The sequence below is a fragment of the Serinus canaria genome, chromosome 9 (genome assembly GCF_022539315.1).
Source record: "Serinus canaria isolate serCan28SL12 chromosome 9, serCan2020, whole genome shotgun sequence".
Taxonomy (NCBI): domain Eukaryota; kingdom Metazoa; phylum Chordata; class Aves; order Passeriformes; family Fringillidae; genus Serinus; species Serinus canaria.
The window spans coordinates 10,732,796-10,803,657 of NC_066323.1; the positions used below are offsets into that span (position 1 = coordinate 10,732,796).

Below are 70,862 nucleotides of genomic sequence, written 5' to 3' on the forward strand. Positions count from 1 at the left end.
AAATATCCTTATGACAACACTGAGCCCAAGTGAGAAATATTACCCATATTTTACAGTAGGAAATTTTTGACTCTTTTAATCCATAAAAAATAGGGTTTGAAACCTTTCCCATGAAAACATAATAGGAAGGTGTGGTTTGGTGCTTTGCTATCAGCTGTAGCTTTTAACCAGTCTCTGGAAATTTGGTCTTGAATCTTTTTTATGAGCCTTTCAATGAAGACTAAAGTTGAATTCTGGCTTTTCATCAAGATCAGAGAAAATTAATGACCCTGGCCTAAAGACCCTAATTTGCTCTGGCAGGCTTGGAGCTCGGAAAAGTTGAATTTCCCAGGGTGTGTTTGTTGGTGACTGTTAACCTGCATTACCAGTATTGCAACAGTGCCTGGATCCTCCCAAACAAGAATCAAGACATGTCCTATCCCAGATCTGTATCTATGGATGGCAGGTAGAACAAGGAACCATTATTATTATTATTATTATTATTATTATTATTATTATTATTATTATTATTATTATTATTATTACTACTACTATTATTACTACTACTACTATTATTACTACTATTATTATTATTAAATTCTTGTAACAATCACCAGGCAGCTGAGCTATTCCCACAGCTGCATTAGCTATCATGACTAAAATATGCAACCCTTTTGTTATTTCATCTTCTATGAGAAAAGTGGACTGTCATATTTCAACAAATGATTTTAAGCACATATTTCTCAGTAAGTATGTTGGAAAATACAGCTCATAAAATGTGCCTTGCAATTCCAGTTTTGTCTCTATTCAGTACTGCAGCCAAGTTATTCAGACACCTAAAGTAGATCCAGACAAGATTGGGTCCTGGAGCTGTGCTGGTCGCATGGAGCAAAATAAGCACCAATCTGCCCTCAGAGTGGGGTAAATTAGTCTCCACAGAGCTCTGCCTTAACAAGTTGCTTCAATATTTGGATGGAATTGGGTTAGAGATGGCTTGAGTAGAGCTGATTCTAAGCACAAGCCAAGTAGGCAGATTTTCAAGGGCATTCACCACCAGGACACAGAAGCTGCTGAGATAAGAAACTTTCTGCCTAATTTTGCTGTGCCAGAACCCTGGGAAGGGAAGGAGAGAGAGGTACAGGAGGAAGAGATTTCCTGCTGGAGCTGCAGGAACAGCACTGGCTTCCCATCACAGCTCCTTCCCAGCCAGGCTGCAGCTCCTGTTCCTCAGGGTGGGGGGAGCTTTAGGTGTGCCCACCTTGGAGAGGTGGTGGGGCTGCTGAGGGCAGGGACCCCCTCTCACAGCAGCCACGTGTGCAGCAGTGCCTTGTGCAGCCTTGCAGAGGGATGGGGAGATGGGGGCTATCAATGGCTCTGGTGCCTTGGCCAGACCCGGCACCTCAGGACAGGTTTGTTGCAGAGGAGCTCCAGGGGATGGGGTGAAATTTGGTCTCCTAGATATCCTGGAATCACCTTCTGAGGATAACAACTGAGGTGTTGAACTCAGTCCAGGTGTTGTAGCCAACAGTGCTAAGAAGCACTGCAGCACTTTGAGCAGACAGGAGTTTCCTTAGCACTACAGGCTTTGTGTCCAGCCATTTCTCTCTGCTGTCAGCCTGCCAAGATGTGATAAAAGTACCAATAAGGGCAGGTTACTCACTGCCAGGATGGAAGAGACTCCAGGCCAACCTGAGAGGACAATGAGCTTTCCTGGGCAAGGGCACTCCTACACTAGGGGCTGCACTTAAAATCTCTGGCCACCTTCTCCAGGAGCAGGTGCTGGTCCAAATCTCTGCAGAATTTTATTCCACTCCTCAGACTCCCTGACACTGCCCTTGCTATCTGTTTCAGGTGCCCACTCCTCATCCACCAACAATTTCAGCCTCATCAAGGCAGTATCTGTGGCAGCGATAGAGCAAAAACGGTGCCACTTCTCTAGGTCGAGGTGGCATCAGAATGTCCAGGGAGGCCTGAGAGGAGCTTACTAGGAAGGAATCTCAGCACACCAGAGAGGAGAATGGGTAACTTTACTTTCCCAGGGGGCAGGTGGCCCGCAGAACGCTCAGGGGCTGCAGCAGCGGCAGGGCCGTGTCCGCCAGCCCGCTCCGTCCACAAAGTGTGCAGAACGTGTCCAAGGGCTCCGGACCGGCTCCAAGGGCTCCGGGAGCCTCCCGCCCCCGGCAGCTGCCGCCGGCAGGACGGCTCCGGCCAGGAGAGGGAGCCGTGGCCCCGCGCACCCCGCCTCGCACCCCGCCTCCCCCGGCCCGAGCCGAGCCGGCAGCTGCGGAGGGACGGAGCTGTGCCCGTGCCTGCCCCTGCCCCGGCCCGCCGGCCCCGGCCCCGCAGTGACCGCGGCGGGACCGCCCCGAGCGCCGGCGGAGCGCGGCCGCGGGGAGAGGGGCGGGCGGGGCGGAGCGGAGCCCGGGGGCGCGGATCGGGCACGACGGCGAGGAGGCAGAAGAAGAGGAGGAAGAGGAGAAAGAAGAGGAAGAAGAGGAGAGAGCGGCGCGCCGGGCACAGCTGCGCGTTCCCCGCGTCCTCAGGTGAGCCGCGCTGGCTGGGGGGGTGCGGGGGACGCCCGTGTTCCTGTAGGCGTGGGCGGGAGCAGGGAAAAGGGACAGCGGAGCCTGTCCCGCCCCGGCCCGGCCGTGAACTTCCCCGCACGCGAAGGGAAAGTTTGTGTCGGAGGAAGCGGATTCCAGCCCCGGCGCGGGGGGAGCCGGGCGGCGGTGGCGCGCAGCCGGCAGCGGCCCCCGTTCCTCGGCTGGCACTGGGGGGATAGGAAGGAAAGAAGAGGAACCGCTCGGGAGAGCCCGAGGAGCAGCGCCCGGCGGCCACGAGCGAGGGAGGACAGGTGGGCACGGTGGGAGCGAGCGTGCGGGGCCGGGGATGGGGGAGCGGAGCGGGATGGGCGCGATGGTGCCGGAGCCGCCGCGGGGCCGGGGACCCCCGAGGACCTCGGGGGACCCTGGGCGATCCCGCGGTGTGCGGGGACCGAGCCCAGCCGCGGGAATGCGGGTTTGCTTCCGCCGCTCCTGCAGGCGGGCTGGCGATGCCCCCGGTCCCCGACATGCGGAGGGATTGGCTTTAATTCGCTCCCGGGGGCCGTGGAGATCTGGGTATTCCTGGCTGGAGCGCTGCACGCTGAGAAATATAACTTTAATTTCCATCCGGATTGCAAATTCTTGAGCCTCTGATAGCTGCTCTCTTCTGTAAAACGGGTCTCAGATGGAATTGGAAGAGGAAGGGGTCAGGCTTAAGCCGTAGCCGGGAAATAAAGTGAAAGAGACATGTCCAAGAAAACAGACTGGAAGCGATTAGATGCTGGCAGCAAGATGGCCTTTGCTGTGTTTGTTGGGGGCAGCTGCCCCCTTATGTGAAGCAGGATTTTTTTTTTTTTTTTTTTTTTGGGGGGGGTAGGGGGTGAGGGTGTGTATCTGGTGAGAAACTGGATGGTTTCCTGAAAAAGAAGGGGGAAAAGGAAACCATCAGTGCTTCGCTATTTCAGGTGTCCCTTTTCTGTGCCAATGTTGCTTTTCCCTGTTACAGTGGCAGCGCTTGTTCTTCACTCTGGGCTGGTTTCTTGCCGTGTGCCTGTACAGTGCTTGGCACAACAGAATCCTGATCTTGGGGCCTTAGGATGTCACAGTAAACTGGATTATAAATGCCCTCTCACATGCACAATCTCTCTTTTTATCCTGACCTCTGCTTTGTGAATATCTGGTTATAATGCTTGGATAAAATTCTGGTTGGCTTTACAGATCTTTATTTTCTTATAAAATGATGGATTTTGTTCCATGCATTCAGTTTTTTGTCCTAGGAAAGGCTTTTCATTTCTGGATTTGTGAGATTGCAGCAAGCTCCTTGTATTACAAAAACACTTATCTCCTTCGTAATTAAAAAGTATTATTTTCCTGACACTCCATTTTTAACTGTGCCCCTCCTGGGCAAGCAGAAGTGTCACCCAACATACGCTTCCATACCTAGAAGGATTGTGAGGTGTTATTTATTAACTGTACTGTGGAGAGTCCATATCTCATAACTTAGAGGGTCATTTATAATAGGTTGCCTTTGGCAGCTCTGGAAGATTTACTTGCTGTCTTGTATTCCTTGCAGGAAAGGCATCCCTTGTTTTCATGGAGAGCATCACTCCAGCCCACTGGCTCTCAGGTGGGCAGGCTTGGTGCTGGAAAGGCTCCTGCTTTCTGTCTCCACTGCCTGCCTGTGGTGAGCAGGAGAGGGCAAGCAGAGAGGATTGAACTCTAAAACCCAGATATTCTTCCCTGGAAGTAGGCACAGTGCTGTTGCTGGGATCACCTTTTCTGGAGGAGCAGCTAAGGATGTAGGATAATGAGGGACATGGAGAGTAAGCCTGAGAGGACTTGGGGTGGTGGAAGCCTGCAGGACACTGCAATGACTGGAAATGTTGAGCTGGGAAGGTGGGAGCTGCTGCATGGAGCTGGAGGAGGGGGCTGTGGGGTGAGAGGTTGTGTTTCTAACTCCGTGCCTCTGTGCAAGGCAGAGCTGCATCCACACAGCCCTGGGATTGCTTTCCATGTCTCTGATTCTAGCTTGAGTTCAAAGTGTCTGCATTTGATATGATGCTTGCTGATGTCTGTCCATGCCTCCCCAGAGTCCTGAAGGTCCTCTGATCCCTCCAGGGAGTGGAAGGAAAGCTTGTATATGAACACTTCTGGGCTCTCCCTTTCCAGACTCCATTGGTCTGTGCAGGTATTCTGCATTTGAGCATGAGCACATGCAGTGGGGATGAGTACTGCCCTGCTCTGGGCTCCAGCAGCCTCATCCCCGGGGTCAGGTAGCACTACCCAAAACCACATGGCACCACAAAGCACACACAGGTAAGAGAGACCTAGGAGGGTAGCAGGAGCGGTGTAGCAGCCTGGATACTTGGAGGTGTGGGAAATGCCTCCCTGCTGGCCTCAGAGCTGTAATTTTAAGCTCTAAAATAAGCACTCAGGAAGAACGAGGCAGAAAGATTTTGTCCTAGCCTTATTCCTTCAAGACCTGCATGAGCCAGATGCCAGCTCTAGGGAGGAAGAATTATATTCTTTCAGAATAAGAGTCCAAAATTTGAGTCTTTATTCCTTCTTCTCACTTCTGTTTGGATTTCTCTGTTGGTTATTTTGGCAGGCACATGATTCATATTTCTTTTCCTGTGTGTCCTGGATCCCTTTTCTTGTCAAGTGTCCTTCCATTTCAGCAAGACTCTGACTTGCAAAACCTTGCCATAAAACCCGTGTGACTGGTGGTGTGGGAGAGGAGGTGCCCCAGCCTGGCTCTCAGAGTGCAGGTTGCATTAGCCAGGTGGACACTTAGGAAGATTATAGCAGCATGTGAATGCATTCAGGTCTTTTTTTTTCCTTATCATACAGTAATGGGGAGTGCTTTGGGAATAAAAATAGAAATAGGGAAAAGCCTATATAAGCTGAAATCTGCGAACAGCGCCACGTTATCTGGGAACTAAAACACGTTCTACAGTGCAGCTCTGCTCTCCTCCTTCCTCCCCTCTCTTTCTCTTGACACAGCTCGTGGATTTCAGTGGCCCCATGAGCAGAGCCTGTGTCCTCTGTGCTGCCAGGCTGCTGCAGCCTGGCTGGTGGCAGCTCTCTGCCTGGGGGTGAGCTGGAGCATCTCTGGCTGGGCAAAGTGGGACAGACGCAAAGGCAGAAGGAGGCAGAGCTGGCTCAGGTGTGCCATGCTCTTCTCCACACCCTGCAGGAGGCTGGGGAGCTGTGTGCAGGTGGGGCTCTGCCATCCACACTTTGTGGCTGCTTTGTTCTGCTCCACCATCAGCAAAAGGGGCGGCTGAGATTCCCTGCTAAACTGGAACAAAGCAGCTTCTTCTTTTGGGAGGTATTTTAGGATTTCTCCCCACCCCCCCCCAGCAGTGCTTTTGCCAGGCAGAGGGCTAATCTGACGTTTCTCAGCCACAGTGCTGGTCTGCGTGGGGCTCTTGGGCGCGACTGAGCCAGATGAGCTCAGAGCACCTTCCCTTCCGAGGACAGGAAGGGAACTGATTTGGGGAAGTTCTTCAGTGGTGCCTGCCCTTTGGGGAATTTCAGTCTTGGCCACTGTGTTTACTGTGTTCAGCCCCAGAGGTTCCAATAAGACACATGCACAGAACATGATATTCTTAATTTTGGAGTCTGATTTTACAGAAAATAAAATACAGGAAAATGAGTGTACAGGTGTGTGTATTTTGTTACAGGGTTCTCTAAAAATAGTTGCTTGTAAAACAGTATTTTCACTGCAAGTGAAGAATCATGTCTTTAGTCAGTCCTTTGTTAACCTAACGACTCTCAGTTTCATCAGATGGGAATATATCCCCAGGAATTCCTCTGACAAAGGTTTCCCCTGAGTCTGGATGATTATCCAATTACAATTTAAAGAAAATTACAGCAAGGATAATTGGCTAAAGATAGACGTATCTGAGAGCGTTAGGGAAAGAGAAGGAGAGAGTGAGAAAGTGAGAGCTTCACTTTCTCATATGAGTAAATGAGAATTATTTCAGTCCTTAACTTTTGCAGTGAGTGGATTCAAGGTCCCTGGTGTTTGGATCTCCCTCCCTCTTCCTCCCTCTTCCTCTCTCCCTCCCTCTACTCTGTCTTCTTACATGTTGACTTGATATTTAGATGAGAAAGTTACTTTGATTCTTAGGGAGTCTTTTTACATTTACATGTGTTAACAAAATGAAACTGTTAACTTAAATGCTCTATTTGCAGCAGAGAATAAGACATTTCCATGAATCCTGGGCTCCGTCAGGGAAGTGGTAGGTGGCTCCTTCTCCTGGGAACACTGGAAAGGTGCCAGAGAGCCATTAGCTTGGAAATCCCACTCAGAGCAGGGCCATCAGGAGTTACCAGCCCTCCCCAGCTCTCCCAGGTGCCCGCAGAAGGAGCCCCACTGCCCTGCCTGGCAGGAGCCCTCCGTGCCCCAGCACTCCCGTCCCGTGTCCATCGCGGGCACTGAGAGCCCTGAGCTGCCATGGCACGGCTTCCACTTGGTTCTGAAGCATCTGAGGCTGCCTTCAAGCCCACTCACTCTTTTTCATTGCTAACAGCTTGTTTGGGCCAGGCTGGGCAGGCTGTGCTGTTTAACCCTTGCAGCGCTGGCTGCGGCCGTGGCTCAGGGGCTCTCTGGGTGCAGGTGGGAGCTCCGTGGTGCAGCCTGGCAGTGCCAGGTCAGAGCACGGAGCTGGGCTCCCCATGCAGCTCCCTGGACAGCTTTGCTGTGCTGCAGCTGAGACACAAAGATACAACGAGAATCATTCACTTACACAAATACTTAAGGAGGCTCTTCAGCTTTACTAAGCCAAAGTGTTATCAGAATTGGAAGAGGGCTTTAAAAAAAAGTAAAGAAAAAAGAGTAGGTTTTAATACCTCTCTCTTTATCTGGGAAAGCTGCTGGGTTTGCTTTTTTGTTTGTTTGTTTTCCTCACAGTTTTCTTTAATCCTTTGCATTACTGAAATAAAAGTGCAGTGGAGTATCTTGCCTCTCTTAGGCCTGATGCTGTTTATTTAGAGGGATGCGAGATTTTTCCAGTGTTCTGAGGAAGATTCTTAGGTATTTCTTAGGTATTTGATCAATTTGTGTGACTTAAATGTTTATCCTTAGTGCTGACAGGATGTTGTGGAGTTGTTTCACTGTATATTTGTAACAATTATGCTGCTTGGCAAGAAAGACATGTTTTCTTCTCAGAGGGAATTTTTGTTGGTTTTCTTTTTTTGGCCTTTTTCTGCCTGTGAGTTGTGGTTATAGCTGCCTTTCTTTATCATTTTACGTTTTGTTTTAGATGTAAATAAAGAGCTAATTACAGTTAATCTCAGTGCAAAGGAATGAAATTTTAAAGCGTGAAAAATAACACCCATCTGTTGGATTTGCAGTAACATTTTGGGGTTTGCCTTCTACTTGGAAGGATGCCAAAACTTATCTTGCTCAATTTAAAGTTTTCTTTGCAATATTTAAACTGGATTTTTAATAATTTATAAAAACAAACAGAAAGGGAAATAGCTTTTCAAATTATGTTTGGTCATGTTCTATATGTGGTGGTTGCTAAAATGTGAACAGCTCTAACTGAAATGAGCTCAAATCCCACCGCCAAATTCTGTAGGAACAGGTTGAAAACCTTCTGGAAAAGCATCCATTTTTCATAGTAGTGCATTGCATTTCTCTGCTTCCTGCTTGCTGGGGCTCCATGTGCCCAACTAGCCAGCCCCAAAATTACTTGTTCCAAGGGACCTGTTCCTTAAGTAGTTACTATTTAAGATAGGCTCAGAACCCCAGTTTTTTGTGGTGGGTATGTGTTACTTTTAGCTCCATCAGCTCCACTGACTGTTGAGCTCAGGGAATTAATCTATACTTTGCACTCATATGTTATCTTTCATCTCAGCATCTCTAAGCACTTTAGAGATATTAAGTTGCACTGCTGTGGTGTGAGATGGGGAGAGGCTGTTCTAAATGTGGCTGGGGAAACAGAGGCACAGATTTCAGAAGCCTCTACTAATGCACTCAGTTCAGGGGCCAGCCATTTATAAGTTCTCTAACTCCTGATTATGAGGGAGGCACTACAATTTTTCATGTACTGCTTTTGGTGATTGATGCCTACATACAGATTTCATGTTTATTAGCCAGAAACTCATATTTCTACCCTAAACTAGAGACTGTTTTAAAATCTTCAGCCTTAGAGACTTACAGGAGCCTAGTAAATGGCAGCGTAAGGAGTCTAAATTTCTAGTTATTTTTTCTCAGGTTAGTCCTGTTGCAAAAAGTAAAACCTCACCTCCCTCCCACCATAGTAACATCCAGAGCCCCACCTACATGAATTTATTAGCAATCTGTTGAGTCAAAGCTCTGAGATGTGTAAAAAAATACTTAATTTGTCAGCAAGAGGCATGCAAATTCACTCTAGTACAAATAATTGGATTTGTTCTGTTGAGAAATAACCCCTCTTCCTTCAAGCACAGATACCTCCCAGCCCTTGCTTTTAAGATGGGGTCTGGCTAGTGGGAGGAGGATGTTGCTGCTCAGCTGGCAAGCTATGGAGGTCTTGAGGGTACCCAGCCTCTCTGAATGAACACAGATGTGCTTCTGGATCCCAAAATGTGTTGCTCTAGCAAATTGTGCTGGTTGCATTTGAGCTGATGTGTTGGGGTGACTGAAGGACAGAACTCAGACTCCACTGGAATAACATCCCTATGGACTGGGATGGGATTTCCCCTGTATTCATTCTCTTGAAAAAATAACCCCAGTGCATTTACCTTTCTCCTCCTTCCTTGTCCTCTCGTTGCTGTGTGGGATTTTGGGAGCCTGGTTAACTCTGTCCCTTTGGGAGGTTTCACACACACAGACTCCTGACCCCCCAGAGATACAGAAATGCTTTTCTCCAGGCTGGCTGTGTCTTCCTTTTCTCCCATTGCACAGGGGAGCTGTACCTTGCATTTCAGTCCTGTTGAATAATCCAGGAGGGTTGTGTTTCCCCCTTAGAATTTCTTTTTGCTCCCTTATCTGTCAGGTGCAATGACTCTGTAGTTGCTGACATGAAGTGTCAAAGAGCAGGAGGGAAACTCAACCCAACTATGTTGGTTTTTGGTGGTGATGGGGGGGCTACAGAGGTGACTTCTGTGGGAAGCTTCTGGAGGCTTCCACCATGCCTGGCAGAGCTGGTCCCTGGTGGCTTTGAAGACGGGCATGCTGCTGGCCGAGGCTGGTGGCACCTCTGTGGTAACATATTTGGGAGGAGGGTCAAGACAAAGTGGGGCAGGTACAGTTTTTCTTCCAGTTAGAGATGAAGAGGAGGTGAGGATGTGTGAGGAAACAATGTGGGGACCCCAAGGCCAGTGCAGAAGGAGGGAGGAGATGCTCCAGGTGCTGGAGCCAAGAATCCTCTGCAGGCTGTGGTGAGCCCAGGGTGAAGCAGCTGTGCCCCTGCAGCCCATGGGGATCCACAAGGGGTGCAGAGATCCACCCCCAGCCCAGGGGGATCCACAGGGTTGCAGAGATCCACCCACAGCCTGTGGGGATCCATGGGGGATGCAGAGATCCACCCACAGCCCGTGGGGATCCATGGGGGATGCAGAGATCCACCCACAGCCCGTGGGGAAGGTGCCCATGCCAGAGCAGGTGGATGCCTGGAGGGGGCTGTGATCCAGTGGCAGACCCAGTGGAGAGAGGGCCCTGCTTCCAGGCTGGAGCAGCCTGTCCTTGGAGGACTGCACCCCATGGAAGACTGACCCATGGCACAGCAGTTTTGGGATAGCTGTCTGCTGTGGGAGTGACCCCATGGGCTCTCAGGGAAGGACTCCCCTCCCAGAGCAGCAGAAGAGAATCTCAGTGACAAACAGACCCAAAACCTCCCATGCCCTGTCTCACTGTGCTGTTGGTGGGAAACAAGAAGGGCTTTGGGGAAAAAATGTGGTTTAAGGGCTTTATTTTACTTCTTATTGTTCTCTTCTGGCTCTGCTAGTAATAAATTCACTTTTTACCTCTAAGCTGAGCCTCTTTTGCCCTTGGAGTGTTTTTTCCTGGTCCTTATCTAAACTCATGAACCCTTCATTAATTTCTTCTCTCCTCTGCCCAGCTGTGGCACAGGAGGGGAGGGTGAGTGAGCAGCTTTTGTGGGTGCCTGGCATTGGGCCAGAGTCAAACCATGACACCAACTTCCCAAAGATACTCAGAGATTACTTCCTCTCAATGCAAAGATGGGAGCCAGCCCAGGGCTGGGGTCAGCACACATTTGAGAATGTGAAGGCATCTACTTCCTGGCATTGAAGGTGCTCAGAAATGAAAATTTCAGAGGCTTTTTAGATTTGTGGCCCTTTGCAGCAGGGCTTTAGTGCAGAGCAGCATTTCCTTGTGTCTCTGCACCTCGTAGCCTTTGGAAATGTCAGCAGCACGTGTATTGCCTTTTGTTTGTCATTCAGCTGGAGAAATGAATTCATTGCCCTTGTGAGATCAATCATATTCTCCCCAAATAATTAATATTGATGACAGTCACAGCATACTGCTGCCTGCAGCTCCATCTCAGCTTTCCCACTGTGTAGGTGCTGTGGGTCACAGAGCAGAATTTCGGGACTTCAAGTTTCAGGGTGCTGTTCTTTGAAGGTTGAATTTCAAGATGCACTGATGGGGCCAGTGCAGGCAGAGCCTGAGCAAGTTCCCTGTGATGGTTCAACCAAATATTTGCAGAGGGAAGTGTTAGAGACATGGGGAGCAAAAGGAATACACATCATGGCGGGCGGGGGGGGAGGAAGGATTGTCTCACTCTTGTTTCTCTTCTCCTCCTTTTTTTTGTGTGTACACAGCTTTTTCCAGTCCCCTTTGCAGAATGCAACTATACTATGCTGGCCTGAAGGGGACAGGTATGCAAAAGAAAGCTGCTCTGATAGTCACCAGGAGGACCAGGTGGGTGGGTTGGGAATGTGGAGGGCTGGAAGGACCTCCAGAGAACTGCTTTTAAGTGAGGTGCTGTCTTGGGGGAGGCTGGTAGCTCCTGGGCTTTCTATTTTTATATTGCTTGAAACTGATTGATGTGTAAAGCACACTTGGAGCAGCCTATCTGAGCTTCAGGACAGGGATTGAAGCATCTTGATGTCTTATTCTTGTTTGCTTTTACTTGTAAGGTTAAATGGGATTAAATTAACATGATTAATATAAGTACCAGGTGTGGAAATGCTGTGTGGCCCAAACTTGAAAAGTAAAAGCAAGTCAGATGAGTTTTTCTCCTTGAATATGTTGCTCATCCCAGGATACCCAGAGTCACTTGAGGAAATCATTCTCCTGTGCCTCAGGAAGAGCTGGGCTTCCCCACTGGCAGCAGCACAGGCAAACCTGGCAGTAGTGCTGGAGACATGGCAGCTGCCTGAGGAATTTGTGGCACCACAGAAAAGCAGATTCCTGGGAAGGGAAGTGATGTCCTGGGAAAGACAGTGATGTGCTCAGGAGTGTGGTGGTGATTGGAGGATTTTTGCCTGTTGTGTCCCTCTCTGGAGGAACTAGTAGGGAAGGATGTTGTCTGAATATGGAGCAGGGAATTTGGTGCTCAAGCACTTAGTGCTGTGAGGGGAGGAGGTGAAGGAGCAGGTACATACCTGCCAGCAAGGCTTGAACTTAAGAAAAGAAACTCTGGGAGTGATTTTGACACTGAGAGCCTGTTGCAGGTGGTGGTGAGCAGGGCTGGGTGCAGCCCCTGGTGTCACAGGGGAGATGGGGAGTGGGACTGCAGGGCACTGGCTGGACCAGGCTGGGCTTGCAAGGAGACACCTCCTGGGAAAGCTGCTCTGGGGTTTGAGAGTCCTGGGCCTGTCCTGAAAAAGGCATCAAACCCATCTGAAAGCCTGCTCAAATCTGCATTGTATTCTCTGGATTTAGAGACTTGTGCTGAGCTAGCTTGGGGCTGCTGCTGTGCAATCTGATGCACAATGTGGATGTGCTGCTGTGTCCACTGGGGCAGTGGAACAAGCTCCCAGGGAGGGGAGTGGAGCTGCTTACATTGTAGAACCATTACCAAGGTCAGGAGGCAGAATGTATCAATTAAATGCTGGTTGTCAGATGTCTCCAAGTGTTCCCTGACAGTTAATTGGAACTTTTCCAATGAGGGGGGATCTCACTTTGGATTCCTTAGGTCTTCTCAGGTCTTTGGGCCACACTGATTGCAGATTTCCTTTTTCCTGTGCAAAGATTGGTTTCTCAGTTTATTTTGTGTGTGTGTTTCTTAGAACTCTCCCTTCACTATAACATAGCTGTCCAAAATAGAAGCATTGTGTCTGGCTTCATGGAAGATCTCAGCTCTCTTTGAAGCACTGTTGGGAACTTTTCATTCCCTGGCTATTCACACATAAAAAATAGACTATCTTAGCTGGATAGCTTTTGCTTGAGCACAGAAGTGCTCTTGTAGCTTAGTGTTTGAACTGCTCAGTGGCCAGCGTGGACCATTTGTAATCCATGCTGTTTGATTTTATAGCTGTGGCTCTGCTTGCCCCTCTCCAACCCGCTCCACAGATCTCTAGGCAATAGTCCCAGCTGCTTATTTGACTTGTCCAGGTGTGAATATTTTGTTGAGGTGACAGGGAGCTCGTTTATTTTGGATGTATGAAATGTAGTGTGCTCTGCCTGCTAAATTGGTGGCAGAGTATAATCAGTGGCACCCTGGACTCCAGCAGAGCAGTGTGCAAAATCTGTAGCATTTCTGCTTTTCCAAGTCCTGAGAGGACCCCAGGAAAACTGCAAAGGGAAGCAGAGGATTACAAATTTCTTCAGGTACATTTTCAAGCCCCCCCTCCATTTCTCTCCACATGCCTAGATTGCACTTCTTTCTTTTGTGAGGGTGAAAAAAACCTCTGAATTCTCATTGTTAGCGTTAAATCTGCTGAGCCAAAAGGATGCCAGGAGATGATATGTAAGTGCCAATAGCAAATCACAAATTCCCTGCCTGGAAATCTCACCTCCATGTCCCAAACATTGGCACTGGCACTGGCAAATCTTGCACTACCAAGGAAGTTCCCAGGAATGACTCACTGTGAATGAAAGTCTCCACACTTTTTCCCAAGCCTCTGAGCTTGAGGGGAGGCTGCTGCCAGCTCTGCCCTGGGGAGCTCTTGGTGCTCCTGGAAGGGCAGCCTTGCTTCTGCAATTTGTGCTGCTCTGTTGAAGGAGAAATAGCTTGGGATCACCTCCCGTGGTGACTGGAGCATCACACTGCTGAGCTTGTTCATTCCCATCTTGGGGATTTTGTGAAATGTCTTTATTAACAAGCCATCAGGCTGCAGCCCTTGGCCTGGATGTGGAGGCAGGAAGCCAGGGAGGGGCCATGGTGGGTGACAGGCAAGTGGAGCCACCTTGAATGCCTGGTGTCATGTCCTTGGCTGGCAGTGAGCTGGCTGAGCCACTGGTTAAGAAGACTATTTCCAGATTTTCTTGTTGTGTGTTTGGTTTGCAGTAGCTGTGGCTGTAAAGCTGTGTGCCAATGGCCAGGTCTGACCAAGCAAGGCAGAAAATCCTTTGTGCTGGTAACAGGAGACACCTCTCACCAGGGCTACTTTCCATCTGACTCCCACTAGTTTAATTCTTGTTCCCCTCTGCAAAAGCAGGTGTATAATATCTGCTGTGATTCTAGCTGGTGAAAAGCTTTCAGGCTGCTCAAATTTCAGCATTTCCTGTGGTTCTGATGACATAAATTACTTTTGTTATAGAAATATTTCAGAACAAATTCCTTTCAGCCTGCTCTGATGTCAGGCAGGCAATGGCCTGGTGAGTGGAGCTGCCCTGGCACAGGTGGGACTCCAGCACTGATTTTGCAGGTCCCTGCCTTAGATGTGTCACAAGTAGATGCAGTGGCTGGGTCACACCTATGACTCCTGCGATATCCCTGATTGCAGGGCAGGCTTCAGCTCTGCTAGATCCCTGCTGAAATGTGCCTGGCTGTTTGGGGGCTGCTGCTGCTGAGACAAATTGGGCTCCCTGCCCTCAGGAGAGATGTGTTTTCTCCAAGGACAGTGCTGGGGCCCTCTGGTCACTGTGCTGTGTTTGAAGTGATGAGTGTGGCATAGCATGCACGAGAGCAGGGAGAGTGCTGCGAGCTGCTTTGGGTGCTCATCATCAAACTGCTGCTGGCTCCCTCCCTGCTCTGCTCCTGGGAGCTGTCTGGGGATGAAAATTGTCATGAATGTGGTCATTCCTCCTGGGCAGTAAAGGCTGGACTTCCAAAAGCCATGGCCTGTCTTTCTGCCTAGGTGTCACATTCTGTTCCTCTGGAGGGCTGTCCCTGGCACTGAGCAGTTCTGTGCAGGAGGGGCTCCCCTTTGGGCAGGACAGAGTGGGACCATGGACACCACAGCAAAGGGCAGTGCCAGGCAGTGCCCACGTGGCCTCTGGAGGAGATGCAGGGTCAGAGAGACACTGTGCAGGCCCTGGCTAAGTGGCATCAAGATGGTTTATGCTACAGTAATTCCTCCTTTTGTCTGACTTACTCCTGCACATACTGAAAAGCAAAAGTGTTTCCTGGGGGGGTGAAGGGCCTTTTCCCATTTTCCATTAGTGTTTTTGCTGTTACTTTTCTGCAGCTGCTTTTTTCAGGCTGCCCTTTGTCTGCTTTTTGGATTCTTTGAATTTACTTGAACTGTGCATCTATTTTTCTCCATAAGAAAACCCAGCAAACTCATCGAGCAGCCTTCTCCGATGCTGCTGTGGGATGATGCAGGGACCCAGGGCTTGTGGGCACGCTGTGACTGGGAGCAGAGAGCTGAGCACCAGCTCTGCTCTGAGCCCATCAATCAACCTCCATCTCCAAGTCCCTGTGGCATAGAAATAAAGCATTTCCTAAGCTAGCCCACTCTGGATTTTGCCTACCTTCCTATGTCTGTATCCCATTTTTTTGGGGCTCTCAAATGCTTTTGATTTGGGACAGAATTACAGAAAGAAAATACGATGCAAAACGTGCTTTGGCTGAAATTATTTATTTCCTCTTTCAGAAACTGCTTTATTTTACACTCCCTTTCAGTCAGAGCACTTAGTGGCAAGGTTCTGAAGGGCGCTTTTGTTCTGCAGGCTGTAGTGTGACTTCTCCACGAAAAGCAAAAAACCTATCAGCTCTCCCTAGAGGCTTCTGGTTAGGAGGGACAAAGGCATTTTTCCTGGAAAATGCAGCATTGTTCTGTAGATATGGTACAGTGTCTGTGAGAATAGGTGTGCAGTAGTTACTCTGAGTTCTCTTTGTTAATTACTTGACATCTGTCTTTGGTTTTATAATTGCTGGTAGAGTGCGTGGGCTTTGCAGAGTCCGTGCTGCTAAAGGCAGGAGGGAATGATGCCTTGCTGAGGTCTCTTTGGCAAGGGTGTTTCATTAAAAGGCGTTTTATATAAAAATATTCATGGGTTTTTTCTGACAGAAAAGCTACTTGTGACCAGTATAAAATGAAAAAAAGTTAGACTTTCCACCCGCTTTGATGTTAAGAGCATGAGACACTTCCATGACTGGGCTTCCCCCCACCCCACTTTTCTTTGCTCCTCAACAGACAGAAGGCGAAAGTTTGAAGAAAAAAGTGCTCGAGAGGGAAAAGGGAACAATTTATGATTTGAAACAAAGTGAACATTTCAAGTTGAGTTCCTTTAAAAAAATTCTAGCAAGGGCTGTGATAGATCATTTTCCCTAACCGCTCTATGAATTATTATTAAAATGTTAATTTATGGAGACATTAAGAGCACCTCAGAGTATATTGGTCTCGTGAGAAGTTCCTGGAGTGCTGAGGATGTATCAGAGCTCTCCAGCTGCCTCCTGGCTGCTCTGCTTTCTAGCTGCAGTGTGATTTCTGAGCTGGTAAGCTCTCCTGCTCACTGATTTTATTCTCCTTTTACTTTTATTTGCACTGGGTGGATGCAGTTGGAAGAAGCCTTCTGCTGCAGCCTGCACTCCTTGGCCTCTGGCTCCTTCAGTTGCAGCCACAGAAGCTGGTGTTTGGTGCAGTTCTACAGAATTGCACAAGAAGTTCATCAGACACCTCTGGAATTGCATCACAGGCAGGAAAAATGGCAACATCCTCTGTCCTGTCACGAAACACAGAAGCAGGTTACTGGGAAAGGTTGAGAAAACTCTTCTGTTCCTGGCAAGACCAGGGTGGGTTGTAGTTCTGTGGTGTCAGGTTCTTAAGGGCATTGCAATACCCACCCCCCTCTGCAGCAGGATGCAATGCTCTTCTCCTGTGTCACCACAGGACTGCTGTGGGAAGGCTTTTTTGTTTGGGGGGATATCACAGGTTTGGGGCTATTTGGGTTTTGGAGTATTTTTGAGTAATCACGTGCCACAGGAATGGAGCTGTTCTGGCAAATTCTGGCATGGTCAGGGCATCTAGGAGGGTGTGATGCCTCTCCTTGACCAGCCCTTGACTCTGTGCCTGCCCCTTCCATGGTCCTTTGCATTTTGTGTAGAGTGGGAGCACCAGGGCTGTGGTTAGCTGTATCCCTCCTCTGTAATGGAGAAATTGCTGTAATCTGACAGGCTCTGTGTCTGTCTGTCTCCACTGATAAGATCTCTAGAAAGCCTGGAATGAACCAGAAGTAAATCACTCTGTGTGTAAGGCTCCTGATTTTATAGCTGAGTAGAGCAAGAAAAAAAGGATTTTCCTACTAGTAGGCAGAGCATGGAAATCTTGGATACCTTGCTCATGGGAACAGAGACCTGGTGGCTCTGTGAGACAGTTGAAAGGAGCATGTTCCTGTGAGCACAACTAATGGATGTAAATATTAGCTCACTGCAAAGTTCATGTATCACCCAGTGAAATGTAGTAGTTTATTTTGGCCTCAGGCCACGCAAATGGCCTTGCTCAACACAAGGGAAACTCATCCAAAGTCCGAAGTGGTTCCTGCTTGCTTCAGGGCTGAATTCAGTCCTGAATTCAGTTTGTGCAAAATGCAGGAGAGAGTCGCTGGAAAATAAGGGTGAGTTAGGACACGCTGTGCATTTAGCTAATGACAAATGGAGAGGGAACCATGAGGAATCTTGATTATGGGAATGATTCCCTGCCACTCTTTACACCCCCTCTCTTCAAGCATCTCAATTACCAAAAGTTCCTTAATTCCTACCAGAAGTGCAGCATGTAGGATCTCGCTGTCCAATCTGATGGCATAAAAATGTTTTATCTTTCTTCAGCATTTCCAAGGGGTGGGAGTACTTAATATTGTTTCTTCCCTATGGAGTCTTAAGTAACATTGGGAGCTGGTTGTAGGTGGCAATAGAGAGAGGTTTGATAAGCAGCTGGCATTTCAATTTGGAGGAAGGTGGTAGGGGATGATCAGCCCTCTCAGCTGGACCCCAGGGAAAAAAAAACCTCACTTCCTTCCTTGCTTCTTGACCATTTTTGAAAGCCTGATGGCTTCAGAGGCAGTGTGCAGCCCTTTCTATGGACTGTGCAGGGAAGAACAGGCATGCTTCAGATTTCCTTTGTCTCTTTGAGATGAGCCCAGCAGAGGGAAGGCATCACACAAAGGCTTTTCAGATGTGAGCACTGAAAAGGAAGGATTCAATATCCGCTGCTGGGTTTTGAGTAGTGCAGTTCACGTGTCGCATTCTTGTTAATCTCTGCAATCTTAGGTGTTCTCTGCCTATGCTCAAAGCCCTTCTGTGTACTGTATATATTCTGGACAGGTTTTTGAGGGAGATGTTTAAGGGAGCTCTGTGGCTTCTCCCCCCACACTTTTAACACACCCTGATGGAGCAGGTTTCTCTGTCATCTCATGAGCACATTCCTGACAGTATCACCATGCTCATTACTGCATCTGCCTGGCAGAGCTGAGATGCTTTGATGAAGTTCAGCCTTTTAACCATCTCTTCTCCCTTTGTGATCTGACAGCACACAGGAATATCAAATGTGACCTTAACCCCTTTAATAAGAGCATCTAGTAGATGTCAGTTTTCATGACTACCAGCTTATAAATTGCATCCTGAAAAACTTAGAAACAGAGGGATATTTAATTCCAGTGAGTGAACAGCTCTGAGAGCCGAATGCCAGATACTGGAGTGGGCAGCCAGTGAAACTCTGGCAGTGTACATTTATCTCAAATTACAGGAAATTGTGTTCTGTAGTGGGAATGCAAAAGTTTGGGATTGTTTTTTGCTTATCACTGCTGCCTAGAAATTGTTTAGATCCTTTCTGAAAAGTGTACAAACCTGGTGTTTGTTTACTCCTGCGAGTTCCAAGGAGGATTTGACTGGGAAGAGCTGGTGGGGCTCTGTCTTGCCTCCACTGCCTGCAGGAGCAGGTTGAAGCAGGCTCTGGAGCTGGCCCCTTTGCAGGTCACTGGCTGCACACCTTGCCAGTCGGGACTGCTCTGGTGTGGCTGTCCTGTCAGTGTCACACACATTCAGTGCAGATGTGCCACAGCCACTGCGAGCGCTCTCTACACTTGTTCTTAGAGATGACCAGAAGGAGGTCTTGGCAAAGGACCTTCTTTTGGGAGTCAAAGCTTGGGATTTGTAGCTTGCAAACATCCATTTGACTCCTTGTGCTCCCTGATATAGACCATTCTGATGGCTTAAGTCAATGAGCTGGGCTGTCCTCTTCAGAACCATCACCTCCCAGGCTTGGCAAGCTGCCCACAGGCAGAGCGATGCTGCCGTGCCAGTGCTGTTCTTAAGGAATCTTAATGAAATAAAACAGGGATGTGCCAGAATTAAAGGATCCCTGGGTGAATGGAGGAATAAACAAACAGAGTTTAAAAATGGCCTGCAGTGGTAAAACAGTGTCAAGTAACCAGGTCTGTGTGCTTTGTCTCCCAGGATGAAGATGGTCAGTGTCCTGCTGGTTTCACTCTGGCTGTCCATGGTCACCCTCGGCAGAGGCTCAGGTAAGGACGTGGCATGTGATGGACCTGCCCACTTCCTGTGCAGAGAAGAAAACTGTCAGCAGTGAGTTTTGAGCATTTGCAGTGTTTCTGTACTAAATGGTTGTGTATAAAACACTTTAGTAAAATAGATGGACACAGTGTTGGTTCTGGGGGGCTGTTGTACAATGCTCTGCGTAGAGACGACCAGTGTGGTGTGAAGAGGTGCATGAGCAAATAGCAACAGCACCTCCACCTTAAAGTGCTTTCAAACTCCAGCTGTCCCCTTTGTCAGTATCATTATTGCCCTTGTGTGAGGGGTGAATCCAGGGCTTGGCCCATAGAGCTGCCTTGTCACTGAGCTGCAGGAAGGACCCAGGCTTGAGCCTGAACTCTGCTATCCCTGGTTGGATCCAGAGGGGACTGAGATTCAGCTCTCCAATTCTGACTCATGCCTTAGCAATGCAAGGGGAGAGGGGAACTTCTAGAGTAAGAGGAGCTCTGATACCAGTCTCACTGAGTCACTTTCCTGACAGGAAATATGTTGTCATGCTCGCAGCTCCTCTGGCACTCGTTCAGCCCAGCTCTTGTGAAGAGGCAGATTGTGCATGTCTCGGCTCCGGACTTCCTATTTGGGGGTGGAAGGAGACAGCATGATTTGCAGGAGGCAAGTGGAAAGGGGGAGGGAGGAAAGAACAGGAGCTGGTTTTATGGGGGGAAATGTTCAGAAATAAGGGCTGTACAGGGGTTTTACAGTTCGTGAGTCCCCCCATGAACTCTTGTCCCTCTGCAACGCAGGCAAACAAGCAGTTACAATATACCCCGAGCAGATGAACAGCTCTTCTGTCATTCTCTCTTGGACTACACTGAATTATTGTGGGCCAGATTCACAACGTGCACTTCAGCAAGGTTCATCTCAGTGCAGTGTTCATTGCAGAGCCAAAGCCTGGGAGGTTTTTCTCCTTGGGCTGCCCAAGGACTGCAGGCACTCACAGCAGGCTGTGGTCTTTAGTGGGGGATGTCCCATCCTGGCTAACAGTGGCTGGGTGGAAGTGGTGAGCAAAGGGGAAACAGCAAAGGAGAAAATACATGGCCTAGGTCTCCTTCACTGAGCCCTAGGCAGTCGGAGTGTGTGGGGAAGGAGGGGCCCAGCAACATGGATCTCAGCTGCTCACTGGGAAAATCCCTGCTTTGCTTGTGCTTCTGGACGAGCTGTTCTGCTCTCCACCAACGCAACATCCTCCTCCTGCTGAGGCAGCATTACAACACCCCACGTGCACTCATCTTGGGATTTTGCAGAAATGAGAGGTAGGTGCAATTGAATCAGGATTGCCCAGGAAATGTTAGAGCAGCTCTAGAAGCTAACACAGTTGGCTGGGAAGAAGCTGATTTCAGAAATGAGCACCCTGGCATTTGGGTCACACAGGCTCGTTCCAATTGATCTGACAGAACCAGAACCCTCCATGCATTTCTGCAGGGCATTTAGTACTTTTTAAACATATCTCCTTTAGCAGAGATTTGCTGCACAGGATGGCCAGAACCCTTGTAGAGTGCTGCAAGAATGTAAGTCAAGTCTCAATACATGAGACACATGGTCAGGTAAAACACACTTCTCCTGCAAATCCTCTGCATTGTATGCATTTAATTTCCTGCAGGTCTGTGGGTGTCAGATGCACTCTTCAGTTCAAAGCTTCCTTTTTTGTGCCATGGACTTCATAAAATGGTTTGGGCTGTCAGAATGTCCTTTGTTATTCATGATGGGTTTGGATGGCTGTTTGTACTTGGATGGAGGGGCAGCCGTCTGTGCAGCCCTCTGTTTCACTGCAGGGTTTCCTGGGACTGGCACCAAAAGGAGACTGGAGCTTGTTTCACCCTTGCAAAGTCATAAATACATAGCAGTATGGTAGAGTGGCCTTGTTTTGGAAATGTTACAGCATTTGGGCTTGTTTTTCCTTCTTGGAGCAGGGTATGTAGGTGGGGGGAGCAGAGCTGAGCTTATCTGGAGTGAATGCAAAAGGGCTGTGCGCAGTCTACAGCTGCCCTGGTGGTCACTTAACATCAAGCAGGGCCATGGAGATGGGTAGCTCTCACTGGGAAACCTGGTTCCTGGGATATTTAACATGTGTGGCTTGGTAGGGATTTGTCATTTCAGCTGAGTCCTTTTCTGTGCTTTGAACATTAAGTCATGTAATGCTGTATTGTTGGGACCAGTTCTCTCTCTAGCCCAGTCTGGACTGAGGAAGGCTGGAGGCAGGGACAGGAGTTGTCTTGTGGTTTGCTGCCATTTTTCCTGCCTCTGCCATCCTCCCAGTGGAGCAGTCTGGTCAGCAATAATGATCTGGGACTGCCCAAGCCAGGGGTACCTGCTCTGCTGAGTCCCAGGTTCTGTGAGCTTACAGAGGAGGTGAGGAACCAACACTTGCTAAATTTCAGCTCTAAAATACCAGCATTGCTCTGGCTGCAAGTGGCCTTTCCATCCAGTTAAGCCACTATGGCTGTCAGTCTCTCTGGCAGTGTGTCAGAAAGTTTTAGCATTACATTTCACCCTGCTTCCTACTGGAGAGACAAACCCACAAACTTTATTTGCCCTGCAGATTTTGCCTACAGCACTGTGGCTCTAAACATCTGCTCTCTGGGCTCTGCTGTTTCTGCTGCGTATGGAGGCTGGTGCTGAAACAAAATCAGTTGCTGTAAGGGGGATGCAAGCTGTTTGAGGGAAGAAATGTGATTTGAGTAGTGTAGAGTAAGAGATGCAGAGCCTGAGACTGAACTGGTGCCTGAATCTTCTGTTCGCTCATGCTGAACACGTGGGTAAATCTTCTCCTGGCCTTGACAATATCCATGACCTGCAGTGCATGGACTGCAGGAGTGCATCACTCATCACCTTTGGGTCAGTGTTTACAGTGGCAGTCAAGGTCTTCTGCTTTCCCTGCCTAGCTAAGCCATCCTCAAGATGGAACTCGTGTTGTAGGATGCTTAGTGAACCCAGGCATTCTGATACCCAGGGAAGGATAACAAAAACCAATGGACCTGGGTCTGGCTGCACAATAGTTTCTTTGGCACTACTGAAGTCATATAAATGTACACTGGCTCACAAGAGATGAAAAACCAGTCAGACGAAGAATATAACAGCCACTCTGAATACAGAATAAAGTTATCTTCTTGTTTCTGAATGAAGCTGGCCAGTGTTAGATACCAACTTATAAATAAGATGTGGCTGTAATTGTGCTTCTTGTTCCATTTTTTCCTCTCTGCTAACCAGGCTGCTCTCTCACCCTCCAAGAGCTTTTGTAGTGTGAGGGCTGGGGAGATGACCATGGTTGGGAGTACTGTCTAAGGGAAGTGCAAAAGCAGAATATTGCTGCCAGGAGAGGAGGAGCAGCCTCATGCTGATTATTGAATGGACCCGTGTAGTGTGAGCAGGTACCTACTGTGCATAAATAGCCCTTTGGTGGGGGGAATCATCATGTGTGCACAGGAAATGCCTCTGTAGCTCCCTTGGGGGCTATCAGACAGGCTGTGTGGTAGGATGAGCCCAGGACTGGACACAATGATACCCCAGCATGGCAGGGAGTAGCTGGAATGCAGCCAGGAGTTTCTCTTCTGGGAGCTTTATTTCAGGCTTTGCTGTTATTTGCTGGATTGTGAACATGTCTGTTTACACTCTCTCATATCAGAGGCTTTCAGCTACTTTGGTTTTTGATGGTTATTGATATCATCAATGCTTTTGGGTTCAAGTGGTGGTTGGAGCAGTAGAGTTCTGGCTGCAGCGAGAAAGAAAGAGAGGTCTAGCTTCAGAGGTCAGGGCCACTGCCTGTACTGTCTCTCCTGAGTGCTGAACTGCACTGTGGATCTCATGCTTAGCAGAGAGGCAGAACAGTTGCTTTTGGCCAGGGGAAATTTGCAGATTAATAAATTACTGTCTGTAAAGCACTTTGAAGATGGAAAGCCCTGTGCAGCTCCTCAGGATTATTACTATATGGCTCTTACTCCACTGATGGGGTTCCAGTCGCCTTATTTTCCTTCTGATTTGTGACAGCCCCAGAAGCTGAGAAGCTTATTTTAGTGTGTAAAGTCAAAAGAAAAACAGATTAAACTGCATTATTGTTTTCTAAAGAAAACTAAATAACTAAATCCCTCCCCCACCACCATCTCCTGGGATTTCCTGACTTCCTCCTACTCTTCCAATCTCAGCTTCTTGCTGTCCTAATTTAGGATGTGATTTTATAACCATCCATACCCATCTGTGAGCTACTGTGGTTGTAGAAGTTTATGGCACTTGGGGGCATGAAGTCATTGACACTGAGGGTGTTGAAAGCTGCACAGCCCTGGAGTGGATGGAGATAAAAGCCGTGGAGCAGAGCTGACCTGGGTGCAGACATGTCCCCACAGCCGCCAGCCTCTCTCCACACCCACCAGAGCTGTGCCCACTAAGGAGATAAAACCTCATGTCTGCTTCTTGTCAGCTGAGGAAATGGGTTGTGAGGGGTGAGCTCTGTGCAGGCATCATGGTGTGACCTATCTGCATTGAAGTGCAGGAGCGTGTGGAGGAAAGCAGCCCTTTCTGGGTGTGTTGCTGATACAGCATTGAACAGTCACCTTTGCTCCTGTGTGTGTATCAAAGAGGGCATCAGGGAGCTGTCATGTCCCCCTTTCACAGACACAGGGCTGAGCTCTCATTGTCAGAGGTTTTGTGGCACCCAGGTGACTCTGCTGGACTCTTGGACCTTTGTAGTGCATTTTACTGCCTGCTGTGTTTGCTTGGTTCCCATCCTTGTCCGAGGACAACTGCTGCAGCATCTTTGTAATGCAGACATCCCTGTGGGATGGACAGGGAAGAATTGCTGACTGTATTTTAAAGCAGGCAACAGAGCACCTGGCTAAGTGCAGTGACTGGGGTGCATGGGTTTAGCTAAGCAAGCCTGCTGGCAGGGCCAGGAGTTTAGCCCGGACCTTGTCAAGTCCCAGTGTGGTGTCCCAGGCACACAAGAGCCTCTGCCAGCAAGCTCAGCTTAAGCACAGCTCAGCAGTGATGCTGATCAGATAAACCCCCTTTTTCATGCTGCCTCTCCTACAGATGACTTTGCAATGGGGTGTTCCATTTCCTGTACCTCTTCCTATGCTGCTCTGCTTTGCTTCACGCATAAATTTTCTCAATGAAGTGGGATGGAAAGTAGCTGTTTGCTCTTCTTATCCTTCAGGGAAGCAGTTCATGCCCCTACTTTTATCATTTTGATCTCAAATTTAAAGAAAGCCTCCAGAAAAATATGTCAAGCTTGCTAGAAAAATCTGAATATAATTTTTTTTTTTTTTTTTTTTTTTTTTGGCCCAGTTGCTGGGGGTAACCAAAATACTCTGCCACATGCAGTAAACAGCTTTATGCACAGATAGAAAGTGAAGTCACAGAGCTCACTGTGGAGGAGTTCTAAGAGACACAAATAAGGACTACCCAGTGTTACAGGCTGTGCTTGATGAGATAAGGCGATTCAGAGTCAGAAGCTCTGGGCTCCATTACAGAATCATAGTTTTTTGGATGTCTTGCTTTGGCTGCTTCCCCTGAAGTCAACAGAAGTTTATGCAGTCAGCTTGTTTTCCATGACTTTGGCAGAGGCAGATTTTCACACCTGTTTAAATTAGGCATTCAGGGTCTCAAGTTAATCAACTGCCATGTACAGGTGCTTTGCAAAACTGAACCATTCTGCAATAGAAAGTCCTTTTCCTTCTTCTTTTCTGAGCTGTCCTACCTATTCAAATGATAAAAGCACTTGGGGGGAGAGAGAGACTCTATCCCAGTGTGCAGCATCCAGGTGAGAGGCTTCTGTGGGGGCCTCACAGCTCAGTGGCAATGCAGGATGAATATGATGAAACTTGGGAGAAATGTAAAACCATGTCACCAATGCCATCACAGCAGAACTCCATGGATGGGGTTGGGCTGTGTAGGAGCTTTGTGCCAGGACCACTTCCACATCCTTGCTCTTACTGGAGAGGCTGTGGGAGGAAGGCAGTGGGGTTATGAGAGGTCTCTTTGGATGTGTTTCCACTGGAAGTGAGATTATAAATTTCTGCAGAGTTGGCACAGCCTCTAGGCTGAGCCTCCAAGGCAGCATTCAGCTACAACCAGATTTTAGGTGTTCTGTGGCCACCGTCACTGCTGCAGAAGTAGTGAGAGCAAACGGTGAGAGCCAGCTGATCTTGGCTGGGCCTAACCCAACTTCTGTGTCATTCCCACCCATCTCAGCGTGTTTTGGTTTGTGCCTCTTCTCCTAGTTAAGGGCAGAGCTTCTCATTTGTTTTGTTCCATGCTTCTCTTCTTCTGCCCGGTTGTATGGTCAGATGGGATACTACTGAGCAGGGAACACAGCCAGGGAACAGGGGGTGGTCTCGTGCAGGGTAGAAAAGGAGGAATGCAGACAGAGTGGGGAGAGTGGGTGCTCCTGGCACTGGCATAAATGGGAGATGCTTCCATGTGTGGTGCTGGCCACAGCTGGTGCCTCCTGTGCTCACAGCACGGCTTCTCCATTCAGCCTGGCTTCTTCTCCTTCCTTTTCACCGACTGAGCTTGAAAGATGGTGGTGAGGAAAATTTTTTTTAAGGTAGTACTGATCAATTCTTGCTTAACTGCTTTGTGTCATCAGCTTTTTCTGCCTTATTGATGCTGATTTGTGCATCATGATAACAGACTGGTCTTGCTGTGCCCCCCGGGTAGTGGCTGACTCATACTGGCTTTGCTTTAAGGTAATGCAGCAGGGACAGATGAAGAAAGTAGGAAGCTGTTGAGATATGACTTGGCAGCCCCAAAAAGCCAGCTGTGTCATGGGTCATAACAAAAGAAGTGTGGCCAGGAGGGTCAAGGGAGGTGATTCTGCCCCTCTACTCTGTTCTGGTGAGACCCCACCTGCAGTGCTGTGTTCAGCTCTGGGGTCCCCAGCGTACAAAGGACATCAATCAGTTGGAGTGAGTCCAGAGGAGGGCATGAAGTTGATCTGAGGGCTGGAGCACCTCTCCTGTGAAGTCCTCACACATTATATCAGGCAGAGCCTGGCTATCTTGGGAGAAAAAAACACCCCAAAATGTAGAACTAGCAGTGTAACTGTCAGCATGGCACAGGGAGGAGGGAAGCTGTGCAAAGCACCTCAATTTTTGTCTGCAGTGTTTTATGTAAGGACATTTTGCTGCAGCCTGTGGTGTTCCTGCCATCTCTGCTCCGAGTGATGGGTCATGGCACTATTCCTGAGCCCTCGGGGTCGTGCTGGGTGGCTTTGCCCTGGCAGCAAGGAGGAGCCCTTGCCTTGGGAGGGAGGCACAGCCTAGGATCTGCCCCTGCACAGTTGCTCCTGTGCTCTGGGTGTAGCTGTTCATTACCAGCAGTAATGTGCTGTGTCTGGGGTTCAGCTGAGAGCTTGCAGCACCGCAGGGCACGTGGGGAGCCTTAGCACTACCAGTTTGCTGTGACAGTGTCCCTGAAGCCAGGCCAGCTCTGAGACAAAACCTCCAGCTACAGCTCTTAGAGTAAAACAGTAACAGTCCCCTCTTCCCAAGCCAAGAAGGCAAGGCCTGGGCATTGTTTTAGAGAAATGTAGGAAGGAAAAAAAAAAGAAAATAGTTGTATTTATTTTCAATAACTCATTCAGGTTGAACGGGTAAGTAGTTTTACAGTGCTGATTTATGGGCTGTTGCAAAATGCAAGAGCTGCTCATGATTGCAAATTTCATTGATCTTGACTCCAAGAATTTCGGTACAGTAATGTTTTATATAGTTTCTTCTCTCCCCAGTCCTGCCATTTGAAGTAATAAGGATGATTTGCCTTTATGCAGCCCAAGAGGAGATGCAAGTCAGATGCTGGGAAGAGAACCTGGGCATCCTGATTTACAGAGCCAGGTCTGCTCCTTTCAGAGGGGAAGCCTTTCTTTACACAAAAAAATGCCCTGTCTCCATGAGTAGCAGTCCATGCTTTATCATGCAGTTAGCAGGCAGTCTCTGCAGGCTCATTTGTCTCATTGCCACTCTAAGGACACTTGACCATGCCCCAATGCTGGTTCATGGCCCCAGCAGCATAAAGCAGTCTGCTGGTTCCGGTTTGCCCTGATCAGGGTCTGATGGGTCATTATGCTCCTTTCCAAGGTGTGAGGCTTCCAGCAGTGGTTTGGTCTTTGAAAAGGAGCCTCAGCACTGTCTGTGGTAGCAGCCATAGTGTGTGACGCTGTGCACTTTTGAAAGATCTGTTTGTTTTTAGATGATGAGCACTCTCCAGATATTTGGGTTTGGGCTTCCTCTGAACAAATGCTTGTGTTCTGGGTAGCTTCACCGCCTTTTCCTAGCCCAATTCATTCTCTTCCTCCAGAAGTAGCACTCTGTCATATGGGAGTTTGGCATACTGCAGTAGGAGCAGTGAAGCTTGCATTTACATTTATGTGTAAACCCGCCAGAAAACATTTCTATTCTTACTGGCCCAGATTCCTCCTGCCCATGACTAACCATTGCTGAGCCACAGGAGTTAGCATCACTGCCTTTAAGTGCTGCAGGCCTGTCCTCTCAAAGGTTTATCTCATCTTTTTTTAATTAAGTATGAATTTGGGGGCAAGCTACTTCCCATTGTCTATTTAAGGAAGAATAAATGCCAGAAATCCTGCTTTGGGCCTGTGAAGTCAGTTCAGAAGAATTCAGAAGAATTGGGCTCAAAGAGCATATTGTATTCTGTTTCTCCTCTCAGTCTGAGTTCTAATATCTACAAATGGGAGAGGCTTTGCAGTGTTGTCTCTGGTGAGCCTGTGTGTGATGTGCTGAGACACTGCTCCCAAGGACTGCTGCAGGCAGCACACCCCTCTCCCGTTTGACTCATTTTGGGTTCTCAGACGTCAGGCTGCCCTAGCAATGCCTCCCAGCAGCTCCAAGACAGGCACTGTGGGAAGTGTGCCATGCTGTGCTCTGCCTTGTCAGCGTGGGGAGGCAGGAGGTGCAGTGACAGCAGCCTCCCTGTGTGTCTCAGTTGGCTCTGACAGTGCAGGTTGCTCCCAGGTTTGCTGGCACCCTGGGACTGTGCTTTGCTTGCACCAAGTCCCTGCCTGCCTGGGCATCCTGATGGGTAGGAGGAGTGGAGTGGAGAGGAGTCCTTGGAAGAGAAATAGGTTTGGACTGTGCTTTTTGTGGTGAAACTGTTTGCGAATGACAAGAATATTTTTTAAAAGAAAGTAATTAAAGAAAAGAAGCTCTATACAGCTTTCTCTCATGCTGGCTGTTTTCTGTGTCAGTCCAAGTCTACTGTGAGCCACACTGAGCCACTGCCTGTTGTTGAACTGTGCTTGGGGTTTGCACCTGGCACTGCCTGGGTATACAAGAGAACCTCCTGCTACCTGCTCTGTACTTGTTCCTTCTGCCCCTTAGGCTCCAGTTCTAAATTTCATTCTCAACAGTCTTTCTGTGTCACTTATTACGGCTTGTTCTCATTGTGTTGTCCTGGTGTGCACAGGTGTCACATGAATCCATCACAGGAAAGACAGTCCTCACTTTTGGAACCCACAGTCCAGCTTCTTCTGGCAGGGAAAGTTACCCACAGTGTTAAGGGAGTGTTGATGTTTGATTTCTTTTTTTTTTTTTTTTTTTGCCCCCTCCTATTTTAGCATGTCTGTTTCCATCTTCCCTATCATTGTGTATGGATGCACACACTACTCTGGCATTGTTGTCATCCAAATTTTATCTTCCCACATAAGACTTTTGTGGTAAATTTTCTTGGAGCTCTGTAGGAAGCGTAGTTTTATGCAGGAATATCCTATTCTATTGTCCTGATGAGAGATAAATAGCTTGGCATAAACGTAGGAGGTGTACTAATGAAAACAGAAGTTTCCAGGTTCTCTAGAAATGAACACAGTGTTCTTGTTCTGTTTTATAAAAGCTCAGTTTGCTTTCATTGAGAACACTACAGTTTTGTCTCTGATTTTAATGGGGACAGAACCAAGGGCTGTGGGGAGCACGGGCAGAACTGTTTTCCTCCTGCAGACTTGCAAGCCTAAGGCACCTTGTTCTTCCTGGCTGCAGAGCGCTGCGATGACTGGGGTGTGGACACCATGAAGCAGATCCAGATTTATGATGGGGAACCTGCCAAGATCAAATGCCCACTTTTTGAGACCTTCTTGAAGTACAACTACAGCACAGCCCATTCTGCTGGCCTAACCCTGATCTGGTACCGGATCGCGCAGGACCGGGATCTGGAGGAGCCCATTAATTATCGTCTCCCTGACAATCACATCAGTAAGGATAAAGACACCCTTTGGTTCTGGCCTGCTCTTCTCAATGACACTGGGAATTACACCTGCATGCTCAGGTAGGTCATGTGGTGCAGTTTCTGTACATCTCCAGTGCAATCAAAGGTGAGGAAATGATGCTGTTAGCACCAGAACTTCCTGTGGGGAGACTACCATTTACAAAAGCATTAATGGGAAAAGAATGTTGCAATTATAGGACTGCTTAGTGCTGAGCCAATTTACATGGCAGTAATGCTTGGAGCCTTACAGACACTAATGAGCGTGCCTCTCCTTGCTGCAAGTGTCCATGAAAATATTATTGCTGAGCCCATGGCAAAATCCACAGGCACTCACCATTAAGAAGTGATCTGCATGTCTAGAGTAAAAATAGCTTCAGATGCAGGGGTAATGTTTTGACTGCACGCTAATTTGGCAAAGATTCATGAGATTCAGACTTCTAGGAAATTAAAAGTGTCTCTAACTGTGGTTCAAAATGAACGTAGCAGCTGCTATGCGTAAGAGCTCTTTTTGGTCTTCCTCACATTGTCTTTTGTCTGTGTCTTTGACCTTATGATCTGCTTTAGCAGCAGGAGAGTGGATGTTGCTTGTTAGTCATCTTTATAGGCTTTTGTGAGCTTGTGTGGCCACCTCTGGTGGGGTTTTCTTTCCCATTTACAAATGAGTCAGCTAAGGCTGTACATACCTCATCAGCGCTGTGATGCTTGTTATTGCAGATGTGATTTTTATTTCATTCCACTCCACCGCTGTAGGAGTAAACAAGTTTCAGCTTATCAGCCCTGTTCTTGTCCACCCTTAGGAACACAACCTACTGCAGCAAAGTTGCTTTTCCCTTGGAAGTTGTTCCAAAAGACCAGCACTCTTGTGTGAGCCATTCCATAAAACCCACTGAGGAGATGTTCTACTTGGAGCATGCCAATCAGAAGATCACATGTCCAGATATTGATGGGTTTTACCCTGCCACTGTGACACCAACTGTCAAGTGGTACTTGGTAAGAAGAACTTACTTGGGCAGCAGGGGGATGCAGTGGTGTGTGTGAAAAAGCAGTGGTTGGCATGGCAGTCATGGAACTGCCTTTCAGAGTCTCCCCAGTGATGATACTGTTAATGAAGCTTTACTAATTTTAAGAGCTCTGCTTCCATTGAGTTCAAGGGTAAAACTGCTCCTGGAAAGAAATTGAGAGCTAACACTGAAGCTTTTTTGACCAGCGTGCACAAGTGAAAAATACTCCTAAGAGGGGTTTAGGTGGCTCAGTTCAGTTCTGGGCAGTGTGACTGACCTGCTGTGTGTGAGCCTCTCACTTTCCGGTAAAGGAAACTGTCATTCATATTCCCTCTTCTTTAAAAAACCCCACCTGTTAATGAAAATTGCATCCTTTCCAAAATCCTCTGAGGTCAGAAAGTGAAGTTGTACATCAGGCTGTGCAAAGACAATAGGTGTCCTTTTTGAAACAATTCAGGAAACCTCTTTTCTGAAGACTGATGCATCTCTACCCCACCCTCCACACTTTTCTGAATATTAGACTAGACTGTCTCCAGCCATCCTCAGATTCTTGCCTACAGAATTACTGCTCAATTTTCTTAAATTTGATTTCACTCTTTCTCTCTAGGTGGATGCCTTTAGTCAGTAGAGAATAAGTCGTCTCAGGGGATGTAAAGTATGAGAGTTATGGCAATAAATTCTTCGATAACATTCTATAAAGTGCTTTTGTATTTCTAGATAGAAGATTTTGTATAAATGAATTTAATAATAAGAGAAATTGTCAACAAATTTAAAAAAGAAATTTAAAGGACCCAAAAGGAAAACCCTACCTCTAAAACCTTTCAGGAAAAACTTCCTCTTGTATCAAGAGGAGCCATTTCACTCCAGTAGTTTAAATGCTTTACTTGTATCATTCATTGAAATTCACATCTCGGCAATCAATTAGCAGAATGAAACAAAAAGCCCCTTGGAAGTAATTTTTCAGGCAGCAAGTCATCCCATGCCTAATAAAAATCATTAAAAATGCTATATGACCCCTGTCCTAAACTACCCCATTAGGATGTATCAGATTTGGAAATGTACCATTCAAAAATAATCTCTTAGAAAATGTGCACATCTTTGTGTTTTATGACAATCAAGATGTTATCTGCATAACCTCTTTCTGAAAAGGAATCTCCAGCTTGGTATTTTGGCAGTTTTCCTGTCTTGCCTGACAGAAAGAGAGGAGTTATTAAGGATTATGTACTATAGATTCTCGTTTGCTATTTGCAAATTCTGGGGCCTCATCCTCAGCTGAAGGCAGCCAGGAGAGCTTGATTAGTCCCAAAAGATGGACATCAATGGGGTACATGTCCTTTAGTCCTGGTATCCATTTGTGAATACGTCATCATTTTCTTCTTATCACTTTTTACTTTGTTCTTCATTCTGCTGAGGTGCTCACTTTGATTGCCAATGAACTTCTGGATCAGAGATCTCTCCTTTATAAAATTGTCTGTGTTTAAAGTGGGATAAAGTTATTAGGGTGATCTGCTTCATCACTTCATTTTCAAGGTGAACATAGCAGTCTACACTCCAACATGCTCAAAGTTCATGGTATTTAGGTCTGTCCTACATCATGATCCCAAGTGTCATATTAATAGTTTAAATCAGATCTTTGTAGAAGCATTTAAACCAATATTTGCACTTTTGAGTCCCAAACTCAAGTATTTTTCTGCCTGACTCCAGAACTGCAACTCGGTGGATGGCTTCTATGAGCGACATCCCCAGGGGCCCAGGCTTGTCATTGGCATTGTCCGCAGTGCCTATAAAGGGAATTACACTTGCATTGTGACATTCAAGGACCATGGAAGAACCTATAATCTCACCAGAACCATAAAGATGAAGGTGGTGGGTAAGAATGACTTTAAAATTGTAAAATGCATGTGGGTAACTGCAGAAGTGGTAAAAAAAGCTGGAAGAGTTTGTTGTAGGATCCATTTGTGGTTGTAGTCAATCTGTGTTACCCAGCTGACCTGAGCTGGGGTCAGACTTGTGTGACTGTCCAGAACATACTGCAGTAGATGTCTCTCCTATCATCTTGTCAAGTGCCCCAAATACAGAGTGGCCAGCCTCAGGCTGGTGAGGTTCAGTCCATGAGATGGCCAGGGCTACCCTCTGCTGGCATGTGAATGCATAACCTTGGCACTCCTGCTCGTGGTCTCTTGTGCCCTTTGCTCGTCACTATTTCTGGGATTATCACTTCATAGCCAGCTTGTCTTGATCTTCTTGGAATCTCAAAGCCATTTGTGCTGGGGTTGAGACTGCTAATCAGCTAGGCAGAGCTCGAGGTACCCACTGCTTGGACACATCTGTCCCAGGCACAGAGGCTCAGCCTACCTGCCAGGGAATTGCAGAGTTTAAAAACCTAGTGAGCTGTAGGATACATTCTGAGTTCCATGGAAACAGCTGCTTTAAGGGTTGAAATAGATATTTGTGACACAAAATGAGGTTTGTATTGTGTTTTTTAAAAGCAGCAGTAAAAAGAAATTGGTGCAGCTTATGCCTTGGGAAGATGAGAAGGTTATGGAGCTCTTCTCATGTGAGAGGCCCAAACTAGCTTACCTAAACTTTGAGGGAGCCTTGAAATCTGGACCTGGCCCTGAGTTTGGGAATTAGACTTGTGTGTGCGTAGAACTGCAGCAGGAATGCATCACAAGTTAGTCTGGGGAATGTGCAGTGCGGCACGAGGGAGTGGGGCTGCAAGGATTCCAGGTTTTCATGAAGTCTGGGGCCCCATGGGGGCTCTCTGTTGTCTCCTGCAGGATCTCCAAACAAGGCCTTGCCACCACAGTTCACCTCTCCAAATGAGAAAGTTGTGTACGAACTGGAAGCAGGTAAAGTCCAACACTCACAGCGTGCCAGTGGGACAGGGAGACCCAGCCAGGCACAAAGCTCTCCCTTCCACTGCATCCCCAGTGCTTTTTCTCACAGAGCACTCGAGCTGCCACGGCTTGAATAGTGAACAGTATGGGATGCTAGTTTTTGATGGAGAGCACAGCTTCAAAAGCTGATTTTTTGCAAGATATTCAGGTGTGATGATACAGAACTGCAGCTGCAGAAGTAGATGAAATTGGGGTACTCAGCTGCTTAGGAGAATTCTTGTAGGACCATGTTTTAGCCCTGGCCCTGGCTGTGGTTTGCTCCCATCCTCCCTCATTCACCCCTAGAGTGGCTTTAAGGCTTTAGTCTTCTAGCCAGTTCTTGCTCATTTCCCCTTTTTTTGGCAGATGACTTCCTAATTAATGACAGCTCTTCTCTGCTGACCTTGCAGCACTGGGTAATGGGGTACCACACCCTTTCCCTCACCCCTTCCCCCACACCATCAGTTTTACCTAATAGCTTTTTGGAGCAATTCCCTATATCAAATGGATTGTGTCCCATTACATTGATGTAATAAATGTGGTGGCAATGATGATGATTAGCACCAGAGTCTTCACTTTAAAGAACAGCTCTTTTGGCTCAGAAGGTCAGATTTCACCCATAGTCCTCTGTAAGATAAAATCACTTACTGATCACCAAGATATTCGCACTCCCAAGTCTGATCTTGAGCAAAGTCAAATTCCCGAAGAAATTTTTCCAAACCAAAATGATTGTGTGGAGCTTGAGCCTTCACTTTATGGCATCTGTCCCCTGTACAGTGGGATTGATTAGCACTGCCTGGGTTTCCAGGGAAGTGGTTGGCATGGAGCATGTCCCTTTGGGTGGGTCACTTCGTGCAGTCAAGGAATTTGTAACACATTTGAGGAGGCAGGACATCTTTTTCGATTTATCTGTCTGTCACAAATCCTCATGTCCAGGGATGTTAAGCTGTTATTACAGTTTATGTCAGAAAGTGGATGTTGGCCTCATTCTTTCCTGAAGGGACACAGAGCTTAGTCTGGTAGGATTTTGGAAAGCACAAAAGTGAAGGGGTTGCCTGCACTGCAATACCTTTTCTCCTAGGAGATGATGTTCCTTTCTTTTCAGGTGATGACCTTATTCTGCCCTGTGAGGTTTTCTTCACATTCCTGAAGGACTCCCGGACCGAGGTGTGGTGGACCATAGATGGGAGAAACACAGATGACATCACGGACCCCAAGATAAAAGTCACACAAAGGTAACACGTAATATGAACCTTCATTTCTAATCTCCTGGGTCCTGTGTAGGTAAAGGCATGTGACAGTCCTAATGGAGTGTAGTCTCCCTGTTAATCAGAAGCCCCTGTGTCTGCACCCTGCTGTGATGAGCACCAGGACCTCCAAGAAGAAGGCCTCCAGACCTGGACAGTGTCATATCTTACAGATGGATTTGAGGGAGCTTTGTTAACCAGTTCACATCATCATTTGTTCAGGTCCTGGTAGTGATGCCAAAAGCTACTGTTGTTGTGGGACTTATAAAACAGGGGCTAGCAATTCTATTTAGAGGAGTGTTCCCAAATAGCATAGGGTAAAAAAAGGGTTTCAGAAAAACAGAGACTGAAAACAAAAATGTAATGTTATACATAGTATTGATTAGGAAGAATAGAGATTCAATCCCATCAAGAACCCAAATGAGGATCAAAGTCCCATTTTCTGGATGCTGAGTTACAAGTGGAAGGCAGTCACTGCCCCAGCTGATTTGCAAACCAATGTAGAAAAAGGAAAGGCAAAAGGAAATACTGTATCCTGTCGCCGACATGTTTTATGAAAAATCCTTTACTTAGGATTTTTCCTCTCCTGAGAGCTGAGAGGCCTCAGGAACAAACTGTAAACAATTCTTATCTGCTGCTGTGGAATGCAACAGGGGATGTCTGTGATTGGCCCCGTCAAACTGTTTCCAATTAAGAGCCTATCACAGAACACCTGTCCAGCCGGTCTCGGTCTGGGAGGACACATTCCTTTTCTATTCTTAATATAGCTTTGTAGTGAAATCCTTCTCTCTATTCTTTTAGTATAGTTTTTATATATTATGTATCATATAATAATAAATCAAGCCTTCTGATACATGGAGTCAACTTTCTCATCTCTTCCCTCATCTTGGAACCCCTGAGAACGGGGTAACAGTATCCTAATTTTGCAGACGGTCAATTCAGTCAGAGAGAGACAAAGTGACTCATCCAGGACTGCATAAGGAATGTGACGTGAGCTCTAAATCTTGAGTTCATGAGATCTTCTTGTTTATAGGCAAGAACTTCCATTTCCTCTAAAAGGCAATGTGGCACAGCTGCAATGAGAAAATTATGAGCAGTAAAATAAATATTAAGGAAAATCAGATAAAGGAATAAGTGCAGCTGTATTACAATCTGAAGTGTATATTGATTTATAAATATCAAGTTATGTGTTTTGGCCTTTTTAAAGGAAGAGGTTATATCAGGGAAAAGAATATCTGTCACTAAAAACTTGCTGCACTTTCACATATGTAATGCTCTAGTTTTTCTCTTACAGTGAAATTACCAGAGATTTTGAAGACAAAACTCTGGTAAGGACTCTAACAGTTGCAAAAGCCACAGCAGAGGAGCTGAAGCGGAATTACACTTGCCACGCCAGGAACGCCAAGGGCGAGGAGCGCAGCCAGGCCGTGGTGCGCATGAAAGGTGCAGTGCCTGCAGGGCAGGGGGGTGCTGGGGGGGCTCTGCTGCTGCCTTCAGCCTTGCCCTGCAAAACAAGTCAGGGGACAAAGAGTTCCATCCGCCCTTTCTGCCTAACACAGTCTGTTCTGTAGGCACTGCTGGCATACTGAGCCACTTCTCGGAGGCAGGGAACAAAGGGCCCCACCATGGGCAAGTTCGTGGGTGGAGAAAGGACAGATCTGTTGTCCTCATCCCATCCCTGTGCCACAGCTGAAGCAGAGCTGAGAGCACAGGCTGCTTGAAATGATTTCAGGTTATTTGGTTGTGTGAGGGTTTTGCATGACACAACATCTAGCAGTTGGCATCCTCAGAAGACAGTCTGCACTCGCTGGCATTGCTCAGGGAGTGAGACAGTCACACCACAGCGCTCTCTGCTTTTACTCCTTGCTGTCATGATGCTGCAGTCTAGGTGCAGCCACCTCAGCATGGATGGTATAGACTGATTCAGCTCTGTTCTGTGTGGGTTTTTCCAATGTCTTTTTTTCATCAAAGATTTGATTCTTGTTTCCTAGACCCACCTCTCAGTAATAAAAGCTATGTGAGATTTCCTGATTAGGGTGGATTTTTCTGCCTCCTGATCAGCCTTATCTAGATCTTCAACACCTGCTTTTACTGTTAGCCGGATGTCCCCTCTCCCACAGGGAATGCTGCCGTGGCTTGTGTAGCTCACACCAGACACCTTCTTCCCTCTACTCTACATTATAAGCATGGGAAAGCTCTTGGAGGTCTTCACTTGAAGATCTTTTTCTTCCTGGTACTTGTCCTCCTTCTATTTTAGTTTCATTCCTTTGAGACAAACCTTTTCTGGATTGTTAGGGAGGAACAATAGACCACACACAAAACTGAGAAGGGCTGAAACCATCTGTCAGTGAGTTCATACTCCATATATAATTTTCTGGGGTGATAATATTTGTACATGTAGCAGAAGTGAATCTGAAATACTCATCTTCTTTCTCTAAATATCAGTGCCTAAAAACTGTTTTCTAGTGGACTGACCTGTACTGTCCTCCCTTTTCCTCCCCATGTCTGTTCTTGGTTAGTGGACTAGGTTTGCTCTGAGAAGATGTGGTTACCCACCACTCCTTTTTCGTGCTCCATTCCACAGCAAAGTCCAAGAGCCATCCCTAGCTGCTGCTGGCAGAGCAGCCTTGTGCTAAGCTCAGTGCAGCCCATCCCACTGCTCATCCCATAGGAGCATCAGGCATGCCGGAACTGAACCCCTCAGCACCTGGCTTTTAGCAAGTGGCTCTATATATTGGCTCCAACTCTTCCATTACATTAGGTCATATATATTTCTTGCTTTTTCTGGATGATTTCCCTCTCCTTCTCGTGTACTTCTGCTGCTCATCACCTAATGAACATTGATAAATTCCTTCAATTTTCGATTTTGTAATTCAGTTTTATTAGCAGCTTATTAAATATTGGAATATGGTGGTGTTTCCCTGTTGTTCTGTTTTTGTGCAGTTTGCCAATTTGCACATCAACTGCCACCAACAGAGTTGCCCAGGGATACAGTTAGAAATTTTCTGTCCTTAGTACAAAGAAGCAGCAGTGGTGTGACAGACAGTGCATGAGTTGGAGGGGGCCTGTGATGTTTTGGCTTGATGCCCACAGGTTGCCCTCTTTGTTTGCAAGCATTTCAGCTTTTCTGTAAGGAATTCTGCTTCTTCTTTCATGGTAGAAAAGAGTCAGGCCATGGCTTGTTATATCCTGGGTGTCACAAAACCTGTGTCTGTTTGATGGGGAGAGAGAATGGTAACCATTGCCTTTATTTTGCTGCAGATGCTTTATCTGGATCTCTTAGAAGTCAGAGAAGTAATCTTCCCCCAAGAGTTTGCTGATACTGCTGAGGAGGTCATGTTCGTGTTCTGGCTTTGGACTGTGCAGGTTTCTTCCACCAACAGGTCATTCTATCACCTGGCTGCTCCCAGGGTCTCACTCAGAGACAGAATTCCAGCCTGTGCTATGGACTTGCTCTGCCAGCATAAGCAGACCTAATAACCCAGAGTGGGGCTCCAGGGTGGCCAGCCATCACATGTCCTGTCAGAAAAGCCTTGGCTTGGCCACCTTACTCTGAAGGGGCAGCTTGGCTCTTGGCTGTTCCTCTGTGGTGTTCGGCTGCACATGACAAAAGCTTGTTCCTGCCCAGCTGAAGGTTCAACCTGTACTTTAACCCTGACCCCCTGTCTATTTTTGTTCTCAGTTGTAGCACCCAAGTACACTGTGGAGCTGGCCTGTGGCCTGGGGGCCACCATCCTGCTCGTTGTGGTGCTGATAGTCATCTATCACGTGTATTGGCTTGAAATGGTCCTCTTCTATCGGGCTCATTTTGGAACAGACGAAACCATTCTAGGTAAGGAGTTAAATGCTTTCTTTTATTTATCCTGCTGCAGACCCTTTATTTTCATAGAGGAGTTTTCCCTCTTCACAGCAAAATGACATTTTGACCTTCCATTTCTCTATCTACATGCAGTTGTGTGGGTCATTGCTCATTAAAGCAAGAGGAGTCAGGCTTTTGGCTCAGGGAGGAGAAAGAAGTCCTCTGTATTCTCTGCAGGGGTGGAGCATGGACATGCCAGGCTCCTCAGGGCCCTGCCCTGCTGATCTAGCTGTATCATCCAATCGAGATTGTCAAGATATGTCATCAGATTTCAATAAGTCCCTTGTTTCCCTGGTGACTCTCTGTAAAGGATTCATGATCTGATCCAGAGTGATCTGCTTTAAAATGTGGGAAGGCATCCAAAAGGATGGATGTGGAAATCATCGTTCTGTCCTCAGTTCTTCCCTGTGTTACTGGGAGTTCATTGCTAGGGACTCTGAGGTGAGATTTTCTCCTCTGGAGGAGGAGGAGGGTGTTTGAGCCCTTGCAGCTTGTGGTGTGAACCTGCCACGGGGTGCAGCAGCTCTCAGAGGGTGTAGGCAGGGTGCAAGTCTCTGTCTGGTAGGACTGCTCATGTGGATAGACAGCAGTGAGAGGGAGCAGAGTCAGAGGTGCCAAAAGGCAAAAGAAGTCTGGACAGAACGGGTTGGTCTGTGGGAATCTATGCGCCTTAAGCTGCAGTGCCTGGGCTCCAAGTGAGCCTTCCTGCCTGCTTCTCTTGCAAGTCAAAGGCCCGGCATGGGCAGTATCACAGATGTCCCTTGTGCCCTTTGTGTCCCCCTGTGCTCACGTGCCCAGACGGGAAGGAGTACGACGTGTACGTGTCCTATGCGCGCAACGCCGAGGAGGAGGAGTTTGTGCTGCTGACGCTGCGCGGAGTCCTGGAGAACGAGTTCGGGTACAAGCTGTGTATCTTCGACAGAGACAGCCTCCCTGGGGGAAGTGAGTATCTCACAGGGGCTGTGCTCCATGCACGTCCTCTGTATTGTTCTTTGAGGTATTGATCATTGATTGCAATGAGCCTATCCAGGTTGTGTTTTGGGTTTTTCCCCTATCACTGTTAATGAATTCTTTTTAGTGTCTTTTAATGTTTTTGCTTCACATGACAGTGTTGCAGATGCTCCAGGCCACCGAAGTGGCTGCTGTGGGGATGGTGGTTGGTTGTTTCAGTTGCTCTTTCCAGGAGTGATGTGCAGGAATGTCAGCATGGGGAACCAGAAAACTGATCTTCACACAAGCCCTCTGAGCTGCCTTAAAAAACTGGATAAAGTCAAGGCTAGAAGAGGCAGGGAAAGTGTTATACTGGATCAGTTTACAGAGGGTAATGGAGATTCCTTGTAAAAACCAGGAGTGTCTACTTCAGGAAGGAGTGGCAGGTGTTAAAGCTTCCAGTGAGAAGATAATGTGTATCCCATTCATCATTATTAATTAGGGAGTTTGTGTCTAACATGGCATACAATTTAGCTGCTATTATTAAAAGGACTTTGTTGCAGGTAGTGAGACTCATCTCTTCAGTAAGATGTAGTCCTTTTTTACTGTTTTGAAATAAACCATACAAGGTTCTGGACATAATGTCTGCTTCAGAGAGGCAGAGAATTGCCAAGAATGGAGGTTTGTGAAGCTATCCAGATACACTTACTTTCGCTCAAGTTCCACAGCGAGGGCACAAATCTAGACAACATTCTTGATTTCTAGTTTTTTGGAGGCTGAGTTGGTTGCATTATCCTGATGCCTGTTAAAAGTTCAAAGTCTGAATTTCTGCTGGTGCAGACCACCCTGCTTTGATTTCATGGGCTTTGGCTCAGGATCCCAAAGTCAGGTTTTTTTGTGACAAACCTGTGCTGGGAAAGTCCATTGGGGTGTCCCTTTTGAGTAGGAACAGGGGGGACTGCTGGATTCTCAGCCCACCTACCTGACAAAGGGAGCAGAATCAGTCTGGGTTCTGTTATCTTTCTCTCCTGGATTGTTGCCAGGATCTAGGAGCACCTTAAAGTTTGAGGGTAAATAAATATGTGGGTCTCAGTGAGACAGCTGCAATCCTGGTGCTGTTCCTCCTTGAAGAGAGCCTGAATGATGTGGCAGGGCACCCTCCAGGCTCAATTTCCTTGATGCCAGTGTCAGGCTCAGAGCAGGTTTGCTCTGAGCCATTTTCACCAGATGTCCATCTCCCTCCTGTTCCCTCTGCTGCTTCTTACCCTGTTCATTAAGGGGGTGTCATTTTCCTCCCAGCACTGCTCTCCTGGGCTCTCTGTCCCTCACCTTACCCCCAAACGTCTCCTTCTGTGCCCCCCTCAGTCCCTGCCAGCCCCAAGGCAGTGCCAGCCCTGTGGAGAGCTGCCGAAGTGGTTTGTCACTGCACTGCTGTTCGCGATGCTGCTGGGGCTTCCCCGGAGCTTCTTAGCCAGGATTTGACTAATCTCCTTCTCAGGAAACACGGGGGCCAGGAAATAGCTTTTGGCAGCTGGTGTCATGCCTCCAGAGCGTGCATCTGTGTCATGGGTAGAGAGTTATGTTGTCCTTGATGAAGAAACAGTGGGAGATGGATTATCCTGTGAGTTAGCTGACAGGAACTAATCAAACGTGCTTGACAGCTAAATGAAGCTGTCTGTCAGCATTATTTTACTCTCCATTGTAATTTCTGACCAGTCAAGTGTGTTCCCTTATTAAGGAAGTGTGGGAGATCCTGCAGCAGAGAGTACAAGCACCCAGATTCACACTTACAAGGGATTTTCACATTAATTATAGACGATGGTCAAGGACAGTCTACCTGCAGACGTTAGAAATTTAAAGAGGATCCACAGTTACCATGACATTTCTCTAGCTCAAAGGATGTCATTTTTGGGACACTTCACTAAAAGTCCTCAGAGTCAGTTCTAAAAACGGTCTAATCTGCTTTCATAGATGACGGCAGCAGGAACAGATGGATGAGTAACAGGAGTTAGGATGGTAGCATTATCAAAGCAAATTTTCCCATGAGGACACTTGGGGACTTTGTGAATACTTACTTTGTGTGGGGAAACTGAGGCAAGAGGAGTGAAGGGAATATCCAGAGTCATTCTGGACATCTGTCAGATGAGGATGTAAGGATAGACATTCAGACTTCCTGAAGCCTCTTCAGGGTGAGTCTTTCCCGTGCGTTCATGTGCAGCTGGCAGTTTCCCTGCTTTGCTCCAGAGAGTCTCTTTTTCCCCTCTCATTAGAAGGAAGCTAAATCTCAGCCTGAGGTTAGCAGCCCTTTTGGCCACAAGGCATCCTCACAGCACTGGGTGGCATCACTAATGCGGTACAGTGACTTTTAGGTGTAGCTTTGTTGGTTATCTCTGTGTAGCATGGGGAGGAGAAAAAGCATCTATAGGTAGTCTGGATTGATGGAGAATATGCCTGTATGGGGTAGTGGGAACCAGCCCTGATGTAGGAAGTCCCACCTGGAGTCACTAACAGGGTTGGAAAGCATCAGTGTAGCCTAGAGAGAGCCTTCAAGGGATTTATTGTCCACTTCAAGAGTCACCTGCTGTCACAGCAGCAGCTCAGCAGCATGTTCTTGGGCATCACTAACACCTCCATGTTTCTTTCTCCCAGTTGTCACAGATGAAACCCTGAGCTTCATCCAGAAAAGTCGACGTCTGCTTGTTGTCCTGAGCCCCAACTACGTCTTGCAGGGGACACAGGCCCTGCTGGAGCTCAAGGCTGGCCTAGAGAATATGGCCTCCAAGGGCAACATCAAAGTCATTCTAGTGCAGTACAAAGCCATCAAGAAGAGCAAAGTGAAGGAGCTGAAGCAGGCCAAGGCAGCCTTGAATGTCATTAAATGGAAAGGAGAGAAATCCAAGTTCCCAAATGGCAGGTTCTGGAAGCAGCTGCAGGTGGAAATGCCAGTGAAAAAAATTAGCAGGAGTTTAAGCCTTGATGGGTTGATGCATATCCCTGAAAAATGTTTGACCCAGTCAGAAAACAAAGCCAAACATGCCTCAAAAATCCACAAGTTAGGCCAGGGAGTGGGGAGGAACTCAGGGTTTTTTCATGAAGGACCATGTCCCAAGCATTTCAGAGGATAGTCATGTTTTCCCTGCAGCTTTGATATTGCTCCGTCATTAGAGAGACTGAAGATGCAAACACCTGCTTTCTGCAAATGTATGTCCTTGTTATCAACCACAGAAGCCCTGGGATAAGGTTTAAATTTGCTGTCTAGGTGGGATGCATCCAGCACCTTGTGATAGCATGGCCAGTACTCCTAGATCCAGTTCCTATGGGACCTTCATAAGCATCCAGGACAGAGCTTCTTTCCAGTCCTAAGTAACTTCACTCCTTTCTGGTCCTCAGTCCCTGTTGCAGAGGCTGAGGAACAATTTGCAAGGCGGCTCCAGTGTAGAGCCTTTCCTGCATGTCCCAGGTCTGTAATCCCAATCACTTGTGGGATCACAGACTCCTGCTGCACTGTGGGGAGCATGGACTTTTGAAGCTCCTCATCTTTGTTCCCCAAATTTCCTTTGAAGCAAATGCATCCAGGTAGTTTGGCAATGGGAAATGACTGTTACAGAAGCATTTTAAAAAATCCCACAACTCTACTGGGTGCTATTTGTATTGAGAGTATTTGTATCCAGAGTCTCTGTGACTCTGCAGTCTCACAAGTGCCCCAGATCCTTCAGAGCTGCTTGTAATCCAGGGAAATCTCTCATGAGTACAGGCTGTGAAGCATGTGAGAGATGTTTATTTGTAGAGTAAACTCAGGGACTTCACAAGCACTACAAGGAACCCCAATGTACTACTGAACCTGCCTACTCTCTCTGCCACTGGCTGGGGGAAAGCATCGTGCAAGGTGCTTCCAAGGTCTTTGGAATTGCATGGATATATGTCCAACTGAGAAGGACACCCCAGAAACTTACTTGAACTTCCTAAAAACTACTAGTTCTGTCCATGTAGGTAAGACTGTGAGGACAGGCTGAGAAAGCTGGGGATATTCTCCCTGGAGAAGGCCCCTGGGAGACCTTTTTGTGGCCTTTCAGTGCTTAAAGGGAGCTTATGAGAAAAGTGGGGACAGACTTTTTAGTAGGGCCTTTTGCAGTTACCCCTTTATGGACAAGGGGTAATGGTTTTAAATGAAAAGAGAGTAGATTCAGGCTACATTTAAGAAGGACAACTTTTACAATGAGGGTGGTGGAACACTGGCACAAGTTGCCAAGGGAGGTGGATACCCCATCCCTGGAACCATTCAAGGCCAGGTTGGATAAGGTTGTGAGCAATCTGATCCAGCTGAATATGTCCCTGCTTATTGCAGGGAGGGTGGCCTTTGAAGGTTTTTCCCAACCCAAATAATTCTATGATTTTATAAAGATTCTGTCTTCAATGCCTGGTTTTGAACAACGTTGCCATTTCCAATTCAGGGTTTAGGTTTAAACAAGCTTTGGCTTTACAGAGCAAGTCTCTCCCCATCTTGATTCCAGCCCAAAGCTGCAGAACAGAGAGTGTATCTCAGCTTCTGTAACATTTGCACAAAACAGCAGCACAAAAACCCGCTGTGTAGGTGTCCTTGCTTCAGCAGGAGAGGGCATGGTGAGTTAACCCCCATCAGGCAGTTCATGCTGAGGAGGGGAGTTTAATCTCTCTTGTAGGACAAACCAAAGCACAGTGGGGCCCTGGCATTGACTGGTGCTATGGTTCACAATGTTTTCAAATAAAACTTCAGGCTCTGGTGGTGTCTCCATACTCCTGCAGCTCTTAGTGCAAGGACCCGCCCACTTAATTGTGGAGTTCAGTATTACACACACCAAGTGCATACTTATTTTTATTGGTGATGGTTGCTCCCAAGTCACCTTTGATTCATGCATTTATTCTCTTGGTGTCCATTGGGTGAGGCATCAACATTTATAATGGCACTATAAAAGCACTACAATTAGGAGTCTATGCACTGTTCACCCAGCTGAGCTGGGAGCTTTGAGGGCCTCCCAGTAAAAAGCCCAGCCTTAAAGGTGTGGGACTGAATGGTGTCAGGAAAACCTTTTGCCCTTAGCATTTTATCATTAATAATGTTATTCCAGGGCTGCAGGGAGCTACAGTCCCCCTTGCCCTTAGTCAGGTACTGTATGTTATGTTTAGGAATGGTACCTCACAATTCAGGGCTCTCCCTGAAACCATGTCCCCCTCATTTTCCCCCTCTCCCTCCTTCTGCAGAGGGAGGGAGAGGAGAATTGGGGGCACAAACGGTAAAGATCCTGCCATGAGATAAGAAAAGTTTACTAGAAACAATAATGAGATAAGAAAATGAACATTAACAACAACAGTATTTGTGATAGAGGGTACAAGAAATGAATCATTCCTGTGGACAAAGCCCCTGACAATTGACCATATCCAACCATTCCTTCTGCTGCCCTGCACTGGCCCAGCTGCGCTGTGCTGGGTCCCTTTCTCCCCAAAAGAGACCCCCTTCTCTCCACCCCTTGCAAATGCAAGGTGGTGTAGAATAACTTGTGTCTTGGACATGCCCCCTCCTGACTACTGCAAAAACTAACCCTGTCCTGGCTGGAACCAGGACACTGTACAGACATGTAACAAATAGGGCTTCTTTCTTACCATCCTCTTCATCTTCCCCACCCCAAGTAAGCTTTGATTTAAGCAGGTAGAATTGCAGTCAGCTTCACTGGAGGCAGTGGAGCTCCTCATCTACTCAGAGGTGCTTAAAAGTTTTGTTATGAGCTTTTCTACTGTGGTTGTCTGTGGAGGGACAGAGCTGCTTCCCACACTCCAGAAAACTTCTCTTATAAGAGATAGCACCCAAACCCATGCTTGGCTTTGTGAACCCATTGCAACCCTGTCATTGTGCCCAGCTTCACCTTTTTGTTTGTGTTTTAAGCATCTCTGTGATCAGCTGCTAGATCTGCAGGCAGAGGGAAGGCCCTGAAGCCAAAGCAGAGCTGTGTTAGGTTCCCATATGATTTTTAAAAGATTGACTCCCAAATACTCATAAATTGAATTGACAGCCTAGACCTTACTACATCACATCTCACTTTTACCTGAGTCACCAAGAGGTTTTATGCTGATGTTTTTGTACGTCTGATTATTTTAGGAAGTTAAATCCACCTCATGTATTTTGCTGATTTTATTGGAAGAGTTGTCCAAATCATTAACAGGCCTGGACTTTCTCAGGCATACGCTGCAGTGACCTTTGCTGTCAGTGCAACCCCAGAACAGGTTTACTGGGAGACTTCAGCAGAGCAGCCACAAGGCGAAAGGTGCGATGGTTTGGAAGGGGCCTGAGAGGTCAGAGGAAGCAATGTGGAAGGAACAGTCCAGAAGCAGGTTCCAGTCAGCCAGGAGCTTTACCACTGGCTTTGCTGGGCTATTTCAGGCCAAGGGTAAAGCCCAGTCCCAACTGTAAAGTAGATGTGCAAGTGCCCCAGCTACGCCTGCCATTTCATTCTATGCCACGTGCAGTTTCCATTGTGGAATTCTATCACAGCGTCCATCTGAATCAGTTGGTTCATTTGTGTTTCTGTGCTCTAACCTAACACTTATCAATATGCAGCTCATGCAAAGTTCCTCATTGTTTTTTCATTGGGAAACAGCGTGGTACAAATTGGAAAAAATATCTTCCCTTCCCGTGCTGTTTGATGTTGTACAGCTGGTCCAGAGTTTTCCCTTTTCTGTATGTTTTTGCCTTTGTGTGATTTGGTTTGTGAAGTGTCAGTATTATTTTATTTTGCTTTTCAATAAAACATTTTCATTTTTGCATTTCAGTCCTTGTGCATTTCTCATAAGTGCCATCTTCCCATTACGTCTGTGAAATGCCGTTAAAGAAAGATGATTGTGTGTAGTCCAAGCATGAAGATCATTTGGGGCTCCTCCTTGGAATGGGACATTTTCCTGGCTGTTTCATGCTGTGTCTGCAGAGGCACCTGAGCTCCCAGGACCATCCAAGCCGAAACACAGTGACACACAGCATTCAGATGTCTCACAGCAGTAGACACACACACACAGAAAGTCTCTGATCTGAAGAGTGCTCACTTGGCAATCACAAGACAGAAAGATGGGAAGGCAACATAATCTCTGCTTTGAATATCAAATCAGCATTTTAGAAATCTGCCAAAACCACAGAAATCAAACTCACTCTCAGGCTACTTCGCCCATAAGTTTCTAGGTTTAGTCAGCTTCATATTCTCTCATCCAAGTCACTTTCTTGCCCATTTCCCTTGTTTGCCTGCCTGCAGGTAAGTTGAGAGACAGCCCAGCACTTGCAGACCACTAGCAAAATGAGTACCTGTGCCCATCTTTGGATTTGAGGTTTATGGATATAGGATCTGTGACCATAATCCTTATAATCTGTTACATCTTTGGGGTGCATTGGGGAGACACAAGTAAAACAATAAAAATGCATAGTGCCTTTTGCAAACATTTAGTAAAGATGAAAGGTTTTTTAGTAAAAAGCAGATAACAAGGAATATTGAATCCCCAAGCCCCTACAGTGTTATTGCTACCTGTCCCATCCAGTGCTGTTTCACTGGGAGGGAAGCTCCTACCTGCACACTGTGAAGTGTATGCTCAGGATTTTTCCTGAGCTGGGTAAACATTGCAAACTGAACATCCCAAGGTATTCTGGTCAGCCAAGTCTAAATGCATCCTTTTCTGAAAATCAAATATATCTTTGGAAATTTGAACACCTTCCTGGCAAAAAAAAAAGTCTCAAAAAAAAAAGTGTCAAAAAACATGAGTCTCAAAATTAAAAGTCTCAAAAAGCGTTGCAAATTCAAAATTGATAAAAGAAAACCAGCACTGTCACCTCAATCAAAACATTTCATTTCAGCAGCATCAGAGTCATTCATGTTAATTGAACCTGGGTTTTTGAGCAGGCAGGTAGACCTCCTAGGGGCTGCTCCTGCTTACATTTTGCTGTGGTTCTGTGATTTCAGTTTCAAAAAGAAAGACCTTTCAAACAGCAAAAGAGCTTTCTCTTTCACAAACTGTTGAAGCCTGGCTGTTTTCAAAATAGATTTCAATCACTTGTAGAAAAGTTTGAATGAGGTCTGGACTTAGGAGATTGCTGCCAATTCTTTATGCCTTTGAAATAGGGTGGTAAAAACATGTCATGGTGGTGACAATTCTGACAGAACTGACTATCATCTACTTTTGGTTTCAATGAATCAGTGTTTTCCTGTGTGTGTTGGGGTAAAAATCCCACCAACATTTTTATACAAGAAGAAAAACCCCTCAAAATAATTTGATTTTAATTCCAGTATTGTATTAACCAAACAATGCCCTACTTTCTCCATTAGCATTTTACTGTATGATCATTTTTCCTATCTGGGTCTCCACATAATCTAGTGCCAATGAGTTTTACAGCCAGTCATACTTCTTTGAAAAGTACTGCTCTGTACCATATTAAAATAAGGTGCATTCAGATGCAGCACACTACACCTTCTGCTGTGAGATAAGAGAAAGCCAAGTGCTGGGAGAATCAAGAGGCATTGCCATTGCAGGGAAGGAACAGTATTTTTATTCATATGAAAGAGCAGTGTTCCACTGTCAGGGAGAGAGGAGAGTCTCCAGCCTGAGGAATGAAGGCTTTAGCAGTGTGAAATGGAAGAGAAGCAGGAGGTAGCTCTTCTTCCCAGAACAGCTCTTTGAAAGACATTCCTAGAGGCAGATTTTTCTCTCTGAATGTGCAAGAGCTCTTACTCTAATGATCCTTGTCTTGCTTGAACACCAGTTTGTCCTTGGATCCCCTATCATCTCAGGCCCCAGCACGTAGTAAGTGTATGGGTTTTTGAATTTTTTTTACAGTTTATTACTAAGCTTTTGTTAAATTGCTGAGTGCCACAGCCATATGGTTCCCATCCTTTCCACTGCTCACCCTTTAGCCCTACACTTTCAATATACTTTCTGTGTCCCAAGCCACAGGTAGAAGTCCAAGGACATCCTTCAGGTTTGCCGCTTTTCAAAATTGGTAATAAAAGAGATGTTGCTCTTGCCTGGCACCATTTCAGCTAAGCTTCTTTCTAAGATTTACAACTTGCAATTAATCCCAAGAAATGCTTTGAAGGACAGTATTTCCAACCCACCATGAAGCTTAGGGGAACTGGTGGAGGTGTTTAAGGCTGACATTTTTGCTTTCTAAATTTGGAGGTTTCTTCTTAAAGATGAGAGAGCATGATGGGGGGAGGTGGGTCAGCTGTTGCAGTTTGAGCTGGGGCAGGATGACATGATTGCTTTGATCCCCTAATGCAAAGAATTGCTCAAGCTGTGGGCAGGTGGATCCCAAACAAGACCCACCCTTTATCAAATGCCTGCACTTCTCTGGGCATGACCAATGCTGTGCAGAAGTCAGAGAACAATCATGGCACATCCTGGCTTCTCATTTACTGCCTCAGCCTTCTCAAAAAAAAACCCTGCTCAGCAAAAATGCTGCCAGTAAGAGTGTGGGCAAGTTGAAAGTCGCAGAGCTTGCGCCAGGTTTCCCTCTGTGGGAAGAGGGATCTGTGCAGGTATGCCACCAAACAGCTTCCTCAGCTTTTCTCTCCCCACTCCCTTCTCCTTGTGCACCCCAATTCCTCTACCCTTGCACTCTTAGATACCACTGAAGCCGTGTTCGACTTCATCCAGAGGAGCCGCAGGATGATCGTGGTCCTGAGCCCTGACTACCTGACAGAGAAGAGCATCAGCCTTCTGGAGTTCAAGCTAGGCATCATGTGCCAGAACGCCATAGCTACCAAGCTCATCGTGGTGGAGTACAGGCCGCTGCAGTGCACCCACCCCAGCATCCTCCAGCTGAAGGAGTCTGTCTCCTTCGTCACCTGGAAGGGGGAGAAGTCCAAGCGCTCGGGCTCGCAGTTCTGGAAGGCGCTGCGACTCGCCCTGCCGCTACGCAGCCTGAGCGCCAGCGCCGGCTGGAACGAGAGCTGCTCCTCCCAGTCCGACATCAGCCTGGACCCCGTGCAGAGGAGAAGGAGCCGCTTGAAAGGGCAGCCCGACCCCCGGGGTGCCACCCCTGTGACTCTCACTCGCAGCGGGACAGCCTCGGCCTCCAAGTCAAAGGCCAAACAGCGAGCCAAGCACTTCCTGACGTGTCGATGCTGCGGGACCTCCTGCAATGGCAGCAGCAGACACAAGCAGCAGGCCGTGGCTGAGCCCAGGTGGGACAGTCACCTCTGCAACCCGGGCAGGCCCCCGGCACAGGGCCCTCAGGGCAGGGCCCGAGCCGAGCCCCCGCCGGCACAGGGCCCGGCTCTCGCCCTCTGCCATTACAGTGACCTGTCAAACAACAATGACTTCTACGTGCTCTAACCCACGGGCCGAAGTGCTGCTGGTGCTGGCCCACTGAAAGAAACTCACTGCGGCCTCAGGATATTTTTACCGTGTCACAGGCTGGCACGGTGCCGTTGAGTGTCAGTGCCATGCCTGCATGGAGGACTGCAGCAATGCCACTGCTGGTGACCTGGGCCAGGGACCTGCAGCCATGCGCAGAGCAGCGGCTGGGGCCTTCCTGCCCGGGTGCTTCTCCTGAATTTAAATTACAAAGTGGAGCTGAAAATGCGTTTCTCTGGAGTTGCTTTTCCGCACCGTGGCTGTGTTTGCAGCAGGGCTGCTGCAGGGGTCGGGTGCAGGAGGGCAGGTCCCCAGCTGGGGCCTGGCAGGGAGGGAGCAGGGAGAAGCCATCCTGCTGGCAGTAACCTCTGGGGAAAGGGGAGCAAGCCTGCGTTTTGCAAAAGCTAAAACTTTGCTAATGAGGGCAATGGGAGCCCCTGCCACCGCAGTTATCCACTGTGGTCTAAAAGAACTTGCTCAACAGTTTCAAGACAAGAGCTTTCTCTCTAAATAAAATTGATTTGTTTAACCTGCTGTTTTGAAAAGTTCCATAGGAACTGGTAAATGCTGTATATTCACCAGGTGGTGCCTGGAGATGTGGTTTACCCAAGCTGGCTGAGGTCCCCTCCTGTTCCCTGAGCTTGCAGTGGGCTCCTGGGCTTGTTCCCATCTCCACTTCACCATATGAGGAATTTGTTCTGTCAGTTGAGAGGCCTTCCACTCAGCAGGAAAGAAAACCATTACAGGGAATATGATTAAAAACATTCTCTGAGTAGCCACTGAGCCCAGGGATAGGAGCAAGACCTCAAACGCTCACAGAAAACCTCCGGCGCTGAATCTGAGGGGTCAAAACTCAACCACACTTCATTAAATAACCAAAAGAGCCTTTGAACAGCCTCCCTGGGGCTGCTGTTTCATCAGTCTGTTGAGCTGGCTGTCAGCAGTGTTTCCCATTCTTCTCCTGCACTGAATACTTCATTTGCCTCATTCCACATTGTGTAAGGACTTCTCTCCCCACCAAGGAAGGGTGCTAATCCTGGCAGCCAGTTGCTCGCCTTCAGCTGATGCTTTGGTATGACAGACCTGCTAATACACTGCATTTGTTTTCTTTCCCTGAGACCAAAAATGGTCTCCTTCACCACTCTAGTCAGTCCAGTAATTGTGTATCAGATTGACAAGTAATTATTTTTCTTCTGCCTTGAAAATATGATCTGAGTCCCTGGGGTACAGGGTCTGGTGGCCCCAGGACCCCTGTCTAATGGCCTCAGGTGAACTTGCTGGCACTGTGAGGAAGGATGGGGCCGTGTCTCACGCATTTTAATAGTGCCCAAGTCCAGTTGTAATTCATGTATCATTTTCCTTCCCTCAGCAGACCCTATTCCTCAATATTGCCCTGACTTTTTTGATCCTTTCCTTCTGAGATCAAGCACAGCTGACAGCTCTCCTGTTAGAAGCCTCCGTGAGCTGAATCCTAACAGCCTCCTGCAACAGACTGAGAAATAGAAATGAAAAAACCTGGTGCTGAGTCAATCTAAATAAAATAAGGGCAACAAACCCCTACCAACTCATAGGAGTTAAAAATTCAGACTCTGGAGAAGTTTCCAGGTGTGGATTTCTCTCTAATTTCCATCAGAAACATTGTAAATTGCTCAGAAAGGCTTTGTCCATATGTGGCTACTCTCAGTGATCAGAGGAGAAGCAGGAATGAGATATTTGGAAAGCAAGCTGACACATTGCAGGATGGATTGTAAGACGTAATCAAAATGCCATGAAATTACTCCAGTTGCTTACAATTAAATGTGGGATGGTACTGTCAGTGAGTCTGGTAGTGATGAAAAGTGCAGCTACAAAATATAAATAATTTGTAATCAATCAGCCTCCAGAGTCAACATATTTGTTATTTGTTGGCATTTAATCAGCTTTTATTTATGGGCTTTGCCCTTATTTGAATGTGGCATTGTCGTGGTTGACTACAACAATGCAAAGATAGAGGAAACAACAGCTGGAGCTCCTCACAGATGCATAAAATGGCCAAATGCAGCATTTTGGGGCAAGCTGTCATCTCTTCATGAAAGAACAAATGCAAACTAATAATGACCACTGCTTTTCCTGATGTTTCAACAGAGCCAATGCAATTTTACCACTTCTTTTCTGACCCATCAATTGGATCCAGGGGCTTGTTCGCTCTCATAACAAATACTGAGACATGGTGGATTTCCAGTGTGTGCAGAGATCCTGCCTTCAAAGGTCCCAGAGGCCAAAGGCACATCATGTTGGAGGGATGTCTGAGCAAGGATATGGGAAGAAACCCTAGAACCAATTTCCATTGTGGTTGTCTCTCATGCAGAGGAAGGTGTTAGGAATACCCTATATCCTGTCTCAATGTCCTACTTTAGGAGCAGAACAAACTCGTTGCAGAGTTGAATTCTGCTCTCTGAAAATCTGTTAAAATCTGTTCATGTCCCATCTGACACTGACTACTGCAGATGGACTGTAGTCACTGCTCTCTTCTTTGGTACACACGCATTTGCCAATTAAATACAAAAATGTAATAATTTCCAAAGTTAACTGGCAGCACAGTATTACAGCCTCCACCCAACACGGTTCTTTCAAAAGAACAGTTCAGCAGGAGCAGAGTTAGTATATATGTACAATTTCTACTATATCTTAATATAAAAAAAAGTCATACAAAATTGAATATCCTACCTAAGCACGCAATGGTAGAAGGCTACCAGGTTATCATGTGCAGAGCCATTTGCACAATATTTCCACTGCTTCCTAGAGGTTTTTAAACTGTGGAAGGCTGGTGCTGTCAGGAAGACACTGAACACAGGTAACTAAACAGTTAGGGGACACAGACAAGCCATATGGTCCATCTCAACATCAACCTGTCTTCACTTCAGTGACTGCAAAGTTCTGGTGCCTAGGAGGTCTCTCCCTAGCAAGTGCCACTCGACATGCCGATAATGGGCTGCTCCTCACATCTGAAATGCCAGATTAATCACTAACCTGCAATAAGTAAAAGAAACTCTCTTTCTAACATCAAAAAGATTTTTATTCTCCTCTGTTACACTAGATGCTGATCTCAGAGCATCTAATCTAAATGTATTTATAGCAGACATTTTTCCAAACAATGACAAGATTGTGACGGAACCAACAGATGCCAGAAATAGGGGAAAAATGCTTCCAACCTTTAATCCTTGCTCCACATTTATAGTTTATCTTCTGTGGTTGATTCACCACCAATATCTGTGAAGAGCAGCACCACTTCTGGGATGGTCTTTACCCTGTGTGACAAACCCAGCCTAGGAGTATAACCCAGGGCCATGTCAAGCAGGGGAAGGCAGACCATATCAGGGACTATAGGGGGATATATGTGCTCCCTGCTCACCACCCAGGTATTTGGCCTCACCTGGCATCCAAAGAAATATGGTGCTGTTCTGGAAATGCACAAGTTAAAACATTATGGACCGAGCAGGGAGCAACATAAATGACCCTGCAGCTGCCTGCCCAAATCCATGTGAAAGAGGTGCTGGGGTTTGACTGTTGCCCACATGGATGCTCACACTGGATACCATCACTGGTCATGCTGGGAAAAGGCTGTGGCTCTTAAATGGCATCATAAAGGTACCATGCAGGCTCCTTTTGCAAAGATGTTTATGACAAATAGAGATGCTGCAGAATGGTTTACAGAAGAATATGACTTGAATTCTTTGTAGCACTAGACACAGTAATGGCCAGACATCAGGGGACACAGCATTTCCACTGATGTGCCTGTAATCAGGCTAATGATTTTTACTTCACTAAAATGTATCTGCCACAAACTCATTTGGCTTGAAAACACCAATGAGTTTTCCAACTCATCGGTATTTGTTCAAGTGAATATTCAGCTTCAGCCTTAATATTGTGCCTGATTGTTTTGTAACCTGGATTTTGCTTCCAGATGGGGTGATGGTTCTATTCCTCTGCTGCAGCAAAGAGACTTTTCAGGTATTTTTCTGTCTGTGGGAATACTTGCACTCTATTGCCAAATAATTTGACAATCCATTGCCCACAAAAGGTTTGTTTTCCAAAAGGTTTTCTTCCTTTTCTTTGCTATTAATAATTTTCAGACCATAGGTGGCAGAGTCTCTCCTGTTGCCTGGGCTGAACATGGAAGTGAAGTCCCTGACCTGCAAGAATTCACTGCTTCTCACTGACACTCTTCATCCCACTGCATCTCAGTGGGAAACTGGACTTGATTGCCTGTTGTGTCCAACACCTTTCCCAAAGAAGTGCTACGGCTGAGGTGTCTCTGGGCATTCCACTGGCATGGTCTTAGATGAATTTTTGTTACAGTGCACTGTGCCTGCTTGGGGCCAGTTCATCAGGCAAGGCAGATCACGTTGCATGCTTGGTGAAGCGGGAAATAGCGATGACAGGCAATCCTTGTTCCATCTGCCGTGGTTATTAGCAAATGATGTTTTATTTATCTCCAGATCAGCCATGAAGACACTGAGACACTGACTCCCATCAGAAACTTGTTCAATAACAAGTTTTTACCTTCTGAGATCTATAGGTTAAGGAAGAACCAAAAGTCTGCTATTAATATTTGCAGGGTGATGCTTACAAAACATTACCACAGCTATGTACCCACAGTTACCAGCCAAGCTGGAAGCACTATTGATGGAAAAAGGTAATTTGGGAATATCTGATCCCATTGAGCCATTTCACTGGCTACTGCTGATTACAGTAACACCTTGAAATTCCTCATGTGGGCAGTTCCATATTGACCAGTCTGGGAATGAGCCTTCAGTGAACTAGACAGAATCACAAAGGACTTGATTTTTCCATTCATAGCAAATCAAATTTCTTTTTTTTTTTTTTCTCTTTTTCTGTCCTCAAGCAGAACAAAATCAGTACAAGACAACATCAAAATTTTCCATGAAAATGGAAAACGTGTGATTGCCATTTAAAATTATATTTTATTTAACATAAACATGTTTTGAAAAGTTTTTAAACAAAGCTCAAAATGTACTATACTGGGAGTATCAAAATCAGTCTGGTATTTCACTTCTGTTTTGCTTACAGCATGCTTTGTTAAGACTAGTGCCTTTTAAAACATTTCAACTTAAATGAAAACAGCATTTTCCTTTGGAAAGCAGATTTTATTATAAACACATCAGATCTGAATTGGTTATAAATGCCCTTTTCTGCAAATTGGCCCAGCACTTTCAGTTTTCAGTATTTGCAGTTTCTCAGTCTGCTAAGATTTATTAAAGATTTAGGTCAGTGCTGCCATGAGCTCCCTAACCAGCCCTCTAGCAATTGAAAAGCCTCGAACTATATTCTTACAGCTTGCTGGAAAAAATCAACATGTTTGCATATCAGATTGTATCAGATCCTCAAGTCACACTCATGTTTGTGTATCAGGTCCAAGAACTTGGCTGTGGATAATACCTTACTAGCTTTCTCCTCTGTACACTGCCAACGCAAATGGGGATGTCTCTGCAGACAGCAATCCATGCCTTCTGCTTTGCTCTCACTCTTTCCATGCACACTGTTGCCACTGAAAGAAAATTCTGCTCCATTCATGCTTACATTTTAATTGCATGCTCCGTTCTGGAGGCAAGCAAGAGTAACCTCTATCATTTTGTTTTGCATCTCTGCCTCGAAAGCATCTGCTCCATTTGGGGATGCAGGAGAGAGCAGCTGCTGGCTCCCATTCAGTGTCAGCCTCCCTGGCACATGTTCATTTACCTGCATTCAACATCAAACAGCATTTCAAACTCACTCCCTATCCATTTCCAATTTGCATACATGGAGAAAACCCATTCCAAACCAGCCAACAAATATCTGCTGTTTCCCCCTGATACCCACATCTGTTTTGCCATGTTTCATCTACTCCAGCAGCATGATACTCTCAGTGTTCTATCTGACCCAAACAATAGTTTTGACTCATTTGGCACCAAGCTGGACTTAAATGAAGAAAAGTGAGGGTTTCTGGGCTATGTCAACATGTGGCTACTACCCAGCTCCTCAAATAACCATCAGACCCACTGCTAGGCTGCTCTGTTAGTGCTGAGTCCCAGTTTTCTGCTGGCTTGGCTTGATGCTCCTTGCTTCCTTGAGGACTTCAAGGCTACAGTTTAATAAATGCCCACAGCGTCATCAGGATCCATTCATATCACTAATTTTAAGCATTTATTATTGCTTTTTGGGGGGTTAGATAAGAAGATTTAAGTGGCTGGGCTAAGTTACCCTTTTCCCTGGGGACACCCTGCACTTCTGTTTCTTTTTGTTGGTATCAGTGAGCCAGACCTCTCCCACATGCTGCCTCTCACTCCTGCCAAGCTCCTACACACAGACATAATTGGGAAGATGCCCAGATCTCATTCCAAACTTAATGCTTTGCTCAGTCCAGCTCAACTGCTTGCAATTCCTCTTACATGAATTTTATGCCAAGGGGGGACCCAAGTTCACCACTTTGTAAAACTAGATCAAGATGATTTAGCTTCCCATCTTCTTTTCTAATTTAGCTACCCCTTTGTCTTAGCTACCCGTCTGGTTTAGCTACCCCTCTGTCTTTCCTGTCTTAGTCTGAAGCTTCCTGATAACCATTGCCATGCACACAAGCAGCATCCAGTTACCAGCTGCTCTGCACATCACCCTGACTATTAGAGAGGGACAGCTTAGCAGGTGGCTGGGGCTCACCATCTATCTGGCTGTACTCCATCTCAACCTGCTTGCTTGCTTTCTATCACTTATTCTTCTTTGAAGTACAGCAGCTCATCTCCTGTCCTTACACCCCTCTGCTCCATCAGTAGCCAGATAATTCAGTCTTCAGCATATTCTCCATCCTCCATGGCTGAGGGAGGGTGTGCAAGGCACTGTGTGGATGTCAGAGGACTCCATCTCTAAGGGACTTCACTCTTATTTTGTACAATCCCAGCTGTCTGACAGCAAACTTCCTCAAGGTACACTAAATTTGTTCAGTTTGGCCCTGCTTCTAGAGCAGGGGTCAACACAACAGATGCTTTGGAGCACTGACTTCATCAGCAAGGCTGGCCCCCACGTCTGTGTGCAGACGTCTGTCCGTCTGCCAGTTACACAAAATGCTGGAGCAGCCAGATCAGAGCAGCCTGCAGGGTGTCACCTCCTGTCACCGGCTGTTTCAGCTGGGTGAGTGTCTTATATTTAGTCTCTAGTTGGTGATCTTCTGAAAGGATATGGGACAAGGAAAGATGTGGCAGAAAAAGTCGATCACATCATTCCATTAGTAGATTCACATTCCACAAGTAGATTCACATAATTCAATAAAAAAATTGTATTAATCCTGGCATTTCCAGTTGTACTTTTATAGTTTTATTTATGATAGGGTTATTGTCTTCTTTCTTTCTTTTTCCTCTTTTTTTTTTTTGAAATGCAGTACTTGGCAGGCAAATAGCAGCTCTCCATTATAGTACTACAAAGTGAAAATGTCACCACTCATTTCACAGACTAAAGGCAACCTTCATTATTCTCTGTTTAGTCAATGCTTTTACAGAAACACTGGAATAAGGAGAGTATTGCCCAAAAGCAAGCTCTAGGGCTATTGTTGAGAATTCCTGGCTGCCTGGCTGACACCTTAGCAGCATTCCCCATTGTCACCTTTATCACTGAATTGGACCTACTTCATTATTTGATTTTTGTTGCTTTCCTCTCAGGTTGGCATTTGGCCTTTCTTTCAAAATACCTTGTGCTGCAACCTCCCTCATGTTATAATTAGGGAAAGTTTGAAGCTCTTGCTATCCCCCATTCCTGTCTGCACAAGCAGAGCAGACTGGATTAATATTAGATTAGTTACATTAATAATTTCCTTCATTTTTGAAAGATAGAAGACACCAAATAATTAAGTAACATTGCTAGCAGGTGGAAAGGAAAATCTTTGCAACAAGTCCCACCTGTAACAACTCCTTTACTGCCTCAGGCAACTCTCTTCAGGTCACCCCATTAAATAATCAGTCAACATTTATTAAACACATCAGCTGTGTCTGATGAATACAGCTAGACAAGCTACCCCTCACAGAAATGTCTGAGAACTGGGGCTGGACTGAGATATATTACCAGAAAATTACCAGAGATCACTTCTCCTATGGATCCCTATGGTAAAGTATAGTTTATTACCTCCATTGATAAAAGGTTCTGAAAGGTGGATATCTGAGTGCTTCCAGATACCTTAGTCTAAGTAATTGCCCCTGGCTACGTGCAGACTTCCTAACAGAGAAAGAAATTTTTGCAGCCACTAAGCTCAGTTTGTTCAGTTGAAATGTGACTTCTGTGTTGTCTCTGTGGAAAAACTGAAGGAAAATGTGCTGGTGCTTCCCTGCCAATTTCAGGAGAAGCTCCTTTGAGTTTTGGGGATGCAGACTCCCAGGAGCTGCAGAGTGCACTAGACAAGATTGCTCACTCCCATATCCTCCTGTCCTATTGCATGCCAAGTGTATATTTTAACTAGAGAGCTTAACAGACTTCAGTGTTCATGGTCCCTCTCCACATTTTTGTGAAGTTAGCCCTATTTATGAATCTCCCCTTCGCTAGCAGTTGCAATGTACAGGCTATGATGGACAGTCCCAGTCTGCATCAACCCAGACCATTTTTTTCCCTCTCTTGATTCCCCTCCTCCCAGTTTTTTACTACTCCTTCTCTGCTGACCTGTTTGGTGTTGAAGAGACATACACAGAATCCTCCCTGGCACTGTGTTCATGGCTTGCTCTGCACAGAAGTAGTCAGAAAATCAGTAACTCTAAATACACAGGATCTGTACCAGCGAGCACCTTCCCCACTGTGCCATCAGCCATAGCCAGTAGAGGCTGTTTTACATTGCCAGTGTATCACACTTTCCTGAAGTGCCTCTGGAGTGGGGAGAAAATGTGAGTAGGTGACTTTGCCCTGTTCTGCATTTTCAGGGATCTTTGGGCTCCTAGTGTAAGGACTAATGTATTAAGGGTTCATTTTGTTTTTCCCTTGTAGCTGGAGTCTTCTAGCAGCTTCTGTTAACCCTTGCTAATGGTGCACTCATCTACAGAGATTAGTGGTTTTGTCTACAGCTGGAGTCAAGGCCCTTCAGGTGTAGAACAAAAGGCAGATTATGCCCACAGGGAATGCAACCAGCAGTTCCCTCTGCACTAAGCACATCAGAAAGGTCAGCAGATGCCTTGGAAGGGGCCCTTCAGACAGACTGGCAGCTCAGGGCTTGCCTGGGGATAGTCTTGCTCAGAGCACTTGTGCTGGCATCCATCTCCTGTGTGCAGAGGGCTCATTGATATTTCTGCCACAGCCCAGCACGCCTTGCCACTCTGATAAGGCAGCTCTCTGGGGACATCTTGCTTGCTCTGGACACTCCTGGGTGGAGGTGTCAGCTCTGGCCACGTTATCCTGCACATCGGGAGCGCTGTGATATTTGCTCTGTGCTCCCGATGGGAGCTCTGCTAGCTCCCCCCCCTCGCCTTCACACACAGATACACACACTTCAAGCTGTCCAGTGTATTTCAAGAGAGCAGAAAGTATTTGCTAAAAATATTTATGCAGAAGTTATTTATGGCCTGGCCCACATCAACCCTGTGACATCCATTACACAACGCGGCACAAAGGAGCCCTTATCTGGAGGAGCACACAGCCAGTTTTGCAGTCCTCAAGTCTCCAAGAAGCAATTCCAGTGGCTTTTCAATCAAATCAGGAACTTGAGGCCTGGATGTTCAATTTAGATGTCAAGCCTTGTCAAGCAGGCTCTGCCAAGCTGCTTTCTCATGCTTCTCTTTTTGAAGGGGACTCTGGTAGAGGGGATCAGAAAATGCTGTACCATTTCAAGGAATGGCAGCTTTTTCTCAAAAAGCTGGAGGCAGGCAAAGCAGATCTCTTTAGATGGAATTTGGTTCAAGATTAGAATTATTTTCTCTCTCTGCTTGCTGTAGAAAACATCTCAATAGCCTGTAGAAGGGAAAAGAGTCTTACCCCATTTCTGACACTGGGCACATACCCACAAGGTTGGGCACAGAATCTAGTTCATAAATGCACTCTACTGCTAGAAGAAGAATTTAGCCAAGGTGGCTTTTGGTTAAAACCCTAATAAAGGTATGGGGGGGGGGGGGTATAAACCCCTTAATTAAAAAAAAAAAAATCTACTCAAAATTCTGTGCCAGAGAGAATCCAGCCTTTAGTCCTGGACTATCTCCACCTTCATATAATTTTTTTGGACTACATTTATAATCTGCAATGGCCTCATGGGTGCTGATCTTTAAAGGTCTGCACTAAAACTCCCAGTGTCATTGGTTATGGTGGGGACGTGAGACACGATCCTGCCCAGGTAAGAAACAGAAGATGCTCTCGGGATAATGAAACTGGTGGGACACAAATGTACCAGAGGAATGACAGGAATATCAGCACTTCCCTGCCCAGCTGTTCATGACGTGACTTAGAAGTGATTACAGCCCAATTCCTCAATTAACATATGAAGGGAAAAATAATTGAAAGCCAGGATCTCCAATTAGGATCACACGCATTGGTTCCCTCCTCTCCATCAGGTCACTAACCTTCTCATGGAGTTCAGGTTGATTTGACATGCTTGTTTTCATCAAACCCCTGCTGCCAGGTCCTTATGGTTTCATTATCCATTCAGTACTAAATGGGGTGCTCTGTAACCACTCTCATGTCCTGGATCTTGGAAAGGTTAATCCCAGAGCCTCTCTTTGCTCTCTTCTCAAGATAAGTATCTTGCTTGCCCTTTTCCATTCCTTTGAGACCTCTGATGCTGTCTTTGCTTCCTCAAATGCAATCACTAATGGTTCAGAGGTTTAATTAAGCTAATTCTTTCTATAAGCACTCCAGGGGGAATTTCAGCAGCCCTTGCCAGTTTGAATACATGGAGTTTTTTAAAGTCTGGATATTTCTTGAGATCATTCTTTCACTCTGCTCCTTCACAGTAACCTAGTCTGTTATACAATTTGCCCTGCTGGAATTTACTTGTTTGTGAAAAATAGAGCAGGATTAATTTTGAGTCTTTCAGTTTTAATGTGATTTTTTTCCAGATATTTGCTCTTTTCCCCAAAAAAGCAGTAAGTCAGTAGCATCTTTTGTCACAGCCTATTCCTCTTTCCCTTGCATCTCCAACTCCCTCCTTTTCGATCACCAGGCCAAAGTGCTGCCTTCTCAGGACTCTCATTTAAAAAAAAAAAAAAAAAAAAAAAAAAAAAAAAAAAAGAGAGGGACACAAAGAAACCTTCAGAGTCAGAGAATCAGGTGGGATGTGCATGCTGATAACACCTGTCTGCTCTTGGGAAAACCTTCATGGGACTACAAGACTTTATCAGCAGCACTTGGGTCCAGGTAGACAACTCTGAAGGGAGTTTGTGCTCTCTTATGCATTTACCAATTTTAGTGCAGTTAGATCTGCCCAGAGTAGATTTCAACAGTGTGACTAAACTTGTCTCTGTGTATTACCTGGTTCCCCAGGCTGAGGGGAATGCCATCCTTGGAGCTCCCCCCAAGGAACCTCAGTGCTGCCTCAGCTGTGTCTAACCCTATCCTATGGCTCTGCAGAGCTGGAGCTGCCTGGCAATACCCATGGCTCTGCCAAAAAGGACACATCTCCACATGCAATGGGCATGAAAGTGGCTCACTTAGGTACAAATATGGGAACTCAGAGGATAAATACTTCTATTAACCCATTCTATTGCTTCCTGACACTCCTGATCTGGTCTGCAGGATAGCTGTCACTGATCTGAAACGACCTACACATTCCTTTCCTGATGTTTTCTCTACCTCTTGGAGATGTCAAGAAGAGCTAAGAACTCTGATCCATGAAAATCAAATTATTCCATTCTAGTTTTTCAGGTCTAAATCAGTCATGACCTACTAAGATCAATAGCAAACTAACATGCAATAACAGACTTTGTGCCAGTGACTATCAAACACCTGCTGCTGTGGTTTTCCTTCCTCTGAAGCACTTGGTTATTATCAGAAGCAAGATCTTGAACACTTGGTTATGGGGTAGTCACACCTATGTCTCTAAAGGGTCAAAACCCAGGAAGTAGTTTTTAAAAGCCTCAAAATCACTATTTCACACTGTCAGCATTTTCTAGCTGATGACTGTCTGCATTAGTGTTTAGTCCTCTGGGATGGTTAAACCAAGCCTGGACAGACACCTGCATGTGCTGTAGATGCTGGTGAGTGCAGGTTAACAATCTGCCCACATGAGAGCAGCCCATGTGTCACAGACACCCTTTGGGTGCACTGGTTCTAAAGCTGGTTTCTAACTAACCTGTAAGAGCTGCTCCAAGGTACAGCACCTCTCTGCAGGCCATCTGGTGGCTGCTGGGGAAAGAGCTCTCAGTGGATTCATACAACAGCCCAGCTTTTGGGATGAGGGCATTGCAAGTAATGGTTATTCTTGGAGGAATAAAGTTAAAAGTCAGGTAAGACCACTCCTAATCATCTACTGTCATGAACCAAGCCACCAAATCCATGTCAGACCCCGGCATAGACGTGAGTCAGCAGAGTTTGGGCAGCTGTAGCCTAGAAAACCTATCAGAAAACCATTTGTGAAAGTGATTTGGGTGTAGAAAAACAAGTAAAGGAGCATCCTTAAAAAACTACAGACACTAATGTGAACCATTGGGTATCCAGTATAGTTGAGGAGCTGACAGATTGGCAGTGGTTTCAAATATGACTACAGACTTTGTGTGAGTCTTTCCCAGTTCCTTCTAAGTCCTGCAATATGCCCAAGTGATTTAACAACCCAAGCCTAACATTTTTCCTCTGCCAACAGTATCCCAGCTGATGACACAGCTTCGCAAAAAATCCTATTTAGGATTGAGTTCTTAGGCACAACTGTAGGTATTGTAAGAGTCTAATGAAATAAGTCTAGAAATCAGTGACTGAGCAAGTCATCTAATGCAGCCTCTCCTCTTTCATTCACAATTCAGCTGGGATGGACTTCATCTTTTATTTTCTTTCTGTTTTGGTTTGTGTGTTTGTTTTTTTTTCCTCTGACTCTAGTCAGTAAGTGTCAGAGAATGGTTCCAGCCTGCCTGAAATATTGCTGTAAAACAACCTTTGCATAAAAGCTCAAGGCAATTTCTGGGCTTAAGTTTTCTGTTAAAATTTATTTATGTTTCCCAGATTTTTGTATTGAGTGAGCATTAGAACACAAAATGTCTCTCTTGTTTTACTGTTTGTGAAAAAACTAATAACAAAGCATCTAGACTGAACTTGAGTTTCTGTAAAATAGTTTAGAAAGAAATACACAGGAAAAGTGTATTTCAATCACAGGATAATAATCCTATTTGTGGTCACAAAAACTCGCTGAATCAGAGTCTGAGAGTCTCCAAATGGAAGTTTGATTTCTTTTAATTTTTTTTTTCTGTGATACTAAGGAATTTAACTCCATTTGCGTTACTGGATCATTTTGTAGCAAGTCTCTCTAAATTAGGAAAGACAGACAAGCATCTTCAAAATTGAAAATATAAGAACTTCTTCTTAAGTTTAAAGGAAAACTTTTCTCTACAGAGTTTTCCAATAGTTTACTTTTCATATAGCACAGCAATTGCACAAATCTAGATACCTATTCTAATCCCTCTCTTCCCTTGCTACTCTTTAAACAAAGATCATTGTTGTTATTTTTCCAAAAAAGAGCTCTTTTAAAAGTCACACAGACGATATCTCACAAAGTCTATGGCCCCATAGATCACAAAATATGAGCTCATGTTCTGATGAATTGTCAGTTGTTTGCAAAGAGTTCATAGGCAACATAGCTTTGGAATGGAATTTGGAGCAACTATTTTTGCTTCCATTATTCTTCCATTTCTTTTCCCCCCAAATAGTCTCTTTTCAGTTCTAAGGCATGTGCAGACTAGAAATAGCATCAGCCCTGGGGGATTTTCCTTTACCAATCCCTTGGACATTCATTTCCCAATTTAGGGTGTCTGTTCTCAACTTTTCTGAATAGCATCTCCTTCCCTTGCTCTATCCTGCATGGACAGGCTGCCTCAGGAGAGAAATATTCTCAACTGGGCCAAACAAGTCAGAACAGCCCCACTGCTTGTCTCCCAGCCAGCAGATGTAGCTGGACATGAATTTTATTGATGGGAATAGATGGTACTTGATTTCCTGGTTTATCCTGAACAGTCACTAGAGGGCAAAGCAGGTCTCCATATACCAAACCTGCAACCCTCAAGGGAAGCTCCCTGGCCCTTGACTTTGTCTCATGAGGCTCTGGTGTGGTTCTGTTTGCAGGGACAGAGCTGGACAGTCCCAGCCTTGACTGCTGACTTACCTGGTTTGGGACATACTCAAGTTTGCCCAGAGACTGCAGTTTTCATGTGTTTCTGGTTTTGGACACTGTGTGGGCATCTATGATAATGTTTTGCTCAGGTAAAAGCATCTTTCAAGGTCAAGGTCCTCACTGTGCAGCTTCCATCCAGTCTTGCTACTAGGAGATGCCAAGGGTAAACTTCATTGAGCTGTTTTCCCTAGAATGTCCTCCCAGCCAGCTGTGTATTAGATGATAATTCAGGATGCAGAGCTCAGACCTTTGTAGAAAACACTCAGGTCTTTCTTCAACTTCTGATTATTTTTGCATCTCAGTAGCCCTTAGGTATTTACAGTGCTCTTGCACTGAAGTAGTGAAGTTTACTTAGCTTTGTGTGAAAAAAAACACCTCCTTTTGTCTCTCTTGAATATGCTGCCTGATTGCTTCACACCATGTCCTTCCTCCCAGGCTGATACCAGAAGCAGAAAGCTGCAGCCTCCTTTTCATCCTCAACAAGCCCATTGTGAATTAAAGCAGCTGTGCCATGTTCTCACCTATTAATTTTTTCTTCTGGGGTGAAAGTTCCTAATGTAGGCAGTGGTTTGGACATTGATTGGGTCATTCATCTTGCATGGCAGATCAGAAACCACCCCTGGAAGTCAGTGTGAAGCTAACTGGGGAAAAACTGACTGACAGAGCATAGGAAGACCCTGGGAGAGCAAAATATAGAGATGACAACTCCAGGGCAACAAAACAGTTTCCTTTTGAAAAAAACATGACTGCAGCCTCAACATGTGAAAACCCACTTAAGCCAGGATAACAAGAGATGCCAATGAAGCCTGAAGTATCTCATGTGTAGGAGTAAAATCTGTTGACATTATTCTAAAAGTAAGCTGTTTTCATGTTAGTGTGCTCTAAAAGGCCTTTGGAGAGTGTTCACGCAGCAAGAAGCCCTGACTGTTTAACATGAGACTTGTGCTGCTGCCCTTCATGGTTCTCAGTATCTTGGTGAATATTAAGACTTCTGAATTAAAATCAGATATGTTTTGGTGTTTCAAAACTAAATGTTGGGCTTCAAGTATGCTGCCTGGAGCATACTTTAATCCAAAGTGTTTCAAATTTGAGTGAAATACTTAGAAAACACCTTCCACTGTTCTCACTGACCTGAATCCTCATTTTTCCACCAATTTAGCTGGAAATTTTTGAGTAGTGAAATTGAAATCCATGTCTGCAGTCACAGCCTCCTTCACACTATGCTCTGCCAACTACTAAATCCCTCTCATGTGGAGAGTGATGGTTGCTGTGGGCCAGCCAACACGGCAGGGAGAGTTTGGCTGATGGCACCTGGTGATACAGAGGTGAATTGAGCCCCAGGTGGAAAAAGCCAGCCCTGAGCTGACAAGGGATTCCATATGAGTGGCAGGGTTTCCCTTTCCAGAGTGCCAGCCTGTTTTTGCTGTGCAGGAAAGGCTTTTCAGTCCATAGATGTGATGGCAAGCTCATAAACAGCACCTCAGGTGAGTCAGTGTTTCCAATTCTGAGCCAAAATCAACAAAGCTTGTGCTCAGGCCTCGCTGCTGGGAAATGATAATTGCTTTTTGAGTTGTGGACATGTCCTACACTGAGCCATTTAGCTGAGATCTTCTATTACCCTGAAATGAGCAGAGAGGGTGTAATGGTCAGGAAGGTCTGGCAATCCAAAGGACTTTCCAGTCAACAGGATGCCAGATTTGCTCCCATGGGCAGCCAGCTCCAAGTGGTGCTCTCAGCAGAGACTGGTGAGCTAGTGGTGAGCAGCACATGTGATGCAGAGTGGGGCCAGAGCGTGCAGAAGCTGCTGAGCCACTGGCTGGAGCTGCTGTGCTTTTGGAAAAGACCACTTCTCCCAGGTCACACTGAGAGTCCCATGAAAGTCAGTGGGAGGATCTTTTATTCTGATGTATTGATGTTTGATGTTACTGCAGGAAGGACAAGGATTTAAGACTCGAGGTTTTTTTTACTTTTGCACCTTTAAAGTGGGGTAGCTGAATGCCTCGTCTGGACTTTTTGTTTGCAAAGCAGCCACAGCTCACGCTGAGCACAGGGATAATTGTAAGTTCTCATCACTTCTGGAAAATGGGCCATTAAATAGGTCATTAAGTATAGCATTATCTGCCTCATTTCAGCCACCTAGGCTGAAGAAATTGGGCTGTTGCAAGGCAAACAGAAGCTCAGATTGGTGCTGGGTGCAGGCTGGCTGGTCATGTTGTTGTCTCCTGCTGCACCACAAGAGCACAGGCAACCTGGGAGCCTTCAAACAGGTGCCATGAAGTCCACGCTAGCATTTAATAAACTCCTTTCTCAGGAGAAATTAAACTTTTCCTGAAACCATGTTTTCAGAACACAGAGGAGATCCACAGCCCCACAGGACCTCTGAAAGTGGCAATCAGAGTTTTATGCTTTTAGATCATTGATTCATGACTAGTTCAGACTGGAAGGTTGTTCAAACAGTGACTCTTGATATCCTGCTTGGAATGGGCTGACTTCTGTCCCTTTAGGAGTCTGCCCACAGGAGAATGCCCCTGTGAGATATCCCATGTAAGCGGTCTCCTTTGAGTAGAGGGGTGGCCATACCACCTCAGTCCAAAGCTCCAGCTCTTCTAATGTGCTTTATCAGCTAGTGGATCCCTGTAAAAACGTGTAAGAGCTTGGCTGGGACATCTGAATCTCCCAAATTGCAACTATTTTCTGTTTAGGAAGGGTCAGAGCCAGAAGGAGTTTCTCTGTCTTGAGCAGCTCTATACATTTCTATTTCAGGAAGTTCCTCTGTCCTCCTCCTTCTCCCACAGACCTATTGTATCCACACCATCCCTAGACAGGAACAAATCAATCTGAGAATTGAATTGCAGAGAATAGACATGAAGAACAGTTGGAAGCAGTGGGAGAAAACAAGCCAGCTTTCCTCTGGCTCAATTCCTCCTTGATGCAGCTGTAAGGAACCCTTTTCCCAACATGCTGGGTCTTTGCCACAGCTTTGGATTTGCTAAACCAAATTTGTGAAGAATCAGAACATACAGAGAAAAAAATCATTAGTGAGGTATTTAGTTCAGCATGAATGTGAGCAAAATAAGCCAACTGTGGGGCTGTGGGATGACCCCACCCAAACCCACACGTGTTCCACGGGTCCCGGAAACAAACGTGAAAGCTCAAATGGCATCATTGTGCTACAGTGAGCTCTCTTCTTTGAAACATTTAATGATAAATGTTTGAACAGCTGCCCTTATAGGATTCAGGGAAGGAGAGCAGTAAGGCATTGTCTCTTACTAAAGCCACAAATGGACTTCAGCCAGAACTGAGGAATTTGTAGGTGACATGAGTACATTTTTCATGCATTTTGCTGAATCCCCTGCATGGCGTAACTTTCTCCGTGGGAGATTTAGCCAAACAGTCTGAAGAAAAGAAAGAAATGTGGACAAACCAGCTTCTGTGATTTATTGCCTCAAAGCCATTCAGTAGAGATTGTCCCAGCTGGTCATAAACTACTTATTTCCTACTTCAGTGGAGGGGAAGAAGGGTACTGGATGCACATTTTGCCCAGATAGAGATCTCTATTCTTTAATTTATCTCACACACTTAGGACAAATGAATGGTAGTCTTGATCTTATCTCTTAATTTCTTGTTTATTTATTTATTTCTCAGTCCTCCTTCCCCCCCCAGTTTTTTTTCCCTACTCCCTTCAAGATGGGAAGTTTTTAACATTAGCTTGATGTCACTGGAGAGTTGATAAAACACATAAATTAATAACTTTAGTAACCACAATGCCTCATTTGGTGGAATCCAAGAAAACAGAAATACTTGAGGACTACTAACTGTTTTCCTTCCCAAATATCAATTGAGATTACTGATCCATTGATTTAGACTGCTGTGAAGCCCTGAGTATGTGTCTGCATTAGGGTTTCAGTTCAGATCAGGAGCTCCCTGTAAAATTAGTTTGGTTTGCATTGTGGTGCCATCTTAAGGATGCTTGAATTACTGTCCCTTTGAAAGAAACTTGTCTGGAATATGTGGCTCCCTAATCCATTCCAGGCACCATTGGGAACCAGACTGTGGGTGACAAGAATTTAAAAAGTGGCAAAAAACCAAACAGCAAAGCCTCAAGCAATAAAACCAAGAAATGCATTTACTGTGGATGTCAAGTCCTCAGCAAAAATCTTCCTAGTCCTTGGCTCTGCTCCTCTTAGTTAATCCTATTTGCTAATGCAAATGTAGTCTTAGAAAATCCACAGGTGATCCTCAGTGAATTTGAAGGCTTCATGTCTAAGCACTTCCAGCATAACCATAAAGTAAATGTACAAAATTAAGTGAGTCCAGCTGTGTTGTATGTTACCTGTCTGCCTGCAAGCTCTGTGAAATGCAACTTTTCTGTTGTCACAGATGGGAATTGTTCAAAATACCAACGTTCTTTTTTTAAATTTCCATATAGATAAAATTGTTATTTCTACAATATAGTAAATTGTTGGGGCTGGGAATCCCTCATTGGAAAGGGAGCAAATCTGTGATTCTTCTGATGGACCTGACTGTGCTATGGGACTTCAAGAGCAGCTCTGAATTGTACAAAATTCCATGCTAAAACATTTTCCACATGTCTAGAAACCTATTTATCATCAAGTTTTTTTAATCTTTCTCTCTCTCACAGACACTTGCACACAGGTGCTAACACCCCCACCTGCTGCTACCCACATTCAAGTAATAACAGATAATCACTTTACCTTCAATTGTCTTACCCACAAGTAATGCATTTACCATAAATATTTAGGAGGAAGTTCATGATGATAATGTAAATCAGGACCAGATTTGATGTCTAGATCTGCAATACAGTTTTTATTACAAATATTTTGCAATTGGAGAAAAAAAAAAAGGCTTATGTAAAACATCAACAGTCCTGCTCTTTTGCCAAACACCCCTTTGGCTGAAAGCTAGCTCTCTATTAAGATGTGTTACTTCTTCTATAATCCAAGACTTTAACTATTCTTTTTGCAGGACTGTTAAGAAAATGATGAACAATTAAAATGTAAAAGATTAACAACTCTGACAAAATTATAACCTATTGAATTTACTTTGTTCTATTCAATTTTTACCTCTCTGAGGCCTCATACACTGAAATGCTGTGTCATCAGCACTCAAGACACTCATTTATGTGGTTTTTTTATGTGTTACACTCTCTCTGGTGTAATCTGCAGAGGCCAGTGGATGTAACTGCAGTTGCCCTTCAGTAGATGTCTGAATTTTGGGATCCATCCTTTTCCAGACCACCTTGCTAGAAGCCTTGCCCTCTTCTTGGCCACTGTTTTACCAGGCCTTTGCGGACACAGATTTCATGGAAAGAAAATTGATACAGAGAGAATTAATCAGCCAACTGTCCTTACAGGCAGGAGATCTGCATGTGGAAATTCTTACAAACACAGACTTTGAAACTCAGTGTAGGGCTTTGGGATTTAAGGGCATATTTGAACTTAGCAAAAAGAAGCGACTCAGTGAATATGAATAGTCACAGCCCCTGTGTTTGCAGCTTATGTATCACTTCTGCAAACACAGTGGTTTATAATTGACTGAAAGGAGAAATACATCTTGCAACACCCACCAGCTCCTACAGCCTGGGTGATTTCCCACCTGAGCACCTTGCTGGTCTATTTTTATCCTGTCAAGAGGCTACAGCACCTTGCTGGCCATGATTTCCTTTACCTAGCAGGTGCTGGTCATACTTATTTTGCAAATGAGGCATCTTGTGAACTATCATGAGAGTAAAGAATTACTAGAGTTGAGGGGGTGGGGGTGAAATGGAAAGAAAAGGAAGGAGGGCAAAGAATGACTTTGCAGACAAATCCTCCACACTATTGAATCTTTGTTGGCACAGAAAAAAACACCCCCAACATCAGAAAAGTCATGCTTCAGTTCTCTGCTGTTGCATTATCTTTTTTCTTTTCTTTTGCTACTTCAAAATACCTACAAGTATGCTGCCCTCCTTGAAGCCAGCTCCTTGAAAATGAAGTGTACATTTCAAAGACTATGTACAGTATAACTCTTTGTGTTTGGCTTGGAGAAATATTTGTTGGGTGGAAAGGAAAACAGGAATTTAAGTAATTGGTAGTAAGTAAATGTTCCTCCAATACCTGCTCAATACACCTTGAATCTAAGGTGTATTGAGCAGGTATTGGAGGAACATTGAGCAGGTGTCTTGGCCATGCTGGACAGAAGTTGCATCCTGGGATGTTAGAAGACAGTTGGAGCTCTTGACAGGGAGTTGCAAAATTAAACACCCCCAAAAGCTGTGAGGCACATGTCCAGAGAGGGGTAGGTTCACACTTGTCAGGGTGGGAATACCCATGTGGAGATGACAGAGAGGACTGGGTGCCTCAGCATCTGTCTCAGGACAGGGCAGGGTCTCGAGCTCCTATGGCACATCTGTGCTGCTGGCAGGGCTGCCAGGAGCTGGTTGGAAGAGTGTCACATCCACAGTGGAGCAGCAGTGAAAATATCTCATCTTGTCTGGCATAAAGCCAGCAGAGCAGCAATAATGGAGAAGTCTGGGACACTGTTAACTTCCCAATTGTTTTGCTCTCAGATAAAAGCAAACTATTCTCGGTCATTTCCCTGAAGTGAGGCCATAAAGAACACATCTTTAACATCAGTGATGGCTAAAATTGGATGAGGTTGTTCCTGTGTTATGGCAATCAATTCAGCCTGTTAGGCACTGCTGCTGTCAAAGGTGCTGT

At 46.0% G+C, this 70,862-nt stretch overlaps 1 protein-coding gene across 3 annotated transcripts; it reads left to right on the forward strand.

Annotated features, from left to right (window-relative positions):
• Window positions 1-2,387: 2,387 nt before the first annotated feature.
• IL1RAP (interleukin 1 receptor accessory protein) lies at window positions 2,388-50,151 on the forward strand. 3 transcript variants are annotated; one of them, XM_050978061.1, is made up of 12 exons: window positions 2,388-2,522; window positions 19,265-19,332; window positions 19,845-19,975; window positions 29,341-29,626; window positions 30,364-30,556; window positions 32,272-32,437; window positions 33,348-33,419; window positions 34,552-34,681; window positions 35,988-36,136; window positions 38,376-38,525; window positions 39,351-39,494; window positions 42,132-46,282. In XM_050978061.1, the coding sequence occupies exons 4-12, from the start codon at window positions 29,370-29,372 to the stop codon at window positions 42,605-42,607; spliced, it is 1,737 nt and encodes a 578-aa protein (XP_050834018.1). In that variant the 5' UTR covers window positions 2,388-2,522; window positions 19,265-19,332; window positions 19,845-19,975; window positions 29,341-29,369; the 3' UTR covers window positions 42,608-46,282. The 3 variants fall into 3 exon arrangements, with proteins under 3 accessions (XP_050834018.1, XP_018768496.1, XP_018768498.1); XM_018912951.3 differs by lacking the exons at window positions 19,845-19,975; window positions 42,132-46,282 and adding an exon at window positions 49,111-50,151; XM_018912953.3 differs by lacking the exon at window positions 19,845-19,975.
• Window positions 50,152-70,862: the final 20,711 nt, after the last annotated feature.

Bases quoted from the DNA above. Each gene is read 5' to 3' on its own strand.
- IL1RAP (XM_018912951.3), top strand. From the start codon at position 19,266: ATGAAGATGGTCAGTGTCCTGCTGGTTTCACTCTGGCTGTCCATGGTC. The intron at 34,682-35,987 runs GTAACACGTAAT...TTTCTCTTACAG, and splicing joins AAGATAAAAGTCACACAAAG to TGAAATTACCAGAGATTTTG. The intron at 39,495-49,110 runs GTGAGTATCTCA...TTGCACTCTTAG, and splicing joins AGACAGCCTCCCTGGGGGAA to ATACCACTGAAGCCGTGTTC.